Source organism: Salvia splendens, chromosome 6 (genome assembly GCF_004379255.2).
Source record: "Salvia splendens isolate huo1 chromosome 6, SspV2, whole genome shotgun sequence".
Classification (NCBI taxonomy): domain Eukaryota; kingdom Viridiplantae; phylum Streptophyta; class Magnoliopsida; order Lamiales; family Lamiaceae; genus Salvia; species Salvia splendens.
Window position 1 is genome coordinate 28,605,693 of NC_056037.1, and position 56,090 is coordinate 28,661,782.

At 39.7% G+C, this 56,090-nt stretch overlaps 3 protein-coding genes across 6 annotated transcripts; 1 reads left to right on the forward strand and 2 right to left on the reverse strand.

Annotated features, from left to right (window-relative positions):
- The first annotated feature begins 20,510 nt into the window (after nucleotides 1–20,510).
- Nucleotides 20,511–23,079, forward strand: LOC121808486 (metal transporter Nramp3-like). The gene is made up of 4 exons (XM_042209010.1): nucleotides 20,511–21,167; nucleotides 21,622–21,758; nucleotides 21,827–22,479; nucleotides 22,552–23,079. The coding sequence occupies exons 1-4, from the start codon at nucleotides 20,671–20,673 to the stop codon at nucleotides 22,759–22,761; spliced, it is 1,497 nt and encodes a 498-aa protein (XP_042064944.1). The 5' UTR covers nucleotides 20,511–20,670; the 3' UTR covers nucleotides 22,762–23,079.
- Nucleotides 22,970–25,798, reverse strand: LOC121808487. 4 transcript variants are annotated; one of them, XM_042209012.1, is made up of 7 exons: nucleotides 25,591–25,798; nucleotides 24,392–25,006; nucleotides 23,888–24,316; nucleotides 23,618–23,812; nucleotides 23,483–23,539; nucleotides 23,307–23,366; nucleotides 22,970–23,223 (listed from the first exon to the last, which is right to left on the reverse strand). In XM_042209012.1, exons 2-7 carry the CDS (start codon nucleotides 24,905–24,907, stop codon nucleotides 23,146–23,148), a joined length of 1,335 nt encoding a protein of 444 aa, XP_042064946.1. In that variant the 5' UTR covers nucleotides 24,908–25,006; nucleotides 25,591–25,798; the 3' UTR covers nucleotides 22,970–23,145. The 4 variants fall into 4 exon arrangements, with proteins under 4 accessions (XP_042064946.1, XP_042064947.1, XP_042064949.1 ...); XM_042209013.1 differs by having other exon boundaries at nucleotides 24,392–25,017; XM_042209015.1 differs by lacking the exon at nucleotides 25,591–25,798 and adding an exon at nucleotides 25,456–25,559.
- A 3,190-nt stretch (nucleotides 25,799–28,988) lies between these two features.
- On the reverse strand, nucleotides 28,989–46,365 carry LOC121808485 (suppressor of RPS4-RLD 1-like). Its single transcript, XM_042209009.1, has 23 exons — nucleotides 46,122–46,365; nucleotides 45,889–45,998; nucleotides 43,555–44,171; nucleotides 43,197–43,241; nucleotides 42,973–43,074; nucleotides 42,812–42,892; nucleotides 42,236–42,302; nucleotides 41,631–41,731; nucleotides 41,430–41,537; nucleotides 40,346–40,416; nucleotides 38,985–39,041; nucleotides 37,464–37,572; nucleotides 37,261–37,341; nucleotides 35,171–35,257; nucleotides 34,468–34,674; nucleotides 32,395–32,729; nucleotides 31,653–31,739; nucleotides 31,445–31,544; nucleotides 30,752–30,843; nucleotides 30,607–30,645; nucleotides 30,431–30,521; nucleotides 29,823–29,920; nucleotides 28,989–29,727 (listed from the first exon to the last, which is right to left on the reverse strand). The coding sequence occupies exons 1-23, from the start codon at nucleotides 46,352–46,354 to the stop codon at nucleotides 29,439–29,441; spliced, it is 3,207 nt and encodes a 1,068-aa protein (XP_042064943.1). The 5' UTR covers nucleotides 46,355–46,365; the 3' UTR covers nucleotides 28,989–29,438.
- Nucleotides 46,366–56,090: the final 9,725 nt, after the last annotated feature.

Below are 56,090 nucleotides of genomic sequence, written 5' to 3' on the forward strand. Positions count from 1 at the left end.
TTCTCCATCTAAATTATTATTAATAATTTAAACGCCACATCAGATAATTAGTGTGTTGAAGCTGAGATCTTATGCAACATACATGCAAACGAGCTGGAGCGAAAGGAAATCAGAAATGAAGAAGACCGTTGGAAAAGTAGCCGTTGGTGTCGGTTGGAAGTTAGTTGTGACAGCTGGCGGTTGGTTAGGATTTAGTTATGAGCTTAGATATTTTACTTAGCTCATTTGGTGAGCAAGCTTAGATAGTATAAATAGCTTTCTTTTCAGCTGATTGTATTTTCGAGTTTGATACAACAATCAATAAGAAATCAAGTTTCCGTTTTGTTATCTCTTCTCTCTCAGTTTGTGTAGTTTTAGTTCTTTGAGTGTTTTTGTTATAATGAGTGTTTTTTGAGTTTCTACATGGTATCAGAAGTAAACACCGTGTTTCCGCTCCAATCTCTACTTTAATCTTCATCATTCACGATGAACAATCGTGGCAATCGTGGTAATCGCGGAGGAGATGTAATCGTACCTGCCGATGATCATAGCAGCCCTTACTATCTTCATCCTAGTGATAGTCCTGGTCTTCAGCTTGTTCCTCACGTTCTCATTGGATCCAATTACATCAATTGGAGCAGATCAATCACCACTGCTCTCATTGCGAAGAACAAGCTGCAGTTTGTCGATGGTTCTCTGATTCGACCAAATGATGATGATCTCCTCTATTCCGCTTGGATTCGTTGCAATAGTATGGTGGTATCGTGGTTACGCAACTCTGTTTCTCCTCAAATCTGCTCCAGCGTCATGTATCTGGACAATGCTTATGAGGTTTGGTCTGATCTTCATGAACGTTTTTCTCAAGCTGATTCAGCTAGATCTTATCAATTAAAGCAAAAACTTATGGCTCTTGTGCAAGGAAATTCTGATGTTAGCACATATTTTACAAATCTTCGAATTGTGTGGGATGAATTCAAGCATACACAACCTGCTGCTTGGTGCACTTGTGGTAATTGTAGGTGCAACAGTGCATTGCGTTGGCATACACACCAGGAAGATGAATGCACAATTCAATTCCTTATTGGTTTGAATTCCTCATACTCTCAGATCAGATCCACTATTCTATCTACCGTGCCTTTACCTTCTCTATCCAAAGCGTTTGCTCTTGTTGCTCAAGAAGAGAGACAACGAACTATCGATAGTACTATGATGAACTCTTCCCCAGTTTCATCCAGTGAACAGCCGTTTAGCATCCATGCAGCCTCTTCAAATTTTGGCCGTGGAAGATTGCTATGTTCTCATTGTGGTCGAAATAATCACACTGTTGATAGATGTTTTTCTCTACATGGATTTCCTCAAGGTTATGGCCGAGGAAGAGGAAAACCTCCTTACAGAGACTTCTCTACTCCTAAGGTCAATTATGTTGAAGAATCACCTACTGAGGATGGTGACAAAACTGTCACCAGTTCGCTGCCCTCTTCAACCACTTCTCCATCTACAGATCAACTTCAGCAGCTCATTTCTCTACTGCAATCTCAGTTTGCTGCCATTTCTACATCAACTACTCCACAGCTTTCAAGCTCCTCCGCTACTCAATCCAGTCCTCAGCCTTTCATATCTCCTCAGTCTACTCCTTTTACTGGTACCACTCTTTTCTCCCCCTTTGTTGCTGCTTCTTCATTATCTTCTTCTCTGTGGTTACTTGACACTGGTGCCACACATCATGTTTGTTGTGATATTACCTTTTTCTCTCAATCATCTCCTGTTTATGATGCCTTTGTGAATCTACCAAATGGTGAGAAAGCAAATGTTACTCACATGGGCACAATACACTTAACACCAACAATTACTCTTCAATCTGTTTTGTGTGTTCCTTCATTCTCTTTCAACCTTGTCTCCATCAGTTCTCTCACTTCATCTATGTCTTGTTGTGTTTCTTTTACACATGACTCCATCCTCATTCAGGGAGCTTCTCCGGGGATTGTGATTGGGAAGGGTAGCCGTCTTGGTAACCTCTACTCCCTCGATATATCCACTGCAAATTTAGCACATTCAGATTCTAGCTCTTGTGTAAATTCTGTTGTTGCCTTAGATATTTGGCACAAGAGACTTGGTCATTTGGCTTTCAATAAACTCAAATCTATGAATGATGTTATCTCATTTTCAAAATCTACTCATTCGATTTGTGAAGTCTGCCCTTTAGCCAAACAACATCATCTTCCTTTCCATGAATCTGATTCTGTTGCTGCTCATATTTTTGATCTCATACATTGTGACATCTGGGGGCCTTTTACCCCTTGCACCACACATGGCTATGCCTATTTTTTGACTATTGTTGATGATAAATCTAGGTTTGTGTGGACTTTTCTTATGCAACACAAATCCGATGTCAAAACTATCCTAACTCAGTTTTTCCACACTGTCTCCACTCAGTTCTCTAAGAAGATCAAAACTATAAGATCTGATAATGGACCTGAATTCCATCTACCATCTCTATATACTTCTTTTGGCACTCTAGTTCAACACTCTTGTGTTGAAACCCCTCAGCAAAATGCTAGGGTAGAAAGAAAACACCAGCATTTACTCAATGTGGCTCGAAGTCTCCTTTTTCAGTCACATTTGCCTATCACATTCTGGGGAGACAGTGTGCTTGCTGCCTCATACATTATAAACAGAATCCCTTCTTCTGTCCTCCCAAACAATGCCACTCCTTTCCATATTCTATTCAATAAACCACCCTCTTATTCTCACATGAAAGTCTTTGGTTGCCTATGTTTTGCTTCAACCTTACAGAGAGATAGAAACAAGTTCTCTCCAAGGGCTTCTAGATGTGTCTTTTTGGGATACCCCTCGGGATATAAAGGATATAGAGTTCTTAATCTTGACTCTATGCAAGAACTCATAACAAGAAATGTGGTTTTCCATGAGGATTCTTTTCCTTACTCCCATCTGCATCCTTCCTTTTTCCCATCCTCTTCACCACAGTCTTCAGCCTCACATGATATTTCTGTCGCACCTCCTACAGATCCATCTATTCCAAATCTTTCTGCCTCACCTACAGCTCCATCTACCTTATCTCCTGATACTGATACCTCTCACACTATCCCACAGAATGCTACTACCAGAACTGGTAGAGTCACAAAACCTCCCTCACACTTGACTGATTATGTTTGTAATTCAGTTTCCTCTTCAACTCCATACCCCATATCCTCTTATTTTTCTCTATCCAAACTCTCTCCACAACACCTCAAATACATAATACTCATGACTGCGGTTTTTGAGCCCAAGTCATACACCCAAGCTTCATCTTCTCTGGATTGGCAGCAAGCTATGCAGGAGGAATTGGCTGCTCTGGAGAAGACAAAGACTTGGACTATTATGCCTCTACCTGCAGGGAAATTTCCCATCGATTGCAAATGGGTCTACAAGGTAAAATTTAAAGCTGATGCCTCAGTTGAAAGACTCAAAGCTCGTTTGGTTGCAAAGGGTTTTACACAGCTCGAAGGCATTGATTTTCTTGACACTTTTTCCCCGGTTGCCAAGCTAACTACTGTGAAACTCTTATTAGCCATTGCTGCTATTAAAGGCTGGACTCTCTCACATTTAGACATCAATAATGCCTTTCTCTATGGTGATTTGGAAGAAGAGATTTATATGAACTTACCACCTGGGCTCATTGTTGAGGGGGGGTGCTCTACTGGTCCTAAGCTTGTATGCAAGCTGAATAAATCTCTATATGGCTTAAAACAAGCCTCACGACAGTGGTATCTCAAGCTCTCTGAAGTTCTCGCAAAATTTGGACTCCAACAATCAGCCTCGGATCACTCTTTCTTCTTTAAGAAAGATAAATCAACATTCTTTGGTGTTGTAGTGTATGTTGATGATATGATGGTTGCTACTAACACACCGGATATGATAGAAGAGTTCAAGAATTTCCTTACTCAGTTCTTCAAATTTAAGGACTTAGGAGTTCCAAAATACTTCCTAGGCCTTGAGATAGCAAGAAACAAGGAAGGCATTCAGATTTCTCAAAGGAAGTATGCTATGGATCTAATTAGAGATGCTGGTTTATTAGGCTGTAAGCCATCATCAGTTCCTATGGACCCCACGAATAATCTGAAACAAGACACTGATCATCCTATGCAAGATCCATCAAAGTATAGAAGACAAATAGGGAGGCTCCTTTACTTGTGCATAACAAGGCCCGACATAACATTCGCGGTTCACAAATTGAGTCAATATGTGTCAAAGCCCTGTGAAGAACATTGGGAAGCCACTGAAAAGATACTTAAGTACTTGAAAGGAACGCCGGGGCATGGTTTATTTTATTCAAGTGACAATAATCCCACACTTAGCATCTTTTCAGATGCGGATTGGGCAGCATGCCTTGATACTAGAAGATCTATGACAGGATATTGCCTATTCCTTGGTTCATCGTTGATTTCTTGGAAGGCAAAGAAGCAGCATACGGTTTCAAGGTCATCAGCTGAGGCGGAATACAGGGCCATGGCGCATGCTACTTGCGAGGTAGTATGGGGAAGAGCTCTATTAGAAGATTTTGGTGTTAAAATTGAAAGAGCAGTTCCCCTGTTCTGTGATAATCAAGCGGCAATACACATCAGCTCTAATCCAGTTTTTCACGAGCGTACAAAGCACATCGAGATAGATTGTCACACTGTGAGAGAGAGATATTTGGATGGTATTATCAAGCCTATGCAGATAAAGAATGATCAGCAACTGGCTGACATTTTTACTAAACCTCTAGGTGCTTCAGCCTTTGAAAATATTCTCAGCAAGATGAACTTTCGAAGTCTATATAGTCCATCTTGAGAGGGGGTGTTGAAGCTGAGATCTTATGCAACATACATGCAAACGAGCTGGAGCGAAAGGAAATCAGAAATGAAGAAGACCGTTGGAAAAGTAGCCGTTGGTGTCGGTTGGAAGTTAGTTGTGACAGCTGGCGGTTGGTTAGGATTTAGTTATGAGCTTAGATATTTTACTTAGCTCATTTGGTGAGCAAGCTTAGATAGTATAAATAGCTTTCTTTTCAGCTGATTGTATTTTCGAGTTTGATACAACAATCAATAAGAAATCAAGTTTCCGTTTTGTTATCTCTTCTCTCTCAGTTTGTGTAGTTTTAGTTCTTTGAGTGTTTTTGTTATAATGAGTGTTTTTTGAGTTTCTACATAGTGTCATGTGGGATTAAATAAATATGACATGTCATCTGTTAGATTGATATATAAATGACTCGCCGTGGGAAATTAGCACCGATTTTAAAGTTTTTTTAGACCACCTTTAAAATTCAAAGGAAATAATAGAATCTACTCCAAGTTTATAATTTTTTAAAACTAAAATTCCTTTCTTATATTTATTTTTTTGGTTTTAATATACAACATTTCTAATTCTGAATATTGAGAACATTAGATGCGTGTCTTCAAAAGCACGCAGGATAATGAGCCACCAGTGGCTTGCTACATAGCACATCCAATTATTATATACTTATATTTTTTCCTAATTACTCCGTTGACTAATAAATGTTTTTATTATTATTTTTGTGAATTTCATCATGTTATATTTTATAAAAATAATTAATATATAATTTTATTATAAAGCTAATATATATATATATATATATATATATATATAGCATAGACATTTCATAAACTTTTCGAATATATTTTTCTTTTATATTTTTTAAAACTCGCGTCTAAAATGAGATATTTGTCTAGGCGGAAGGAAAATTAAAAAAAACAACAGAAATTCCCAAACTATCATAACGGCTTCATGGGATTATTAGTTTTCTTATTTTAGTTTTTTTTTTTTTAAAAAAAGTTACCTATAAAATACCATTGCACACATATTCATCCACACTTTATCCCTATTTCCTCTTCCAACTTTTTCCTTCAAATTTCTCTTTAAATGGATTTCAGTGAATATTAAAAACAACTCTCCAACCTTGTTTTAGAATAAAAATTATAATGAGAAAAAAATATGCACCACCTATTTAAACGAAAGGATACAATTAATAGTATAAATATATTATCTTTGAATTTAACCATAAAAATACAAGGAAAAAGATCTTGATTTCACGATATCACGAAGCTATAGCGAAGTTTCGTCCATTGTAGGAATGCAACAGAGAGAGAGAGAAAGGAAAGATTTGTCCTAATAGCTTTTTACTATGCGAGCCAATAATTAATAAATAAAATTGTTAATTAAATAAGAATAAACCAATTTTTTTTTACCGAAATTTATAACTTTGAATTTATTATTGTATCTATCCAGGCAATATTATATTCGTCCTTCAAATCGGGGGAGATCAGACATTCACTAAATCTGTTTGAAGAAATTTAAAACAAATCCAAGCTATTAATTTTTACTATTATAATATATGATGATGGTTAAAAAAAATATTGCATACAAAATAAGTGGTATAAAAAATACTCATTATTGTATTATATGGTAAAAATTCTTCTTATAATAACTTGCAATTTATTTCAAAAACTAATAAAAAATGTAGTAAAGGATATTAGTAAAATTGGAAAAAGAGAGCCCATTCTCTCCACTAACGTCACTTGTATACAATCCAAATTTGCGGACAATATGAGGAAGGTGCTGCGAAATTTCGTCTGTTGTAGCCACTCTTTCTCATTATTACTACTGTTTAATTTAATGTTATACTATTTGAATATCAATTAGGAATAAATTACTAATGCCACAGTACAACAATTAAGCATAGATAGAAAGATTTATAATGAAATCTTGCAGATATTTAAAAAAAATAAAAGGAAAACATTTTCACCCAACTAATCAATGTACATGATGTATCAAAATAATGCGATGAATTGAATAACTAATATGTTTGGTTTAATTTATGGTTCAACACCTTATCTTAATAAGTACTTATGAGGTTAGGGGTTCGATCCTTGTCTATATGTAAATGGCGTAAACAAATTAGCTAATATCCTATTGCGTCAGTTGGAATCAAAATACTCCCTCCGTTCCACCTGCGAGTATAAAGTAACAACTAATTATTTATATATTCAAAATCATTTTGAACTCATTTATGATCATATCTATATGCGCATAAAAAATTAGTACATTTTGAAATGTGAAAGGAACCTGGGAAAATTGCTTTTTCTTTTCTTGCTCAAACAAAAGTGTGTCATGTCATGCAATTAGAGAACTTATAAGCTTATCTTACTATAAACTAATTTTTTTCTAGTTGTAGTAAAAGAACAAGAAACCATGACATGGACCATTACAATTACAAAGTACTCTGACTAAAATACTTGTCAAACAAATTAAGTGAGAATAAATCCAATTGAAGAAGTTGGTTAGAATGGTGTGATGAGATATACGTAACATAATTAGGCCATCCGCAACGTTGTCACTTATCTGTCCCTTAACCGTCTCTTAAATTACTATTCATGGGCCCCAATGTACTTTTTTACTCCATTTCTTAACTAATGGACGAAACCTGCAACCCTTCATCCCTTAACCGTCCCTTAAATTACTATTCATTCAATTTCATTTTTATTTTTATTTTCAACCAAATTCAATTAAAAAAAACACACTTCATTAAAAATAAAATAAAATTACAACATAAAATAAAAATACAACTTAAAATTCAAAAAAAAAACAAAAAAAAAACACACATAATTAAATTCCTAAAAAATAAAAATGACATAATTTAAAATACAATTTTATAGAAAATAAAAAAAAACTACTCCGCTGGCGAATCATCCTCCGAAGGCGGTGGAGGTGCATTGAAGCCGTGAGGAGGCGGAATGACAAGTTGTGCTGCCATAAACGCAATTCCGTTAAGATAGGCTTGGTATTGGGGAGACGTCATGCTGGAAATGTCCCTTCATCCCTTAACCGTCCCTTAAATTACTATTCATTCAATTTCATTTTTATTTTTATTTCCAACCAAATTCAATTAAAAAAACACACTTCATTAAAAATAAAATAAAATTACAACATAAAATAAAAATACAACTTAAAATTCAAAAAAAAAAACAAAAAAAAACACACATAATTAAATTCCTAAAAATAAAAATGACATAATTTAAAATACAATTTTATAGAAAATAAAAAAAACTACTCCGCTGGCGAATCATCCTCCGAAGGCGGTGGAGGTGCATTGAAGCCGTGAGGAGGCAGAATGACAAGTTGTGCTGCCATAAACGCAATTCCGTTAAGATAGGCTTGGTATTGGGGAGACGTCATGCTGGAAGTGTCCGCCATTGTGGCGGTCATGTACATGGACATAAGGGAGTTCGAGGGTCCCCCCGAGCCCGAGCCCGCCTGGCTTGATTCGGCTCGGCCCCTCCTCCATCAACGTTCCCTTGTCCGAATCTAGCATGCGTATTTCGGTATTGCAGGTTCGAACAACGACATCAACGTTCCCTCTCTTCAATGATGAGTGCCGGGGGAGGGTCCAGAAATTAGCTTCGTAGCCAACGACACGCAGTACCACAGGGGATACTATTTGGCAGATGGGATATACCCTCGTTGGCCCGTATTCGTCAAGACAGTTCGCCAACCGATTGGACCGAAAAAGCAATATTTTGCGCGAAAACAAGAGGCTGCTCTGAAGGATGTTGAGCGAGCTTTTGGTGTGCTCCAAGCGCGATGGGTCATTATACGGTGCCCGGCACGAGTTTGGCACGAATATGATGTCGCGAATATTATGTTAACATGTAGTATCATATTGCACAATATGATAATAGAAGATGAATGCTTTGCTGCGGAGCGTTGGGCATCGGAAGATGGTGCAAGTTCAAGTCACGGTGTTGCCTCCGTGCCGATACAGATGGGTGTACCACGTAGTAATGAATATTTGCTCCAATGTTTCACTGATATGCGCAGGAGCACATCACATACCACACTCCAGGCTGATTTGATTGAAGAGGTATGGGCACGTAGGGGAGGGGGCGCAACGTGAAGAAGTGGAGTGGTTTTCTGTAGATTAAATTTTCGTTGTATAATTTTCCATTACTTTAATACGACGAAAATTTAGTATTCAATTTTAATTTATTTAATTATAGCCGTTTTTCCTAATTATTTACATTCCGATAATTTTAATTATAATTGATTTAAAATAAATGAAAAATGAAATAAAATGAAAAATGGCTAAAAAAGTGGTGGGGCTATTGGAAGTGTCCGGCTTATAGCTACGGACACTTTTTTTGTAGGCGCGGACAAATAAACTGAGGTTGTGGATAAAAAAAAAGGACGGGGCTATTGGAAGTGTCCGCTTGGATGCTCTAAGAGCATCTCCAATGCCGGCGTCAAAATCGCGACGCCGATTTTTCGCCGACGCCGGTTCTGACGCCGAACCATTGGAACCGGCGTCGGCGAAATCGGCGTCAAAATCCGCATGGCCATGCCGATTCGCGCGATGACGCCTTTTCCGACGCCGATCCTCACGGCGCCATTGTAGGACCCCTATTCGGCGTCAAACCAGCGTCAGATTTTAAAATTTTTTTTTAGCGGAGATTATAGCGGCAGCAGCGGTGGTTCGACAGACCTCCCCGAGACGGCCCAGGAGGTCCCGACTCCTCGTTCGTTCGGTCGCCGACCTCGCCCGGTTGGCCAAAGGCGGGCGCAACAGGTTGCGAGGGGGGGCACCCCGAGTTCCCAGGGGGTCCATTCGACATCCCCCCTCGGCAGGTCTACCGAGGGGCTCAAATTCTTCGCGCGCCAACAAACGCGTGCTCAAATGGTGAAGACCTTAGCCGACTTCCAAGCGGCGGTGGACCCCGAGGTGAAGGATTTTCTTCGTGTATTGCTCCAGAGCCAGCGTGAAGAATTGGAGGCGATGAGGAGGGACACCGTCGGGAATAGCCGCGGCGTAGGTGGCGACGGAGGCGGCGGCGACGACGGTGAAGAAGCGCTGGGCGACGACGTAGACGAGGACGGCGGCGAGGAGTGATTTTGTTTTACTTTTTTAAATTAATGTACTTTTTAATTTTTGTAATTTTTTTTAAATTATTGTACTTTTTTTTTAAAATTAATGTACTTTTAAAGTTTTAATATTATTATTCGAATTTTCCGTATTTGTCTCGTAAATTAAATTCCGTATGTTGATACGAGTGTAAATTAAATTATATAATTGTTATTAGTGATGTGGATAGGTAGTGTGAAGGCTATGTGAGGGCTATTTGATGTCCAGTTGATGTGGCAAGCTGATGTGGCAGGAGAATTATAGTGTTGATGATGTGGCAGTGTGAAGGCTATGTGAGGGCTATTTGACGTCCAGATGCTCTAAGGAAAGAAACGTATGGTTAAAAATTGGGACCAGCTAGTTTGCAACTTTGTAGTATTACTATTCTAAACACTAGTTGCACAACTCATGCCTGCTCTATAATTTTCTTTTTCGAGAAAATAGACAGTATTGATTGAATGAAGAATATGATTAAAATTGATGATTCCGCGAATTTTTGATGATGATAAATGCTCGTAAAAATAAATTACGACACAGAGAATTTTACGTGGTTCGATTTACTGAGGTAAATCTACGTCCACGGGGAGAAATGGGGGCAGGTTTGTATTGCTTGATCTGCGAATTACAGCTTACAACACAGACTTGCTATATGATTATTTCTCTAGAGAGATTCTAACCCTTTTCTATCAGATCTAAGTTCTATTTATACATTGAACTAAGATCGTGGCTTACATCATCACTCTAGGTCGTGGAGGTCGTGTAGGTCATGGCCTAAGATCGTGGCCTGAGTTGACGCCACGTGGTAGTGGGTGTGTTGGAAGTTGTGGAAATCCTGCATGGGTCCACTAACTCCTTGTTCGGTCGAATACTGAGACCGAACTGCTTTGGTTGCCGATCTGAGAGTAGAGCTTGATGCCGACCTGAGAGCAGAGCTTGATTGGTTGGCTTTTACCGAGCTGTAGGCTGAGGCCGAACTCTTTGGTAATGCCGAACTCCTCCGAACTCTTTGGTAATGCCGAACTCATACTCTTCCTTGGGCTTTGGGCTGATGGGCCGTCACTGCTGTTGGGCTTGTTTAGTTCGTACCCCATCACTACCCCCCCCGAAAGACGAAGTGAATCACTTCGGCGAAGCGAGTCACTTCGGCATTCTGGATAAAGGTACGGGGGAGGCTGACGTCAGGGGACGTGCCTTGCATGTGACTGCATTAAATGCGACAGTAAAATCCGGCCGTTGAATCCTGAAAAGGTGGGATTCGAAACGGTGCGATGATTTTGAAATCTTCGCCGAATCTGATAAATATGCTCTTTCTTCCTCATTTGAACACCTTTGCTGTTGCGTCTTCTATACTCTCTCTTTCTCGAGAAATTTTCTTCCGCTTTCAAGAGCTTCTTCAGACTTTCTTCACTTTCAAAAAGTAAGAAAAATGTCTTCTTCTTCTTCTTCGGTGTCGGGTAGCGGTAGGAAAGGGGATAAGGGGTCCTCTAGCCGGAAAGAATCCGGGGAGAAGACCGTAGAGTATTTTCACAGTATCTTGAGTAAGGACACTGTGATATCCCTTCACGAGAAGTATTTTTTACCTGGGGGGAAGGCGGTGGTTCCCGACGATGATCATAGGGCTAACGACCCGCCGGAGGGTTATGCCACCGTTTACGAAGCCTGCTTAGAATGCGGGCTTCGTTTTCCTCTTCCCCCACCTTTTGTAGAGCTTCTTGATTTTTTTCAACTCCCTTTAGGTCAGGTGACTCCGAACTCTTGGAGGCACTTATCGGCTTTTGCTGCCGAACTGCGTAGGCTAGATAAGGATCTGTCTCTGAGGGCAATCCTTAATTTTTTCCAGTTTAAAAGGAAGGGATCTTGGTTTTACTTGATCCCCTTACAGCCTTTTAGGGCCTTCTGCAAAACCAAGTGGCCGAAATGGCAAAACCGTTTCTTTTTTTATAATAGGACTTCGGCTCCGGGCTTTCCTTGGAGAAGGCCGAAGTCCGTGATTCCCCATCCTCGGTTAGAACCGTTGGCCGAGCTCGAGGGCGAGCTCAATAAGATTCCTATGATTAGGAAACAGTATTCGGAAACTGAGCTCGTCAAGGGCGACCTCGTGTTCAATATCTCGTCTTCGGACGAAGAGGCCGAGGGTGAGGATTTCTCTCTATCTTTATGCTCTACTGCTTTAACGAAGAAACTAACCTTGTTTTCTTGCTTTTTGGCAGTGTTCATGCTGAATAAGGCTATCCGAAAGTCCTCCGAGCTTGAGGAGCCGGAGAAAGAGAAGGCTACCAGCTCGGCGCCTGATGCCGAGAAGAATCCGAAGAGGCAAAAGACCTCTTCGGGTCCAAAGAAGCCGGAGTCGACTTCGGCAAGTAGGAAGGGGAGGACCCAGAAGCCCCCGAGAGCGCCAGAGAAAGACGTGGTCTTGGCGCCTCCTTCGGAGCATATCTGTGAGCCATTTTTATGGCCCACGGACTTCGCCGAGGTGAATTGTCTTCTTGATTCTTTGGCCTGGCTTCTGTCCTGTATTTTTGGTGCCCTCTGTTGACTTTTTCCTTATCCATTTTCAGAGGAACGATATGCTCTCCAAGCTCGTCGCCGTCGAACTCTCCAAAGCGTCCAATGACTATGCCGAGATGCAGAGGAAGTTGGCGGCTGCTTGTCATCGGGCCGAACAGGCTGAGGCTAAATTTGAGAAGGCCAGAGCTGCTAGGATTTCGGCCCAGGATGAAGCTCAGTTTGCCAAAAACCAGCTCGTCATCCAGCGAGAGCAGGCGAAGCGGAGCGATGCTGCTGCCGTGGTTGCCCAAGGGGAGGCTCTCCGTGTTTACACGGAGAAACTCTTTTTGAGCAGCCAGTTCTCGGCCTTTGTCGGTAGCCTGGTAAGGCTAATTGCCGATAAGGGCGAGCAGGGGGCCGATGTCGTGCTGCCTCTGTACAGCCGAGAGATAGCAGCTCGGCTTCAGAATCTGCCGCTCCTTGAGGAGCTCGCTTCATCCTCGGTCCTGCTTTCTGCAGACCGAGTCCGGAGTTGTCGAGCTGATCGGGACGAGAACCTGGAGGCTATCTTTGCCTCCGTGGGACCCGTTTCACCCGCTTCGACTTACAACGGAGAGGGTGAGGCCGAGCCGCTGGAGCGGGAGGCCGAAGTCGAGCGAGTCGGGCATCCGGAGAAGGAAGCCGATCAGGAGACGCAGCAGATCGGCTACGGTGGCGCCGAGCAGGCTGAGGAGAGCAAGGAGGCAGAGGCTGAAGCTGAAGCAGATAAGGAGAAGGAAGCTGAACCTCACCGAGAAGGTGGAGACGAAGCTAGCGAAGTATGATTTCGTCTCCCTTCTCTTAGTTTAGTTTCTTCCTTTATGTAAAATGGCCTTGAAGCCCTCCTTGTATAGAAAAAATTTTTTTCTTATGAATGAAAAAATTCTTCTTTCTGCTCTTGTGTCTTCGTATAGCCTTTCGTACTCTCTTACTCCTGTTGTGGTTTACTACCTGCTCGGTAAGCTGAAATGCCGAACTGACGTAGCTGCTTTGTATTCTTAACTCTCAAGGAGCTGGAGGTACTTCACTGGAAGCGGCTGTACTCTTCGGCTTTAGACGAAGCTGAGAAAAGAGCTATAGCCGATCAGACGAAGAATGACGAGCTTCTGGCTCGTTTAGTGAAGCTGGATGCCGATAATAAGGACTTAGAGTCCGATAAGAATGATCTGGAGGCCGAGCTGAACACGACCATTGCTGAGAGGACTGCGTACGAGGATTACATCCGTGTGCGCGGGGGGAATGACCATATCAGATGTTCAGAGTCGAGTTGACGAACTGTGGGAGGAATATAATGTACTCCGGAGGAACAATGCGCTGGAGAGCTCGGCTTGCCAACAAGTCGTGACATCATTGCGGCGCTGGGCTTCTCGGTACAACATTGTTCTTTCTCGGCGCCCCTCCATAGAAAGATTCCTTCGGCATATCGTGCCAACAGATGCTCGCACTCCAGATCAAACCTTTGATTCACTTGCTCAAAACCGTACTCCAAGTCAGCAACGAACTCTGGAACAGCCGGAAACGTCAAGACGAGAACAGGCTGAAGTTCGTAGAGGAGCTGTGATTATGAGTGAGCAAGATCAACAAATGCTTCGTGAAGAGACTCTTCGCCGCCGAGGTGCTAGGGCTTCCCGGGCTCAGAGAAGAGGTGGCAGGTCGATTAGAGCATCTCGTCGACCTGCTTATTCTGCAGCTGCCTGGAACGCCCGAACTCAGCTTCACGAGGATTTTGTGAATAGATGGCTCAACTTTAGCAACCCTGGACAGTAGAATAGTCCTTTGTAATAGCGTAACGCCATCTTGTAGGGTAGCGGAGTTGTGTGCCGAACAAGATTTGAAAATGAAATTTTGTTTTTGTTTTCGCTTCTAACACTGTGTATTTACAGCTTAGCGAAAAAAATTTCATCGTACTTGTCCTCGGTCTTATGAAGTAAACTTCTTTGACCGGACTTGTCTTTGGTCTGATGAAATAAACATCTTTGACCGGACTCGTCTTTGGTCTGATGAAATAAACATCTTTGACCGGACTCGTCTTTGGTCTGATGAAATAAACATCTTTGACCGGACTCGTCTTTGGTCTGATGAAATAAACATCTTTGACCGGACTCGTCTTTGGTCTGATGAAATAAACATCTTTGACCGGACTGTCTCTGGTCTGATGAAATAAACATCTTTGACCGGACTCGTCTTTGGTCTGATGAAATAAACATCTTTGACCGGACTCGTCTTTGGTCTGATGAAATAAACATCTTTGACCGGACTCGTCTTTGGTCTGATGAAATAAACATCTTTGACCGGACTCGTCTTTGGTCTGTGTTCTAATTTGGCGATTTTTGTCGCCGGGATCGAACTTTCCCTTGTCCTAATTCGGCGAGTTTTATCGCGTGGATCGGACTTTCCCAGTTAACCGAAGTGGTCTTATGCAGTAAACCTCTTTGACTAGACAAGGTCGTCCTCGGTCTTATGAGGTAAACTGCTTTGACCGAACTTGGTCGTCCTAATTCGGCGAGTTTTATCGCGTGGATTGGACTTTCCCTTGTCCTAATTCAGGCAAGTTTTATCGCGAGAATCGGACTTTTGTTGCAGTTCGTTTCAGACGAAGTGCTTGATTCTTAAGCAGAATTGTGGTCTTGTATCCTCTTTAGAAGCTTTGACACACAATCGTGGGCTTGTTGCAGCTCGTTTCAGACGAACTGCTTGTTTAAGCTGAATTGTGGTCTTGTATCCTCTTTAGAAGCTTTGACGCACAATCGTTGGCTTGTTGCAGCTCGTTTCGGACGAACTGCTTGTTTAAGCTGAATTGTGGTCTTGTATGCTCTTTAGAAGCTTTGACGCACAATCGTGGGCTTGTTGCAGCTCGTTTCGGACGAACCGCTTGTTTAAGCTGAATTGTGGTCTTGTATCTTCTGTAGAAGCTTTGACTCACAATCGTTTAGCTTGAATATGTTCTAAGAAGGGGATCAGCCTTCGAAGAACAAGATACCTCAGTAACATTTGTAAGAGACGACACGCACATAGACAAGGCATATAGACAAATAAAAAGCACATAGAGACGAACAAAAACCAAGCAAACCAAAGAAAGCACATTGACCGGACTGTCTCTTACAAATGGAACTTTTTGAGGTTGGAAACGTACCATGTTCGGGGTACTTGTGCTCTTGACACGTGAGTCAATTTGTAAGACCCTTTGCCGAGGACTTCTGACACCCGATATGGAACTTCCCATGTGGGTTCGAGTTCGCCCAGCTTTTCTGCTCGGCTTACTTCGTTGTTTCTCAAGATGAGATCTCCCACTTGAAATTGCAGCTTTTTCACCCTTTGGTTATAATACCGGGCTACTTGCTCCTTGTACTTGGCTGCTTTTATGCAGGCCAATTCTCTTCTTTCTTCGGCCAGATGTAGTTCGGCTCTTAGTCCGTCACCATTCATTTCTGAGGAGAAATTGAGTTCGGGGACTGGATATGCCGATCTCAACCGGAATCACGGCTTCAGTGCCGTACACCATCGAGTTCGGCTCCGGTGTGACTTCGGTCATTTCGCCGGCCTCTGATTCCGGCTGCTGTGATTGCTATGCTTGATGGTGCCGAACTGATTGCTCGGCACTTTTAAGCGCAATCTGCGAACACACTTGCTCTTTTTCGATCACCTCGGATGACCGTTATCTCTCCTTTAGTGGAGAAGGTGTTCGGCGAGGATGCCTCTGATCGCTATGACCGGGCTTCTTTTTGTCTTCTCTAGATGAGCTGTCTAAAGACCGTTTTCGACGGTCTGCCTCATCGGCACGAGAAAACTTGTCCGCAAGGTCCCACATCTCTTGAGCTGTTTGCGGACCGCACTCCACGAGCTTTCTGTAGAGAGCTCCGGGCAGGATTCCATTTTGGAATGCCGAAATGACAAGTAGATCATTGAGATTATCTACCTGTAGGCATTCCTTATGGAATCTCGTCAGGAAGTCGCTGATCTTTTCGTCGCGACCTTGACGTATAGAAAGCAGCTGAGCCGAAGTATTTCGGGCTTCCGCTTTCTGAAAGAACCTCCTGTGGAAAGCATCCATCAGATCTCGGTAGGATCTAATGCTGCCTTGAGGAAGGCTGTCGAACCACCTTCTGGCGTTCCCGATGAGCAGCTCGGGGAACAGCTTGCACATATGGACCTCATTGAGACCTTGGTTCGCCATATTATACTGATAGCGTCCCAGGAAGTCATGAGGATCCACGAGTCCGTCATAGGTTATCGACGGAGTTCGGTAGTTCTGTGGAAGGGGAGTTCGGGTAATATCGTCCGAGAACGGAGTCCTCAATACTCCGTACATGGCGAACCCGACATTTCTTCGGTATGGAGGAGATGGAGTTCTCCTGTGATTCCGGTACCGAGGATTCTTTCTTCTGGAAGACATGACACTACTGCGGTAGTGACTGTCTCGTATGGAGGGAGAGGGAGAATCCGCCGTTTTTGTCCCCGGCTGCTTTTGGCTTTTTTGCAGGAAGGTTAAGAATTCCTCCTGCTTTTCCGCCAAAAACAGCTTGACAGCCTCGTTCAAATCGGGCTGCTGGGAAGACTCGGTGTGACGGCTTTTGGAGCGGCTTGTTCCTCCACCATGAGAACTGGTGGTGGATTTATCCCTAGGCTGTTTTCCCGACCTATGGGATGGATTGGCTTCCTCCTGGTTCTCACGGGCAGGAATACGGGTACTCTGCGATCTGGTATGCATTTTTTGGGTGGAAAAAATGGATCAACAATTCGCTTTATCACAAATTTTGTTCTCTGTTTCCCACAGACGGCGCCAGTGATGATTCCGCGAATTTTTGATGATGATAAATGCTCGTAAAAATAAATTACGACACAGAGAATTTTACGTGGTTCGATTTACTGAGGTAAATCTACGTCCACGGGGAGAAATGGGGGCAGGTTTGTATTGCTTGATCTGCGAATTACAGCTTACAACACAGACTTGCTATATGATTATTTCTCTAGAGAGATTCTAACCCTTTTCTATCAGATCTAAGTTCTATTTATACATTGAACTAAGATCGTGGCTTACATCATCACTCTAGGTCGTGGAGGTCGTGTAGGTCATGGCCTAAGATCGTGGCCTGAGTTGACGCCACGTGGTAGTGGGTGTGTTGGAAGTTGTGGAAATCCTGCATGGGTCCACTAACTCCTTGTTCGGTCGAATACTGAGACCGAACTGCTTTGGTTGCCGATCTGAGAGTAGAGCTTGATGCCGACCTGAGAGCAGAGCTTGATTGGTTGGCTTTTACCGAGCTGTAGGCTGAGGCCGAACTCTTTGGTAATGCCGAACTCCTCCGAACTCTTTGGTAATGCCGAACTCATACTCTTCCTTGGGCTTTGGGCTGATGGGCCGTCACTGCTGTTGGGCTTGTTTAGTTCGTACCCCATCAAAAATATATAAAAAATATTATGTCAAATCATCAGGCGAATAAGATGCGTTAAGTACTCATATTAAAATTTAAGTCGTTATTAAAAAAATATTGAGCTTAAATCCGATGTCAGTGACACTATTTTACTCCATTATTTATGTTATTGAATGTATTTTAATAAAAGTTAAATAATGGTGACTTTATTGGGGTTGGTTTAGACCAAATTTTGTTTCCTTGTAGAAAAAGAATGGCATGGAGCATCAGGAGAATGCACGCCCCAGCTTTTACTTTCTGCTCTTAACTTTGACATTTTATTGGACATCATTTAATAAGTTAATTAGTGATATTTGATACCAAGTTTAAGCTACATTTGATTATACGCACATAAAAAAATTAATAATCATTTAAATTATAAAATTTGATCAAATTCTTATCCATCCAAAATTTTTAAAATAGAATATAAAATTTTGAAATTTTAAATTTTTTTATTGTCTCATCTATGAACAAATGTCGTCTTTAAATGATATTCAAAATAACGTGTTTTACGAATATAAGTATTTTTTTCTTTTATTTTTCTTTCCTTTTCTTATTTCAATAAAAAGTTTTCGTTCTGAATATCATCAAAAGATGACTTTTTGTATATAAATGGGATAATAGAAAAAAATTTATCATTTCATAATTTAATATTTCAATTTTAATATTCGCGACACATACTAGAATTTAATCAAACTTCATAATTTAAATGACTATTAACTCCACTAAGAATATTTCTTCCAAGTTATTACAGAAGTCGAGCATTTAATCAACAAATAAGTACTGGATTTTCGTACTATTTTCTTTTACAATATTTTTTGGTAGTCATAAGACTCATAACTAACATCAAGTCTCTATAAAAGTTAGTGGCATTCAGTTGTCCTTTCCATTTTTATGTTCATTTCTCCTACAATGTTTTTCGGAGATAAAGTGTTATAATTTCACTTTAAAAGATGGATGTGAAACTTAATAAGAAAAGTGAATAATAATGTAGAATTTTTTTTATTACATTTGATGAAAAATCAAATATTTATGGTGAAGTACTCCCTCCGCCCCGATTAATTGTCACCCTTTTCCATTTCGGTCTCACCCTTAATAATTGTCACACTTCATTTTTACCTTAAATGCTAAGTAGGTCTCATATTCCACTAACTTAGTTCACTCACATTTTATTATAAAACCAATATAAAAAAGTGGGTCTCACGTTCCACTAACTTTTTCAACAAACTTTTCTTTACATTAGTTAAAACTCGTGTCCGGTCAAAGAGTGACAATTACTCGGGACGGAGGGAGTAATTTGTTTGTGGGAGGTACTATTCACCCCAGCTCAGCTCCACCATTGCTTCTAATTAAATATTACTCACTCCATCCCCTAAAGTTTGTTTCAATTTGACCTGATACGGTTTATAAAAAAATGTTTGATTTTGTATTAAATGAAAGTGAGTAGTGGAATAAGGGTCTCATATTAAGGAGATTGAGAGTGTATTTGATATCTATTTTTGATACGATTTTAAGCGAGACAAACTTTGAGTAGACAGATGAAAATAGTAAAATAGGACAAACTTTGGGGGACGGATGGAGTAATACAGGATGAGTTTAGAAATTCCCGAATAACTAGAGGCTACTTAGGGTTAATTAGGTTATTATTAGAGTTTAAAATTAAATAGGGGTTAGAACTTAGGACAACCGGAGGGCCACCCACGGTTATTAATTTGATACTCCATTACATAGGTTTTAATTAGTTATTTAGCAATATCATATTATATTTATTAGTTTTGAAATAAAGTTTAGTTAAATAATGGTTGATTGAAGTATAATAATATTTCAATTAATCTGTATTTGGAGAATATATTAGTTATAATTAGAATATAATCAAGATGGATGTAGCATATTACATGCATATGCACAAGAGTGTTCCTCGTTCTTGAACTAAGTTAATTAATAATGCTGAATATGATTAAACGCAAAGTTATTTATGAACTTTGACTCATTATAGTTAAACGTGATGGCTACTACTATTATCAAACTATTTCGACCACTAGAAGGTAGCATTTCAACAAGTCACCTCCTTAATGCCTGCAAAAAATAAAAATTTCAACATTCTAAAATTGCAAAGCATTTACTTCACAATCACTTGTATCTACGATCGCAAAGTAGATTGAGCATAGTACACTAATTAATGTACTTTCATTTTTCTAAAATTTACTTTATCTACTCCATCCGTCCCATAAAAATATGGGAAGATGAGATGACACGGAAATTACGACAAAATTGGTAAAGTATGAGAGGGGATGAGAATGGTATGGTAAAGTAAGAGAGAGAGGAAAATAGTAATTAAAGTAGAGTTAGTGAATAGTGGAACTTACATTATTAAATTGATATAATTTTCTGAAAATGGAATGCACATATTTTTGTGGGATGAACTGAATGGAAAGTGAAAATATTTTTATGGGACGGAAGGAGTATTTCATAAAAATAGAAATTCTCCATTTTAAGAAATGAACCTCATAATTCACAAATAATAAATTCTATTTAGACTACTTTTCACTCTACTTTATATATTTTTTAATATTATCTCTTATTTTACTAATTTTATATTAAAATCTATTGAAAAGGGAGGAGGTGTAGTAAATATAAAGAATCCCATGCCATTTCCCTCCTTTCCTTTTTCAATCACCACGATAAAAGAAAGGCGACGATCACTACCCATTTTCAGTTTCCCAAGTCTACTGTCTACTCCTCTCAATTCCAATTCCAATTCCAATTCTAATTCAATCCGATAAAAAAAATTAAAAATTAAAAATGTCTGCACACCAGCAGCAGCAGCCCCTTCTGGAATCCGAAGAGGAGCGAGCCTACGACGCCGATAACATAGTCCACATTCACGACGACGGCGGCGACGACTACTCGCCATTCTCCTGGCGGAAGCTCTGGCTCTTCACGGGGCCTGGCTTCCTCATGAGCATCGCCTTCCTCGATCCCGGCAACCTCGAAGGGGATCTCCAATCCGGCGCCATCGCCGGCTACTCGCTCCTCTGGCTCCTCCTCTGGGCCACCGCCATGGGCCTATTGGTCCAGCTCCTCGCCGCGCGCCTCGGCGTCGTCACCGGAAAGCACCTGGCCGAGCTCTGCCGCCAGGAGTATCCTGATTGGGCCAGGCTGCTGCTGTGGATCATGGCCGAGCTCGCGCTCATCGGCGCCGATATTCAGGAGGTTATTGGCAGCGCGATTGCGATTAACATTCTCAGCCGCGGCGTTCTGCCGCTTTGGGCGGGTGTCATTATCACCGCCCTCGATTGGTAATTACCAATTTTTTTAAAATTTTAGGTTTCAATGCCTTTAACTTTACCTTTCCCCCCTTAATTTTTAGGTTTTCTGTTTTTTTTTTTCTGATTAGGAAATTGAGTGTTTTAGGGAGGGGTTTAACTGTCACTGTTTAGAATTCTTCAACGTATAATTAGACTTGCTATTTTCGAATTTGAGATAAGTAGGGCTGAATTTAATATGTTATCCAATTTCGTTTATATAAGATGAATTGAGTTTATCTGTCACTGTTTGTAAAACTTGTGATAAGATGAATTGAGTTTAATATATACTAATTCAAAGTTGATGTATGTATATATATATGTGTGTGTGTTTGTGAATAATATTTCCTCTATTTCGCTTTCATTTTGACTTGTGCTGAATTATTGATGATATTGAGAAACAAGTTGAGATTTTGTGATTCACTGTTTGATTGCTTTCTCGATGCAGCTTCGTCTTCTTGTTTCTGGAGAATTATGGTGTGAGGAAACTGGAAGCGCTTTTTGCTGTGCTTATAGCAACAATGGCAGTCTCCTTTGCCTGGATGTTTGGCGAGACAAAACCTGACGGTCGCGAGCTTATGATCGGTGAGATCAACGTGCTTCTTGTTAATGAGCCATTTCTGATAAGTAACGAGTGTACAATGTGGTTGTAGGCATCTTGGTTCCGAAGCTGAATTCGAGTACCATAAAGCAGGCCGTGGGAGTGGTGGGCTGTGTCATCATGCCTCACAACGTTTTCTTGCACTCTGCCCTCGTGCAGTCGAGAGAAGTAGACAATCGCAAGATAGGCAGAGTGCGCGAAGCTCTCAAGTACTACTCCATCGAATCCAGCATTGCTCTGGCCATCTCATTCATGATCAATTTATTCGTTACAACAGTTTTTGCGAAGGTGTTTTATGGCACGGAAGAGGCAAAGACCATTGGACTCGTGAATGCAGGGCAGTATCTCGAGGAGAGGTATGGTGGAGGGCTGGTCCCCATTTTGTACATATGGGCGATTGGCGTGCTCGCTGCCGGACAGAGCAGCACCATAACCGGCACATATGCCGGCCAGTTCATTATGGGAGGGTTTCTGAATTTGCGGATGAAGAAGTGGATAAGGGCGCTGATAACACGAAGCTGTGCCATCATCCCTACCCTGATTGTTGCGCTTATTTTTGACACATCCGATGCCTCGTTGGACATTCTAAACGAATGGCTTAACGTGCTGCAGTCGGTTCAAATCCCGTTCGCTCTGATTCCTCTCCTTTGCCTGGTGTCCAAGGAGGAACTCATGGGCTATTTCAAAATCGGGACCCTTCTTCAGGTATTTTCTTTTTGAGAGTTCGTGCTTTGTGTGAACGAAGAGTTAAAAACTTAGCGTGCTTCTGCTATGCAGACTGTATCGTGGACGGTGGCAGCTCTGGTGATCTTGATCAACGGGTATCTTCTGGTGGACTTCTTCTCGTCTGAACTGACCGGGGTTTTTTTCACGAGTATCGTTACAACATTCTCAGCTGCGTATATCTGCTTCATAGTGTATCTAGTAACGAGGAGCGCAAGCTTTTCGAGTCTGTGGACAAGAGCCAAGACGATTTGGGGCTCGTAATCATTCTACCATATCAACCATTCACAAGATACGCTGTAGCAGATTGACCGGGCAGCGCAAAACAACATCCATGATGCCGGAGCATAAGCCTTTCGATCTTAACCCTTGTGAAAAGGAACCAACTTAGAAAGAGAGGTATTGATGCCCAAAGCAGCCTTGCATTGTATCTATTGCTAGGTTAATGTTAATTACCCAAATGCTTTTGGCATAATCTTGCAAAGTGTTGTTACTCTACTGTTATTAATCATATATGGGCAGGTGTTAAAGTTATACTCCAAGAATATAATTACATAATACCAAAAACTAGCTTCATCATCATCATCTTCTTATATACACTTGTGAATAATCACAGAAACTGAGACAGATTGAAACAGTAAGAGAACCTTAGCCACCCTTGCCAAAAGAGATCTGCAGGCCTCCTTGGCTCTCTTCGATACTGGAGCTCGACGAGAGCAAGTTAATCTGCATCAACAAAATCAGTCACTTGCAACGAAATCTTTCAATTTCTTATTTTATGTTCAACTCTATGCGTTCAAACATTATACCTTGATAATTTCATACTTCGATGGTCGAGCATACGCTGCCAAGATCGCCATGTGGAAATGCTGATTCAGTAAAAATTTATGTTAAATTATCTAAGTTTTATTTTCACAAAACAGTTCAAATTGTAGCCTAAACTTAGAAAAATCAAGTGATATTACTAGTATAAGAGAAAACTTACTCTAAAAGGATCACTTCTCAATGATTGCACATAAATGGAGTTTGATCTCCCTGTATCCTATATCAAGTGCCATTTTCAATTAAGCATTTCATGAAATCTGAAACCACAAATTGTTTCTTTGTGTGGTTTTTTTACCTCCAAAGATATATCTCGTAGCCGCCTTCCTGTGTGCGCGCAGCAGATACGAACCGTTGGTTCCTCTGAACTCCCACTAATGATGTAGTCTCTTCCGCTCATGTAGTATGCGCGCGTGTAGTTATGACAACTTCCTGTCGAAACTATCCCAAAATCCGTGTGAAGACGCCCGTCCACGGACAAAAGTTGCTTGACCTAGAAAGGGATAAATTTGGTATGCAACATTTTTAATAAAACGAACATTCATGCATAACGAATGAGAAGTGGTACCTCGTTATCTACGGCTGACACGAGTAGATAAAGATCGTCTGGAGAGAACACGACCATCACGTTCCCTCTTGAGCTTCTAGACGAGTAGCAAGGTCTGAGAGGCGACTGTCTTGAATCCCACATCTTCACATCACGGTCGAACGACGAAGTCACAAAGAGGTGAGGGGAGTGGTTCGAAAACTTGGCAACATTTATGGGCTCACGGTGCATGTCCGTGAACAGCTGCAACCGTTGGCCACTGCAGATGTCGTATATGGCAACTTTCTTCGAGTAACCACTTGTTAGACACCGGTCATCAGTTGAGTTCACGTGAACAGAGGTCAATAGCTCAAAGTCATCAAAGACAACGCCTGAGCTATCTCCTCCCTTTCTACCAACCTCGTTGACGTCATACAATCTCAGGCAACCGTTATCAGAACCCACAAGGAGCTAGATATACATATCTTTTTAGCCATCATTACCATAAAAGGCCTAATTCTACTAAATGGTAAGTATTAGACATACCTTAGAGGGTTGTTGCTTAAGCCAACAAAGGCCAAGAACACTATTCATACTCTGCGAGGGAAAGATGCACGTGACAACATTTCCCGTCTCGTGGTTGAGAACCACCACTTCTCCGTCAAGTGTCCCAACAGCCATCAGGCTGGAGTCGGTCGGGTGGTACTCAAACTGCCTTGGCCGGAGAATCTGCTCCTCCACTTCCTTCTTATTCTTGCTCACATTAGTGATGGGATACGACAAGGGCTGCGCAGACGCTCCAAACTTTGCAGCACAGAGTGACCTCATATAGAAGCATTGGTTCTTCCGAGTAGACAAGGCACACTTCCGCCTCGATGGTCTGCAGCAGTGTGCACTGCTCGTTCCAGTTTCACGAGAATACAGGACGTTGAGAACACTCTCCCTATGCTGGCGCTTATATGGTAAGTACTCGTAATATTTTGAGAAGACGGCTTTCTCCCTTTCAAGATCGTCATTCTTGATTTCCATACGAGCCAGAGATGTGATCACGCTATCGGCCATTCCCTTGAGCAGATGCGTTGTGGGACCTTTCAAGTCCCCGTGAAGTATACTTGTAGCCGACGCCTCTCGCTCTTCGACATCCTTATTTTCTAAGCAAACCTAGCAGAAAACTACATATCAATAAGTATCCCAAACTTAGCCAACACATAACCTTACCCCAAAATTAAGAAAAGTAGCTGTTTTAGTATAAGACTTTCAGGTTTCTTATCAATATATCAATATATAACCAAAAATCAAGACTTCAAAATAGAAAGATTCAACCAATCATCGGTTTAGGCAAATCACCAAGAAATAGCCACTTTTGCCTAAGCAATTGGACAAAGTTGTTTATATATTATACAATATCTTTCCCCATCTATTAGTGTCCATTCTTCTTAATTTTTCATTCAAACATTCATCCACTTTCCTTCTTTATCAAAATCAATATGACCAAATTTGAAGTTTCCTAAACACCTCTGAGCTAACACTAAATGATCCAAGTTCATGAAATCTCATTATTTTCATTAATTTTAAAACATAATTTGACTTACTGAACCCAAGATTGCAACCTGAAAGTTAGTTGCTGGAACAAATTCTTACAGGCTGAGCCATTTCAAGATAAATTAATTTAAAGAAGAGAAAACAGACAAGACAAATGCTAGGAAAAAAAATGTGAAGTTTAAGTTAAAAGAAGAATAAAAAACCTGAATTATTTGCCACCAATTTCAAGAGGAGAGAATGCCCTTTGAAATTAGTGGATCTCTGACAGCAGAAAGCGAAAGGAAATGGAGAGAATTTAAAGAGACGAAGGATGGAGAGAAGGGCTGATAAGTTATTACAGCAATTGACACTTCATCTGCTCTTATCTACTCCACAGCATAGGAGAGCTTCCAACCCCACACCCTATGCATATCTTCTGCATTCATATCAGTATTATTCTCTATTTTATATATATTTAATAAATTTGTTGGTAATTTTTAATATAAATACTGAAAAAATGCATGTGAACCTCATTCATGAGTGCTAAGGGCATCATTAACCCCGGCCCGGTTTCAGGCCCCAAGTCCCCTCCACGTCATCATTCCTCTGCAGTTGCAGCCCAGGCCCCAACTGCTCTAACCCTGCAGGCCACAGCCCGAGCCACAACTAATAAATGACACTATTCACAACTTCGACCTATTTTACGTGTAAAAATTGAAAACATTGAACAATTATAACACGAGAAATTCATTCTTAATTCAAAAATAATAAATTATAAACTAAAAAACTAAAAATTATAATATAAAAAAATGCAAAAAAAATTAAAAATTAGAAAATTGATGTCGCCCCTCTCCCTCATCTTCCTCCCTCTTCTTCTTCTCCCCCTCCCTCTTCTTCCTTTTTCCGAACTATAAAAATTCAGAAATTGGTGAACAGTAGTGGCCCGTACTCCCTCCAACCGGAAGCTCCATCGCCCGCCAGGCCGGACCCCGGGACCGTCCCCAGGCCGCAACTGCGGCCCCTAGACCGGCCTGGGCCGGAACTCCGTCGCCTCCAACGCGCGTCTCGGGTCGGGACTCGCGATTTGCGACTCAGCCCCTTGCGTTAACGATGCCCTAATTACAAAAGCTCGATTACAAATTTAGTACTCCCTCCGCCCCCAAAGAATATACACTTTGGGTTTTAACGTAAAATTGGTAAAATAAGAGAGATAGAAAGAAAAAGTAATTACAATACTGTTAGTGGAGAATGAGTCTCATCTCAATAAAAAGAAAATAATTTCTAAAATTAGAAAGTGCATATTCTTGTGGGACGGGCTAAAAATGAAAGAGTGCATACTCATGTTGGACAAAAAAGTATATTTATCAGTCAGTAGTTAGTTAGTCGGTTAGTTAGTTTGATACTAAGTATTGGTTAATTTCGATAAGTTTCCATAAATCTAATTTATGTTTAAATACATACACTTTAATTTAGCATGCCACTCAATTGCAGCATGAATCCTTGATTAATTACATTATATGATCATGGAAAATTTGTAAAAGAAATATGCAACTGAATATATGGCTAAAGAAATTTATTTATAATATGTAGGTAGAATAAAATATGTATAAGCTGAAGCTCAGATTAAAGAGAAAAAAATGTTGTGATGACAAGGACGGAAGATGTTATTGGGATAGACATATTAGAATACCCACTTGATTGGGTTTCTTATTTTCTTTCTTGGAATAAATACAAAACCCAAATGATTTATCAAAATATAAAAACATCATTTTCCTTTCAAAAGTGGCCCATCATTTCATTTAAAACTTACCCCACTTTTTAAATTATATATCTATTATATTAATATGTAATAGTAGTCAGCTATTGTACCAAATCATACACCCAGATCTATTATTGGGATAACAATTATAGAATGTGATTCTTTTCATACCAAAGTTATCTACTTTCTCTAAGAGCATCCACAATGGTGGTGCAGATGTCCCAGCGGACATTCCAAAAACACCTCATGCCACGTCATAAGGACTTTTCACTGCACTGCCACGCCATAAGGACATCCCATTGCACAGTGGCGGACATCCCGACGGACTTCCCACAATAATAAAAATTCACAAATTCACCAAATTAAACACTTTACTGAATTAAACAATTTACGGAATTAAAATTTTGACACAAATACGGAGAAATTGCAACCACTTTATTTAAAAAAAACATACATAGTACAAAAATAAAACATACTTAATTATTAAAAAAAAATACACAGCTAAAAAAACCCACCGTCTCACTCCTCGGATTCCCCGCCGCCAATACCCTCTTCGTCCCCGCCGGTAGTCCCCTCGTCGCCACTCTCTACCATGTCTCCCAACCCCAAATCGCGCCCCATACTATTGATGATATCCTTCAGCGACAACCTGTAATGGCGATCGATTGATGTCCGTCATTCAACCATTGCACGTAACAGGGTTTCATATTGCGCGACGCGGGCGAGTGAGGGGAGCTCGAGATCGTTTTGGATATGAATCACTATCGTGGTACTCCATTTATCTTCGAAAGAAAAGTATTTAGAGAGAGAGATACTTGTTAATACAAGTGGTGCGAATGAAATGAAGTTCAACGAGCCGTATTTATAGAATTTTCAAAAAAAAATAATAAAATAATCAGGGCGTCCGCGCGGACGTCTGTGGAGTCAACGCAATGGCGGACGTCCGCAAGGATGTCGCGACGGACGTCCCGGGAACGCCATGGAACTCGGTGTCCGCAGCGAACGTCCGTATCCGCGTCACCGTCCGCGTCACAGCTGCACAATGGCGGACGTCCCCCGCGGAACTCCGGCACACCGGCCGGACGTCCACCAAGACGGGCGCCATTATAGATGCTCTAAGATTCAATATACTCCTGTTTTTCCACCATTACTTTTTAACATTTGAATTGAAAACTAATAATCTTTACTCCCTCTATCCCACATACTAGAAATACTAGTCCATATATATTTATAAAACATTTTCTCATTTTCCACTACATTATTTCAACCACTTTTTTTCCCTTCTCTCTTACTTTTACCATTTACATATTAAAACCCATATCATCCCTAATTAGCCTATTTCTATGGAATAGAAGGAGTTCGAGAATAATTTTTGTAAAATTACAACATTAATCAAAATTTGAAACAAATTAAGTTTGCGACGGATGAATATATGTACTACTCGACTGACCACTTGAAACCAACGTTGTTTTAAATTGGCATAATAACGTATTAACGTTACACGTAATTTTGATTTTTAACATAATTTTTGAATGATATGAATGTTGCAATTGCATCACTAGTTTGCGACCAGAAGTCCAATAAAGTGTTCAACCTGCATCTAGTAAATTTTTAAGCTTGAGTATTAAAGAAAACTTTCAAAACAAATTCGTCTCTGTAAATATACAAACATGAAACCACACAACAGAAAAAACAAAAGATAATAGTACATCGACAAACTAACCAGATGTTGTCAATGGCAAAAAGCCAAAAACTATAAAATTCACGACACATTTGACACAGATTTATCAAAAGGCAGAACTTGTGTAAAATTCATAACATAAATCACAATCATGGAACGAGCGATTTAAGAATATAACCGAATAAGCTTATAAATAGCTGCTTTATATTTATATCCGATTTCGACCAGTGTTGGAAATCAAAGGAGTAAATAACTGCAAACAGTAGTACAAAAATATATTTAAAGCAGATTACAGTTAAACACACATCTATACTAAAAACTGGGTAGTGGCAGTTGAGAGACTTCCCCTAACAAACTCAAGAGGTAAATAACTGGCAAAACAATCAGTATACAAGGTTCATTTAGAACAATATTACCTTGCACATGTATACACCTAACAAACACACTTCCTAATGTGACCTTGTTATATCAATTTCAGATACGCGTACATCATATTTTGTTCTCTTCACAAATATAACCTGCGACATTTAAAACTAGTCTGTATCCTCTACCCCACAAGTGTATAAAATTAGAGCAGAAATAGTTAGCATCATATTTTGTGACTGTGTTACCTTATAGAATAGAAGAATTCCTCAGTCAGAGTAGGTGCTCAATGCCGCAACAACTAATCCTGTTGTCTCAAGAGTTGAGGCTACATCAGGGTACCCTTTCCACGACGTGCTCATCTTAAGGGAAGGATACAGCCAGCTTTTCACACAAGATATAAACGAGTTAGGGTCGCGTTCTAGAACTGCATCCCAGTCCACCTGGATGCCCTCTGGAATGCTACCAGTGAATTCCATGTTGGCAGCCAAAAGCAGCCCAAGCAACACAACCAATCCAATTACAGCAGTGCCTCTTGATAACGCCATAAAATTATACCTGAGAGAATAGCAGTTGAGCTCGAATCATACAAATGAAACATCACAAAGTGCCATGCGCTTGCTTATGTTATGCACTCCAAACATAATTCTCACCAGTAATAAGTCATTCTTAAAATTGCTTCCCTCACATTCTCAAGCACATCAAAATCAGTTGACCCATAATTTTCACCACAATAAGCATCACAGAGTGCCTGCAAATCAGAACAAGAATTTTCAGCCCATGCCAGTCTAGTCTAAGAGAGAAGATGATGTATCTATCTGATTCTTTCTGATCAGTTTCACTTTCAAATATAAGTGGAACAGGATGAGACCCCTTTAGGACAAGCTGTATACTTCAATACAATAAATGATTGTATCGTGTAAGCTCAATAGCCAGACCCAGGAGCTAATTGTTAGAGCGGAAGAATTAGAGGGTTGATACAGATACGATGGTTAAGAAGATAAAATGATACACAAGAAAGGATAAGATTTTATTCGAAGAATCCCGAAAGAGTTAAATTTGATTATATGTGTAGGAATCAAATATCAACTGTTACTGAAAGAACACAGAAATGGCATATCCAATCCTATTACGTCCACAATCCATGATTCTGAAGCTCATGAAATGTTCACAAGAAATGATATAAACATCACTGGTGGTATCACAGCAAGTCCTGGAGTCTAAACACTTATCAGGACATAAACTAGGGTGCAGGAGATACCTCCCAAGCCGAAGTCATTTCCATTTCAAAGTCATCCCACCTTGAAGGTGTACAAGGAGTTTTGACAGCAAAATCATACCCAGTTGGATCCCTGACAAGAGTAAATAAACAAAATTCATAAGGTACGAATTGATAAGTAATCAATCTGAAGTGGACCAGAAGGAGATAAAGTATACGTTTTTTCTAAAGATATCCTAGTTCCTTCAAGCTGCTTCCTGAGACAAGAAACATTATCAAAGGAGTTATGCTAAAAAGGTTCAACAATTATAACCGAAGGGAAACAAAGAAGTGTTCACAACAAGTAATATCCAACAAAAGTACCCCTCAACTGCCATACTATGGCACCAGGTGGTTAACCAGAAATCCTGCCCCACAGCTTTGTAAAGGTCCGAGCATGATTCTGCATTCAATATCTATAATACCAATAAACAATACTATTTTAGAACATAATACATAATAAACCAACAAAGCAAAACAAAAGAAATACCCATTAGCTCAAGAAAGAATCAAACTGAGCACTGATTGCTAGCCAACATTAGTTAGCTCAAAATTTGTCATTCAGTTATCCTGTAGCATTGGCACTGTTCTTATCTTTAAGGTTACTACTTACTCCGGTGGAGAACCCGAGAAACCGAGATGGGTAGAATATGCAAGATCATTGAGTTACAGATAGGTATTGGAATCCCTACAGGGGATGTCTACAGCATGGTTTACTCAACAGCTTCACTCAAGTGAAGTTTCATAAGAATTAAATAAACCCTAACATCACTCTAAACAAAGAGGTTTGCCATTTTCACCTAAGAAGAAACAGGGCTGGTAACATCATTAAGAAAATGTATAGCTATTCCAAAGTGAGCAACATATTGTATTATAATATTTCTACTGATGGAAAGTCTACAAAGTCCAACCCTAGTAGTTAATCATGCAAACAAACAGCAGAGTCCGGGAATGGAAACAAAAAAAGTGATGACATGAAAGATTTTAGCGTTTGACTTATCCAACAATATTACTTACCTCTTGCAGTTTCCCATCTTCATTAAGATAGATGAGGTTATCCTTCTTGTCACGGGCATACTTATTGTCCATCATTAATGCTTTGGCAACACTGAATGCTCTGTAGATCAACAAGCAAATGAATGATTTACTCATTTGAATCTAAGTGGAAGACAATTCTTTATCATGATATCAAAAACTTCAAAGTGGTATATGCAGTTCAAATTACCTGTCAAATTTTGGGAAATAGCGTACCACCTTTGCTTGCCCAAGAACAAGAGGAGTTTGGGACCCAAATCCAGAATTAAATTCCTCGCTAGATAAACAAAAATAAAAAGCCACATAAGAACTTGAGCTTAAATGCACATGAAAAAATATATACACATATATATAGGGTAGGGTTAAAATGAATCCTAATTTTATACTATCAAAACTAAGGCCAAATTTAAGTGTGACTATTTTTCGTGGACAGGGAGAGTATAAAATTTAAGTTTTAGGGATCTTTTGAGATTTTTAAGGATTCTCTTTGATTCCCTAATTTACCCGTACTACATAAAGTAAATCATACTCCCTCCATCCGATATTTATAGTCCCATTTTGACTCGGCACGGGTTTTAAAAAATTGTTTAACTTTGTGAAGAAAAATGGGGAAAGAGGTAAGTGGAATGTGGACTCCACTTCTACATATTAGTTATATAACATAATATGAGTGTAATGATTTAATTGACTGTAGGGTCCGAATGTGGACTCCACTTTTATATATTGTACTTATAATAGAATGCGAGTGTAATGATTTAACTGAATGTGGGGTCCACTTACCTAAAGTGGAAAAAAATAAATGGGGAATTTAAATCGCGGATGTCCCAAAATAGCAAAATGGGGCATTTTTTCACAGATGGAGTTGCAAGTCACCGTAATGACAACACTTTGCTCTCATGTAAATCTGAAGTAGATGAACTGAGGTGGTTTACCTCAATTTGTTAATCCAAACAACTGGATCACATGGTTCAGATATTTGTCTCCATTTGACAGCCATTGAATAAAGACCATGCCATGGCAATGAAGGACGTCCGAATTGTTTCTCTTCTGCTGCATTATTGATAGTCAATGATTCAAAGAAACTGCTAGTGCTGCAACCAGCACCACCTCTGTTCTGACTAGTATGAATATGTTTTTCTTTTCTCCTGACTTTCTTTCCATGTTTAAGAGACCCCTTATTTGAATTCTTCCATTCAGTTTGTAGAGAACGCCAAACTCTGACAACCTTCTGTGCGATCTCTAAAGCAGCAAGTCCCGCCATTCGGTACTGATTCATGTTCAGATAAAGACTATCAGTTGGTGCAGAACCCAGTAGTAAAGTAGCAGACAGCAAGGGGACAAGAGAAGCAAAGAACCAATTAGGTTTTCAACTAATAACGTGTGCTAGTTAACACAACCCACAATAGACAATGCTAACTCACTTTTTTGTGATTGTTGGATATATCAGCATGAGAATTGACATTTACTACTCAAGATAGCAATAGATAAACTGAATTTTTTCAGATCTTTTACTAAAATATTTTACGTTTTGGCCTCAAACTGTTCTTCAAACTAACTAATTAACTATGCTTCAAATTTGAAAGCCAAAGTCCTATGCTTCGATTTATCTATCTGTCACAGGTTCAACAATCAACTAACTCATGGGCTACGAAGAAAATAGTGTCTTGTATTGAATAAAATATTTAGTCACGAAAATAAAGGTAAAGCTGGAGATACTATTAGCTAGGGATGAGCATTCAGTTTTACGTCGGTTTTTTGCCCAAACCGAACCAAACTGAATTGTCCGTAAAAACCAAGCTATGAAAACTGATCCGGCCTAAAAACTGAAATTAAAAACAAATATCCAAAAAACTTAAAAACCAAAAAATCTGAAAATCAATTTTCAAGAACTTACTTAAAAATATACATTGTATCAATCGACCTATCTAAACAATTACTATAATCTTCATAGCATATAAATATCATAGCATACGTAAATAAAACATCTATATAAATCACTCTATTTTCTAACATATAAAATCAAAATTGTCAGCAGAGAGAAGCATTGTGATGAGAGAGCCACAACCCACAAGACATGGGAGCTCAAGATAATTATTGAAATAATCATTTCCACTAATATAAAACTATATTTCCTCGACCTAATTATATTATAACATTTTAAACCATTGACCCAAGAAAGTCTAGCTGTTTGGTTTTTAAAAATTAAATTTGCTTTTGATTTTTTTTTGGTTATTTAAATACAAAAACCGAAAAACTGAAATTTACCAAAAATTTAAACCAAACTGAATTCAATATCCTACTGTCAGATAGGATATTCAGTTTTCAGTTTTCAAGTATTTTTCCCACCCCTATTAGCATGTTAATACTAAGCTTTTAAAGACATGTTAGCGCCAAGTAGCTCTATTACCATAGCTGAATATAGGTTTGCTTCCAGAAGACAACAAAAAAATGCAATGTCAATATATCTGAACGAAAGATCTACTTTCAAAGAATATCATATCTTAAAAAATCCAATGAAACTAAATACTGGATATCAGATCCCAGTCATATAAGTTCACCAGTAAAAAATCAAACTAAATTCAACCTCTGGCATCTGATGGAGTAGAGACAGCATTCTGTGTATAGTTGAACACTTAGAGCAGAAATTTCAACTAATGAAAATGTTAAATTCCAATATAATTTATTTTTTCTTTCTTCTAGTTTGGAAAGAACCTCAAGTGTAATAAAATAATAAAAACACTAAGGAGTCTAGAATAAAATTTGCAGAATAGCAACTTGGCCATAACACGCCAGTCAAGAACAATGACTTGTCATATCGAAATAAAAAATCGCACAGGGGAAATGGGAGCAGAAGTATAAATCCTGTTGTAGTTCAGCTCAAAACATGTAAGTAGAACTAATATGCTTCAGAAATGGAAGGGCTGCATAGTGCATACTCCATAGTGCTAATATTTGAAACTCAATATTAGCTACTTCATGCCTACTGATCTTAATAAACAAATCACCTGACGTTTGTTGGGCATGAATCCTGGGCAATGGTATTGAATCTTCTTGCCAATAGAATCTGCAGCCTGTAAAAGGGCTGCCTTCTGTTTAGTGAGTGTAAATTCTTGCTTTTTCAGCTTTCCCTTTCTCATAGAATCTCGCAGAGGAGGTTGCCTATAGACTTTTTCACATACGTTCTTTGGATGCAGTTTTTTACACCAATATTCCTACAAAAAAATGTTGCAAAAGAGTATTAATAAATAAGCTAGAATTCTGGACTCATTCTTGTTAAAAATTAGCTGATTTTTGTTTCAAATACGATATCTATTGCATGCAAATTTACATTAAAAAATTAACAAGGCATTTTAGCAATAGTTATTTGCCTAGAAAATCAATGTCTTGCATCTATATTATATTCTGAGTTCAAATCTCAGCAATAAAGAAATCTATCAACTAAGTATCAGCATTGACCGTGCACACAACTGACATACACTAATTATATGCTCCAAAATAAAGATCCTCAACAGTGACTAAAATGGGCTATAAGTTGCAAAACTTTGTAATACAGCCTGATTGCATAACGTGTTCAAATAAAAGAGTGATAAGAACTAGATCCCAGTACAATTTATAACCAATGCCTATATATTACGGTAACAGAAGTTACAGAACAATCAGATGATTGACACAACTACCACGGTGGATGAAGCAAGAATTGAATATTACCTTAAAGAGGGGATCTATGTCACCATCAAGATCAAACCATGAGAACTCAGTGTTAAACTTTGAAGCTGTGTACAGTGCAATTTCTTTCTGAAACAAAAGATACAAATAAAAAATTAAAAAAATGAAAAGGCACTCCTCACATAAAGCATGGTTCTGGCCCAAGGATAACCTTATAACAGATTAACATTAAATATGGATAAAATCATGTCTATATGGAGAACGAATAATAGAGAGACGAATGATATGACACAGAAATCTGGCTTAGTCATATTCCAAGTTGTTTTTATTTAAAGTCAATCATGTGTTACTGACATTTAGATTCAAGTATTCATTATTCCACCATGCACCTCCATTGAGTCTTTTCTCCATATAGTTTTCCAATGGCTAAGATGATACAGCACTCTTATAGGCTAAATGTACTATTTGGAAAATTCTCAATCACCCTGGAACTACTAATTTCTGAAAATCCGCTTTGCCGAATGTTGTAGAATAAGTATCCCACATCAGTTCTTATAATATATACAGAAGGTTTGCAAAGTGATAATAATGACCTACTACTTTTCTCTAATATGTGTATATACTTTTACACACGTGCCTTTATTTTATTGTTCTATATGGTATCATAAAGGATTTTAACCCGTTTTTAGTTTAGTTTGTAACAAACAAAATTACGGTTTCTGTTTCTGCCGCTCAGCTGCTCTGTTCTGCTTCTCTACTTTGTCCGTTCTACAACTCCTGACTGATCTGCTGAGGACTTCCCAATAGCCTGGAACCATCTCTGCTTTGCCCTATTCTGTTCTGCCGCTGTTGCACTATTCATAGAACTGCACTGTTCATAATAGACTCTGCACGGTTTCTGACACTACTCTGAATTCTTGCTCTAATATCGAATAGAGATTCTAAATCCACTTCTAGGACTTTGCCCGAACTGCTATGCCGACTTTGTTCAGTTCTGCCTGCCTCTGCCGCAAGTCTTGTTCTGTTACAGCCACTACCAACTACACTACTGATTTTGCTTGTTTTCTAGTTTCTACTACAACTTCTGATTAGGTCCTTGGTTTCTTCAAATCGTCTACACTGTCGTATTTGCAGAGACCACTATCATATTGAATGTTTCCAACTAGTACTACTACTACAACTACTACTGTGTCCGATGGCTTCACTTTTACTGTTGGGTGAAAACATATCTCAGAACTTTGTATAAAGCTGGACATGATCGATGTTTATGCTCCAGCTTGAGATGGAGTGTTGTAAAATAAGTATCCCACATCGATTATGTATCCTAGTCAGACTTAGTTTCTTGTATAATATTTATAGAAGCTTTGTAAAGTGATAATAATGACGTACTACTTTTCTCTAATATGTTTATATAGTATATACTTTTCCACATGTGTATATATTTTATTGTTCTACACTGAAGATCAAATGAAATGACCAAACAGAAGCGACATGCATAGTTATGGTCTTGGTATCAACTTGTGAAAAACAAAAATATCAACACCTCGTCTTAGTCCTTACACTTCTCTGTGATCAAGAACACTCCTGATCAGTCTTACAGATATATCTGCTAACACAATGCCGATATCTGAAATCTTCTTCAGGTGGCTAGAGTTAGTCAGAAGTCACCCAAAAAGAGAAACAAACCAGAATCAACTAATTTTCAGGATTCTCTCAGTCAACACTTATCGTGTTCGTCACAGTTGTAACCTAATTCTTTGGTCTAATCTCATGGTACCTAGAATATATTCCAGTCCATGAACAGAAGGTTCTAGGAGTCCCTAAGGAAGAGACTGTCATAACTCGGAACTAAAGTAGAGACTGAAATCTGTATAATGTACAATAGTAGGTCAAACAAAACCATGGATGACATTATATTTTTTAAGGCTCCATTCTTTTCAGATAGCCAACCTAAAAAAATAGCAGAATTGCTGGATAAAGCCAAACAGATAGCACATCGATAATAAAATCTGCAATTACTTCTAACTTGTTTGTAACATGGCTGCAATTTATATTCAATAAAAATGCTTCAATACACAGGTGAAATTCATCAGACAATCATAGGAAATAAGTCTTACAGAAAAATAAATAACCTGATAGAAGGCTAAGCACTGGAGAACAAACTTTTCCATTGAATCTAATTCAAGATCTAAGGCTGCGTCATAATCTTTAACCTGTATCATAAATCCACTCCATGAATGACGCTATGATAGAGCCATAGAGGGAAGTTGAATGATGCTATGGTAGAGGGAAGAATAGATAGAATATGGAGGAAGAATAGTCGGAAAAGTCATACTGCTTCTTTAAATTCCCCAATAGCATGATAGCAAGAAGCTCTTAGATACAAACATTCAATATTTGAGCTATCAATACTCAATCCCGTTGATAATTCCTTGATGGCATTCCTGCAATCATTCAAGTAATATAATTTACTCGATAACAAAAACATATTAAACCCATTCTGAGGTATATTAAATAGAGCATGCCAGTAGGAAATACACTACAATTTTCGGAACAAATAATCCAAATTACTACACAATGATAAAAAATCAAAATAAGTAATATCTAGGGCTGTTAGCCGCTAAAATCATCAGCTTTGGACGATTTTTTGCATCTCCCACGAACTTAAAAAGTTGACGGAAAAGTCATGAACTTTAACATTGTAATCAATTTCCCGCAAAATCGGTTCTCTCAAATCAAATTTCACGCGGCATGTCCAAATATTTGTGTGGATCAAAACGACATCGTTTTTGCAAGTCGGGATGTCTACATGACCCAAAACAACGTCATTTTATGTCCGATAGCAAAATAAGAATCTAGTCCAACCCAATAGCACACCTTTCTCTCTATATTTGATTTCCAATAGGTCCTCACTCTTCCCTCTCTCAAGATATAATTTAGATAGAGGGTGAGACGACATCTCCAGGCTGTCGATCAGAGAATCCGAGGGAGAATGTAAAGGCAAAGAGGCAATTTAGATATCTTTTTTTTCATGATGAGGGCTGAGGGCGAATTGGATATTTTTCTCTCTTTTTTAAAGTTTTATATATGAAAACGATTTCTGAAATTCTAAAGCATAGAAAATTGCCTACAGCATAAAGTTCATAACTTTCCCGGCCACATTGTTAATTTATAGGAGATACCAGAATTCAGCCAAAATTGATGATTTTAGCGGCTAATATATACTCCCTCTGTTCCCTCATAGTTGAGTCATTTTTCCTTTTTAGGGAGTTCCCGCATAGTTGAGTCATTTCCATATATAGTAATAATTAACACTTTTTCTCACTTTTACTTTACTCTCTCTAACTTTATTCTCTCTACTTTATTCACTTTCTACTCTATTCTCTCTTAGTGTCTTACTTTTTCATCTATCCACATAACACACTAAACATCCATTTCTTGAACTCCGTGCCGAAAGTTCAGCCTCTATGAGGGAACGGAGGGAGTATTACACACACAAACATAGGAAGAGTAACACAACAATTTTCAATGCATAGAGTAAAGAGAACAATAAGGAGAGAGACTTACAGCTTACGAGAAACACAGATAATATAAAGCAGTTTCGGTGCTAAAAGACAAATTTGGGAAGAATGATATTGTATCAAGCAATTCAGAAATTTAAGTCAAAAAAAGAAGCTTCCCAAACTGGGATGTAACTCCGAGCTTAAACATTTAACTATATCATACAATAGAACCACAACAAGCAATAACATCTAATTTATCTTATAATCCAAAATTTACTTTGTTCTAGTAAATAACAATAACCGGTATATACTGCTATGTATCAGGTGCAATAATATTAACTTAAAAATATTACCTGTGCTCTCCCATTCCATGGAGAAGAACCCCGTGCAGGTGGTATGCTTTGGCAAAGCTGAAGCAGTAGTTCAAATCAATAAAATTAAAATATAACTCATCAGTATGAAATGCAAGTATGTAGAGCACACCAACACCTAAAGTCCTTAACACCCCGATGTAAACTATTTTTTTACGCATGTACATAAGTCTGGACCAAATATTTAAGGCTATATTGAAGAAAAAATTAGATATTATTCAGTTTTCATACAATTAAATAACTTGGTAGTCATGGAAAGAGATAATTACTACCAAACTCTTTTGCACATGTAGTAACCAAACTGAATCGTCATTAGACAATCCATGTGACTTCTGATGATGTGCGAGTAATTAGCATGACAAAAATCAAAATCAGGAGTTCATGTGTGGATAAGAAACTTAAAGGGGGGGTTATACACAAACAACTTTTAGTAGTTTATATTATCCGTTTAGTTGTAATTGTTATTATCATAAGTACTCCCTCCGTTCCATGTTAATTGAGTCATTTCTATTTCTGGCAAAAAGCAATTCTCCTTTTTACTTTATTCTCTCTTCATCTCTCTTACTTTATTCTCTCTTACTTTTTTTCACCATCCATTTAACACACTATTTTTAAACTCCGTGCTGAAAAGAAGTGCCTCTATTAACAAGGAACGGAGGGGGTAGTTATTAGTTAGTTTGAGATAAGTTTATCTCTTAAGAGTTTGATTTGGTTTAAGAGGGGGGGGGGGGGTTATACACAAACAGCTACTTTATTGTTTATCATGCCAATGGTGTATTATGCTTCATATGCCGAGATATAGGCGAATGCTTACGGTTCTTCCGCATATCACTCCGTATCAGAAAAACGAAACTTTAGGTACTTAGATCCCCAAAACTTGGGTTTTCATCTTATTTAAGGTTGCATGAAGGAAACAAAAGGGAGCACAATAAAGTGACAATTTGTTATCAGGAATGGTGACAAAAAGACAGATTCAATGAGAAATTCATTGGCAGACATGACTACATGCATACAAAAGAGAGATGAAAATTAAAGTCCAAATTAGATCTGTGCAAAATATTTAGTTAAAGATTGTGCCCCAAGACAGTCAGCATGACAAGACAATATAGTCTCATGTAGGCCAAAAGGCTCCTTAATAAGTTAATACATTTCCAAGCTGGTTACCATGATTAACTTTTGTGCACAAAAAAGGGGCTATATGCTCCTGGGTAAACAAAAACTGGAAACAAAGTAAATCCAATCAAAAGAGCATTTTAGAGAATAGTTACTAAGATCCATCACTTGTAAGTCACTAATTCTTGACATAATACAAATGATCATATCAGACAATAGCTTATACGAACCTTTCATCAATTTTCAGAATGTCATGAATGCATCGTAGAGCCTTTTCTGAATTTTCCATGTCTTGATAGAACTGCCAAATGACCAAACATTATCCATAATTCTTGTTTATTAACATTGACGAACATGTAAATAATCCAGACAGAATTAGATATTCTCAACACCAAACCAATCAAATATAAATTAGGTAGTGACAGGTCTATCTGTGCTCCAAGTACATAGTAGGATCATATTCAAACCACATCAATACATGCATTATAAGCCAGGTAAAAAAGCTTTTGTACTGCACCTTGACTAATCCTAATATAGTACAACATCAAAACACAAATTAATGGTATAGCCGTATAAGCCACACCTCCTAGTTCCCAATGAAAAGTTACTAAACGTTTGTAACTGGCTGCTGCACATGGTGAATTTCCAGCCCTCAATAAAATTCATCTTTTTTGTTTTAAAAATCAAATAACTGGTGAATAAATCATAATAGCTTGCAAGACAACAAGATGGAATTACCAACGAAAACCTACTGCGAGACAGTTAGTCTTAGAATAAATGCAAATTCCTAAAAACTTAAAAATGCAAATACTTCTCACTAAGAATGTCCTTCGTTCTGGGGATATTATCTTTTATTTTCACGATAAAGCTTAAGCGGGAAAGGCGAGCAGTTGAAAAGAATCTGTTCACCCATATGCGAGAGCTTAGCAATCAAGTGGGCTTTTCAAGCAATAAACAAGTTAACCATTATGTTTGAACAAATTTTTTCTTTTTCAAAAGCCTTGAACTGAAAATCCTTTCAAGTTGTTGTCTTGCCTACTGAGATTTTTGTATGATGTCTATCTGCCTTGGTTGTGCCAATTATACATAATCAAATTCGGATCTAGAGTGGGTAGCTATCCTGCTATTAAAATGGTAGTCTACTCTACTAGATTGGTTATTTGGTCACAACCTGAAAACAAGAAACCTTGACAAATTCTTTTCTTTTTAGCTTTCTTCCAGAGGGACAATATTACACAAACTGACACAAACACACACGAGCGAGCAAAGAAAAGAAAAAAGGGATGGCTATCAAAGTATATTCTAAAGGATTACCTGAGTTAGATGAGTCCAAGCCTCAAGAAAATTTTGATCGATTTGGATTGCTTTAGTATGTGCCTCTTCGGCCCTTTTATATTCACCAAGTGAAGACAGAGCCAAACCCTATCACATCAATAATCAAAAACTACATAATTGTTTGGATAAAAATCATTAAGCTTCATTACCCAAAGCCATAGTTAAATCTTGTGTGCTCACCAAATATGTCAAAGCAGATTTGTTCTGATCATCAACTTCTATGCATGCTGATAAGTCTTCAACAGCAGCTTTGTAATCCTTAAATTTAAAATTTACAATGCCTGCATAAATTATACTAAAATGAACATATCTACAAAGAGAGAACTCTTTGACAAATCATAAAGTTAATGTTTAACAAGAAGATATCTGTAAATTCATTTCTAAATTATTCTTGAGAGCTTGCATAAGTTCTCTATCCATACACAGAAATCTTTTGCAGTGATCTTTGACTTTTATAGCTTTTACTAGGTTGTAAAATTGATATTAGATATATACTGTCATTGATATTAGATAGAGTAACCATCCAGATGGTAAGTAAGCGAACGGGCAAAGAGTCAAAGACTCCTTTGGAAAGAGAGGTATATTTGGCTGTTAACTAATGATAGTTTCACCTGGCAAGCATTTGTGCCATATGCCTAAATTTTGCAAATTAATATAGCTTTCACATGCAGAGTTAGCCTGGAAAGCACCAGTAGCATATGATTGGCAACTTTAAGGACGTCCTCACAAGCATCAAGCTGAAACTAATAAAAACAAATTTTTAACATATATGATAATGCAATTACCCCTTTCATGCAATATGTCTGGAGAATTGGGTTCAAAATCCAGCGCTTTTGTCAAGTCTGCAATAGCCTGGAAAATATAAGAAAATCAAACAAAGCAGTATACAGCATCTACCGATGTAGACACACAACAATATAATGCACAATAGAAAGTAAATACCATCTCAAAGAATAAGGAGATCACATCAGACCTTCAGTAAAGAAAAGAGTTGCTATGGAATTGTGTGAGATTAGCTCTTACATTAAAGGACTGTTAAAATCATACATGGAATGTTCATCTCGAGATCACATTTGAAAAGGCACATAAGAAGGCAGCTTGTTTTAGTGGGGGAAAAATGGTAGTACTAAATTTCCCATTATTTGTAATATATGCCCATTAATCTAAAGTCATGGTATTCGTTTATAGGTTTATCAATTAGAAATTCTGTCAATAAGCTTATAAAGAGCTGTTTTGAAGGTAAAACTGGCTCGTTCATGACTTTGCTTAAAGATTTACAGCTATAAGAATACAAAACCAGCTAGCATAAACTCTAAAAAAACAAAAACTTAAGCAAAGTAACCAAGATGTGATATGAGCACCTTAGCAGATTCTCCCAGGGCTGCTCTAGCTTGTCCCCTACGTTTCCAGGCCTCACCAGCTAAGGGATTTGATTCTATCGCCTACCATAAATATCCGTGTCAGATTTCCATCATCCACAACTCCACCTCACATAAAGGACTCAACCTCATTCATGTATTACCTTTGTAAAATCAGCGATAGCAGCATGCAGTTCTCGTTGAAATGCATATGCTGTTCCTCTTCCAATTAAGGCCTCGGGGTAATCAGGTTCTTCTTGTAGTATCTGATACAGACAAAAGACATGATAAGTGTACAAATGAAAATTTCTCTTCCCTCCAACCAAATGGTGCGAGTAAAAGTAAGTTTAAGATATCGATGACAGGTTAAAGACGAGCAGAAATCAACCTTGTCAAAGATGGATATAGCATGAGCATACTCTCCTTCATTAACCTGCAAAAGAAGAGAGCATCATCTTCACTAACTAATAAACTTTCCTTCATACATGTGTGTCGATATATACATGCATTTATGCTGTGAGAGAAACAAATGCGCCAAAATCAAAATTCAAGATATAGAATGACACACTATAAACCAGGACTAGACGATGATGAAGCAGCATCAAATGTTCAAAGTATTAAAAGCCAAACTTAAATTCGAGGAACCAACAGATGAATAAGGAAAGCTTATGCCCTTCCAGGATGCCTTTGGAGCAGTGCATTTTATGTCATCATTATCACTGAAAAGAAGAGGAACCTAAATTTACCTGTGCAATTCCCCTTGATAATCTGAAATCGACATTAATTGACTTGTTCTTTGATACCCTGGAAACACACAACTTTTTGCTCCTATTGGCCTCATCCTTTAATTCATTGTGTATTTCAGATAAGCTTAATGGCTCACTGCATAAATCAGAAGAATCAATCATTTCACTGCTGGATTCCTCCACATTGTTCAGTGCAGACTTCCCCACTGACTTCTTTTTTTTGTGTATCCCATTAGATTCCAATGGACGATTTTCAAGTTTAGTGTTTGATAGACTGCCAAAAGAATTCTCTACTTTGACATTAAGACTTAATCCATTTATTTGAGACTCCACTTGTTGAGTTGAGCAGCTAGGTGCCGTAATTCTTCCATTGGATTTCCCATGGTTTTGAGATGCATCACTTGATTCTGTGGAAACAACAGATTCCGATGCAGGAAAAGACGACCCTTCATCACTGTTTTGACAATACACGGAATCATTTTGCTTAGCAATTCTCATGAGCTCTTCCAGCTCCATAAGTTGTTTTAAATCAGCAGACTGACAAACAGCATGCTCGTATCCCTTTTCCCAAACCAAAAAAGCTTCCTCTTTCCTTCCCAGAGCAGAAAAGGCATGACCTAGAATAAAAATAAATCAGACTAGTTTCTGAAGAGTTAAAATCAAATAGAACTTAAAATAACATTTGGGAATAATATAAGGTAACCAATTGAGAGAGTTTTGAACTGATGTTCCAAGAAGTATTCACAAAACCACATCCAATGATTGAAAGCATGTGCAAAAACTCGTAATGTCCATTCCTCAGCTTCACAGCAAGAATTCTACTTAGCAATGGATACAAAATATATGTGATAATAGGATTCCTGTGAAAGGTGAGCAATAAAAAGTCCTACAGGTGTATAACTCCATACCCTTTTGAGAAGCTCAGTGAAATGAACATATTATTGATGGCAGAACGCTGGTGCATTTTTTGTAAAAGAATTGAACAAAGAAAAAGAAACACCGAATTGTCCAGTTTTTATAGAAACTACTAGCAAGAAAGTACATGTTCAATTCAAAAATTACAAGATCAAATGAATTTGATATCTTCATAGTAACTATCGACTTGGCAACGTAAATCCTTCTAAGAACACTTGCAGACATTATTGTCGCATCAAGCCACACTGACTGGAACTTTTATAATAGCAAGCATGGATACTTTAAACAGTAATGGCATGTAAGAACTATATTTTATAAGCAAATCTGAGTTAAGGAGCAAGTTATGAACAAAAGTATTAACAGAGAAAAAAGACACATGCATGATACAAATTTATTAAAAGAGGTGAGAAGGGAACTTAGTCTTGCAGTTTTGGCTCATTTGGGTGACCCTAAGACTCTTCCTCGTCGCGTTCTCCTAACTATTTGAAATATTCTTAGACTTGATTATATAGTGCTCTCAATTACTGCCAACCCACCATTAAAGTTATCTATGCAGAAACTTAGATTGTGTACTGAATGAATAAGATAGAACTACAGAGGTTGGTAATACATAAACAACATCTTCCTGGCAATAAAGCTAAAGATCCAAGATCAATTTGGAAGCTGAGTTCCAGACACCACAGAGTTCATTTTATTTCTGATTAGCATCTGGTGATCAACTTCAAAATAAACTTTTCATCCTTCCATCACATTCTAGTAAGTTACACTCCCTCCGTCCCCAAAGAATATGCATTTTGGGTTAGGCACGGATTTTAATGCAAAATTGGGAAAGTAAGAGGTAGAGAAAAAAAGTAATTAAAGTATTGTTAGTGAATAATGGGCCCACCTCATTAGAGTGAAAGGAGTTTCCAAAATTGGAAAGTGCATATTCTTGTGGGACGGACTAAAAAGGAAAGAGTGCATATTCTTGTGGGACGGAGGGAGTATTAAAAACTGAGGCAGTACCCAAAAAACAAAAAACTACATGACCTGTGGTAGCTCATGCTAAAGATAATATACAAAGGAAAGAGTAAAAACTTGCTTAAAGAATGCCGAAAATTCATATTGTAAAAAGGGACAAGTGTCTAGACAACCATTTAGCGAATCATCATCTTTCCATCTCGGCCATATAAGTACACTAGTAAGGCAAAAGAGTGAGTAAATTGGTGGCAAGGACTCACACTAATTCCCTAGAACAATTCATTTTACTGAAATAGCAGCAACATTTTCCTGATATGGCAGTTGACTACATTTTTCAAATTTTACAATTTGAAGAACAGTTGACTTCATATTTTTCACAATATCCAGCAGAAACACAGCATTATACATTCTCGATTTGATTGCGACACAGTCTTAAATCAAGTAAACATGAACAACAACCTTTGAGAATATACGCTTGTAGAAGCATAGGATCGAGCTGCAACGCCTTATCGCAATCCTTGACGACGTGCTTGTGCAGCTCCAATTGGCTAAAGCAGAAAGCTCGATTGCTGAACATTCATGACACGCACACAAATAGCAAAAAGTAAAAGATCGGAAAAGCTAGCAATCAACTCGATACGTCGAGACAATCCAAATCGAAGAGTGGAGAAGTTAACGAGAATCCAAATTACCAGAGATCCTGAATGGCACAGGACTGTGCGAGGAGTGAATCGAGAATCCGGATAGCCTTTGACCAATCCTTGGAGCTGCAGAGCTTGGCGAGCTCAATCCTATCCGCCACCGCCGGGGCCATTGGAGGAGAAATCACCGGAGAAAGTGGATCGACGGAGGTGGTTTGCTTGTGTTTTGGGCGACGAGAGTGAGCGTAGAAAGGAGGAAATAGAGGAGAGGGCGAGAGTGGCATCACAAAATGGGGCAGTGCGAAACGGGGGGCATTTTTGTAACTTCGAGAATTGGTGATGAACAAGGGCCATTACATGGTTATCTACGCGTCGCCACGCAACAAATACACCGCGTGTGACTTTGATAATAAACTTTTCTATTCTTATAGCTATATTTATTTTCTATGAAAACTGATAACGTTATTCTTATAGCTACTAATAAACTGAATAAGATATGCGTTCTTCCTAATTGGGTGAGTATGATTTAATGATGCATCTCCTCTTGGTGGTTTTTGTTTCAATTGTTGAGGGTCTTCGGTTATAAAATTCTCTATTGTCACATTCCTTTTGGTGCTAATTGAGTATTAAGTAATACTTTTCAAGGGCATAGATAGAAATCATATAATGATTTTGGGTGACAGAGACATTACAATTCTTTTATAAATGCCCATGCAGTATCTCACGATCTCATCTCTCGTATGAAAATGACATCATCTTCATTGCCAGGGTTCAACGGAACTCAGTTGATATGTTGGTCAAGTGTTTAGATCATTATTTCGTACTTTCAAGTTCATAACACGGGTCGGGATGGTTCCCATATTTTGAGGGTAGTATAGAGTTGACCACCTCCTTGGACTCAGTCAGGAAATAACGGACAACATTCATATTTGGTTTCATCGTGGTTTTTCTTTCGAAGATTCATCGGGCTTTGATCTTGCCCGATCCTGCTTCATATTTTTGCAGATCACTGTTTCTTTTTTTTTTTGCCCCCTGAATGAGCTTGAGTAGATTATGGCTAGATAATTCTAAGGATTTACTATGTTAGTCGAAGGTTGATTTGCCTTTCTGTTGATAAAGGGGGTCGTGGCATCCATCACTTTCATGATATGGCAATTGTTGTCGTCTTCAAGCTCTGGTGGAGACTCATTGCTCAAGCTTCGCTTTGGGCACAATTCACTAAACGCAAGTATTATATCATCCTTGGTCATACGTACTATGTTGCTTGTTCAGGTCATGATAGTCCTATTTAGCATCGCATGTGAATATGTGATGCATTTGGTGTTGTATGCATGTGTTTCATATGTTGGTCTAAGTGAGAGTAAGATTAGTTTATTGAACGATGTATGGCTTCGGGACCGTCCCTTTATGATATCTGTTATCCTAGAAACGATCTTCCCTCTATTGAGGTTTCTAAGGTGGAGCTTAACTAGTCATGGCAGGTTCTCGATGACCTTAGCATAAGAACACGTCTGGACATGGCTGTCTTATCACCCGAAGTTTGGGATGCTTTGGAATGTTGGGTTGAACACGACTACTTCGGTATTCTTTTGGCATCTCCTCTTTGATCGGATAATTATGGAGTTTAAGATTCGATCCAGTAATATCTCTCTTTAATCAAAATGTCTTTGTTGTTAGTCGTCTTCGGTCGAGTTAATTCAACTTTTGTTTAATGTTTGTGATTACTTTGCTATTTGGTCACTTGATATGCAAACATCACACATGCGTTGCTATTGCACCTAGACTAGGTTTCAACAAAATTCTCAAAATGGGTCATTTTTTTACTTTTTAAAACGAGTGTTACATATTTTGAGAATATGTAACTAAGTATGCATTTTTAGTTGTGTAACCAATTTGAAAGTTAGGAACTATTTATAAATAAAACATTATATATATTGACTTTATTGAATGAAATAAAATAGAATAAAATAATTATACGCTATTATCTCCGTCTTTTATAAATAGAAACTATTTTTATTTTGTTATGTCGCTTAAAAATCTAAATTATTGGCAAGATTGAGGAGGCCATCTTATATTGAGCAGCTTAAATGAAAAGACATGTGCCTTTGTAAATTTATCATTAAATGCATAGTTTATGATATATAATAAAATAAATACTCCCTCCGTATTCAAAAAACAGAACACATTTGAAACGACACGGGTTTTAATGCACAATTGGTAAAATGAGTGGGAAAAATTGGTAAAGTAAGAGAGAGGAAAAGAAATTGAGTAAAGTAAGAAAGAGGAAGAAAAAAAAGTAGTCAAAGTAGAGTTAGTGGATTGTGGGGTTCATGTCCTAAAATAGAAAGATTCTAAAGTTTCTATTTTAAGAAATGTCCCAAAAATGGAACTAGTTGTTATTTTTAAAAAATAGAGGGAGTAAATAAAATGAGAAAGGAAAAAATAAAACTAAGATTTTGTAGATTAATTCACAAAATAATTAATGCTGAAAAGATAGTTACATAGCACAAAATGAAGTGAGTGTGATTAATGAGTCATTTGAATAAAAAGTAGTACTTTGTATATATAGTTGAAAAGGTATAAAAAGTACTCGCATAGTTGCAAAAGTATAGTTGTTAAATTCTGACCTCCTCATTCTCGAGGAACCTGATATCACCCCCATCCCTCGCGGATGGGGCTCGTGTTTGATTGGCAGGTTCGCTGGCCGGTTCCCCGGCAAGGAGGCTATTTTCGACCTCATGAGGCGTTGGAAGAGTAAATCACGAGTGACTTTCCACCGGAAGGGGTGGCTCTGCTTCCAGTTTGGAAGCGATGAAGCGATGGAAAAGATCCGCCAGCAAGGTCCGTTTGACATCTTCGGGATACCCTTGGTGCTTCAACCTTTGCCGAAGAAGTTTGATTCGGATATGGAACCTGAAGTCATGGTCCCAATCTGGCTGAGGCTGGTGGACTTGCCCCTGGAACTCTGGAATCTTACGGCGGTGAGCAAGATTGCCTCATGCATCGGGACCCCGCTCTCTACCGATTTCAGCACCTTGAGGCGCGAGACTTCGGATGGCCCTCGCATCCAAGTAATCATCGACACAGTAAAACGAGCGAAGGAGTCCCTTACAATTCGGCTTCCAAGCGGGGATTATGTGGAGCAAAAAATTGAGTACAAGTTCATCCCGAAATTCTGCAAAGCATGCAAAACTTACGGACATTTTTCGGATGAATGTCGGGGCAGACATGAGGCAGGGGACCAGGTGTAGAGAATTGAAACCTTTCTACGTCCAAGAAGCCGAGGAGGGGAGGACAACGTCCCAAGGTACCCACGACAGCAACCGAACAGGCCGCAGCACCTTGCTCAGCAGCCGGGGAAGAAGGGCCCAGATTATCGAGAACAGAACACGGGGCAGGTAGCCCGTACAGGAGCCCGGGAGCGCTCCAGATCCAGACCGCGTCCTTAACAGCAATGGAAGCCAACGGGTACAGTCTATCCGATTGATATGAAGTCAGTGAGGCCCAGGGACAAAACGCTGGACGATTGGAGGGGAAAGCCTGCTGTTTCTAAGATCCCGGCATCCCCGAATCAGTTCGCACCCTTGGCCGAGGAGACCAGCTCCGGCCCGTTTGAGACTGCGGAGGCTTCGGCGGATGCCCACCAGAGCCTTGCGAACGACATTCTCGCAGCCGTTCTGCCGCCTATCTTGGCAGCCTTACCGGAGAGTGCACCAATGGAGCAGTCAACCCCCTTTGTCAATGCGGATCGACGGCACAGAAGCCGTAGCCGTGACACCAAGATCCAACGGGAGAAGGCTTAGACTGAAAACAATGAGGAAGGGGCAGTACCTGATGATGACAAAGGCAAAGATATTGGTGTTGATCCCAAGCTAGCCATGGGCAACGAAAATGAAGTTGTAATCGAGGCCGTGGAAGTTGAGCCCCTGGCGGATCAACCTGATCAGACCATTATTACCGCCAAAGGGGGGGCTGGGAACAAGAAGAAACAAAAGAAACAACCTAAAGGAGCTTCGGATGCCCAGCCACCGATGGACGACGCTGTTGAGGAAGACCCGGTGTCTGAGGCCGAGACTGATTGCGTTGCGAAGGCAGCGGCCGACGGACAAGGCCATCCCACCGATACCGGCACCCGACGAAGCCGACCCGATACCCGACAGAGCTTTGCCGATAGGGACGGGGACCACAGTAAATTAAGAAAATCCAAGTCCAGATCCCGATCCCGGCCAAAGAAGACGGATGATATCCCCGCCCATTGGGAGGATGGTCTTGAAGACAATCCCGAGGTGGACCAATGATTATTGCAACCTGGAATGTAAGGGGATTGCAGCAACTCCACACCCAAGCTGCAATCGTCGATTTTGTGCGAACACATAAGATCGACGTCATGGGTCTTTTGGAAACAAAGTTCAAGAAGGAGAACTACACTTTCTTCCTCAAGAACAACTTCAGGGAGTGGAAAGCCGTGGACAACTTTGAGATGATCGAGAATAGTCGTATGCTACTTATGTGGAATCCGAGCAAAGTGGATCTCGAGCCGATCAAAGTGGAAGAACAAGCCATCTATGCCAAAATCAGGTGCTTGACTTCCAATAATACGTTCTATTTTATTTTGGTCTATGGTTTGCATACTATACCGGATAGACGCCCACTTTGGGACTCGTTAGTTGAACATGTGGCGCAGGACGAGCCGACACTTGTTAGCGGTGACTTCAACAACGTGCTCGCTGAGGACGAAAGAGTGGGAGGTTCTGTCCCACCGAGTATGAGATTAAGAACATGGTGGACACGTGTGCCTTGCTCAGTTTGGAAGATATCATGTCTACGGGATGCAAGTACACTTAGACGAACCATGCTATTTCGAGCAAGATTGATAGGGCCATGATCAACGACGCTTGGTTCACCAAAGGTTACTTGGCTAGTACGGAGTTTTTGCCATCAGGACCGTACACGGACCACTCACCTGCTGTCACTACTCTCTTTGGTAACATTGTCTCGTACCCAAAGCCTTTTAAATTCTTTAATTTTTGGCTCAAGCATGCAGGCTTCAATAAGCTCGTGGAGGATAATTTGGCCACCAACATCTGAGGGAAGGCTCAATATGTGCTCGCCGTACGAGGGAAGGAATTCAAGAAGCATCTCAAGGAGTTCAACTTCAAGGAATTCAGAGAGCTCTCAAAGAGGTCCAAGGAGGTCGGGGAAAAGATTGAGGCACTGCAAAAATAGGCGGACAAGGACACATCAGACCTTGCCCTTCGGGTCCAGATCACCAATCAGAAGAAGAAGACCGCCTACCTTGAGAATTCTGAAAGGGAGTATTATAAGCAAAAAGCTAAATTCAAGCATTTACTCCTTAGCGACCGCAGTACTTCGTTCTTCCACTCTCTTGTTAATAGGAACAACTCACGCAATTATATTGCATTCCTCTACAGGAGAGATGGCACAATCACGAAGGATCAGGAGGAAATTATCAGTGAATTCGTGGAGTTCTACTCGACTCTTTTGGGTACCAAGGAGCCAGAGCCCATCAACGTGGACATCATTAGGCAAGGCCCTCTTGTGAGCGAGGAGGACAGTAGGGACTTGGTGCGAGCCATCACGGTTGAGGAGATCAAAGAGGCCTTGTTTGACATCGGGAACGACAAGGCACCGGGGCCCGATGGCTACTCCTCGGCATTCTTCAAGAAGCAATGGGACAGAGTCGGCAATGACGTGGTTGATGCAGTTAAGGAATTCTTTGAAACCGGCCAATTGTTGAAGAACTTCAACACGACGGTGATTTCTCTAATTCCGAAGACGTCAATCAACCCAACGGTGGGCGACTACAGGCCTATCTCCTGCTGCAACGTCTTCTACAAGATCATCACGAAGATCCTTTCGAGAAGGATGGCGCCGCTACTGAACAAGCTCATGGACAAGGCACAATCAGCGTTCATACCGGGAAGATACATCATGGACAACATCCACCTCGCTCAAGAGCTCATGCGAGGGTATGCGGACAAGAAGAATGTTGCTAAGTGTGCGGTCAAGATCGATCTCCGAAAGGCATATGACACTGTGGACTGGGACTTCCTCGGATCCATCCTACATGGGTTGAACTTCCACCCGAAGTTCGTCTATTGGGTGATGCAGTGTGTCACGACGCCTAGGTTCTCGATCGCGATCAACAGGAGCCCGCACGGATTCTTCCCCAGCAAAAGGGGACTTCGACAGGGAGATCCTATGTCTCCTACTATGCTTATCTTTTGCATGGAATACTTATCTCGTTTGCTTGCAGCTCGAATGACAAACTCCAATTTTAATTTCCATGCAAAATGCGCGAGAGAAAAGATTACTCACCTAGCCTTCGCAGATGACCTTATGGTTTTTAGTAGGGGCGACTACATGTCCATGGAGATCTTGGCGGATGCTATGGAGGAATTCTCGGGCTGTTCGGGCTTGGAGATCAACAAAGACAAGTCTAACATTTTTTCAGGAGACAAGCTGCCAACCCGAGACTTGGAGGAGATCAAGAGCATTTTCGGATTCCCGTTGGGTTCCCTGCCGGTGAAGTACTTGGGAGTACCCCTCGCGTCAAGCAAGCTCAACATCATGCACTACTCGCTGTTGATTGATAAGATCGCATCCCTCACCAAAAAATGGACACGTAAGAATCTTTCATATGCCGGTAAATCTGAACTTGTGCGCTCTGTTTTGCAGGGAGTCGAGTGCTACTGGCTACAAGTCTTCCCCCTGCCAGCGAACGTGAGGGACCGGATCATCTCTATCAGTCGTGAGTTCCTTTGGGGTACGAAATACCCCCCCGGTGTCTTGGAAGGATCTCTGCCTACCGAAGGATGAAGGGGGACTCGGCTTTCGGGACCTCAGGGCGTGGAACAAGGCTCTACTTGCGCGGAACCTGTGGAACATTCACGTGAAGAAGGATTCCATGTAGATCAAATGGATCCATAGTGAGTTTCTCAAGAATAGGACACTTTGGGAATGGACGGCAAGATCGCGGGACTCCCCACTCTTCAAGAGGCTGCTTGAAATCCGAGACGAGTTACTGACCGACCGGCCGAGAAGAGAAGCAGAGAAGATGTTGGGACAGTGGTACGGGAGCAAGGGAGCGGTCGAGGCGTACGAGTGGTCCAGGCCAAAAGGTGAACGGCGACTATGGCACCGATTCGTGTGGAAGGACTTTGTTCCGCCAAAGTACTCCTTCACTACTTGGCAAGCTCTCCGAGGACGACTTCCAACGAGGGACAGACTGGGCTACAAGAACATCGACCAGTGATGCCCCTTGTGCATGGCCCACATGGAGTCCGTGGACCACCTTTTCTTCAAATGCCATAAGACTTTGGCAGTTTGGAAGGAGATCAAAGCTTGGCTGGGGATGCAGAGGAACATCACCACCATACCGGGCGCAATCAAGTGGATGCTCAAGGAACGTAGTGGCGCGACAATCATCTACAAGGCTAGAAGACTAGCCCTCATTGCAATGGTCAGCCTGATGTGGCGAGGAAGAAATGCCTTGATTTTTTACGGATCAGCATTTGAACCCAAGCACTTGGTGTTGGTGAAGAAGGTAACATACTCAATTTTATACTCCCTTTATCCTCATGAACAAGTGACCGAGCACTTGGGAGTCTAGCGTTGCTCTCGGCCACGGGGGTACTCTTTTTCCTCTTAGGGGCTTTTTCCCACTGGGTTTTATCTCTAGGAGGTTTTAACGAGGCCCTACCCCTACTTCCATTGGGGTAACATGGACGGTTGCAACGAGTACAAGCACACATTGACGGTAGGAAGTACCGGAGTATGTCGAGTGGATCCCATCGTGAAGACTTGACCGGTGCGACGTCCTTTGTTTGATCTTACTCATGTATTGCTTATGTATGTTTTCTGGACTGTAATACCGTCTTTATGGGTACCTTTTCCCAAGAGTTTACTCCCCCCCCCCACCGGCCTACATAGCTTCGGCTTTTAGGCATGTATCCCTCGGGTATGCCTCTGTCATGCTTGTACTTTACTTTATGTCGTTATATTGCATTCATTAATTCATCAAAAAAAATATAGAACATACTACGTGGATATAAAATATTCTTTCAAATTCTATAATTTTATATAATAATAATATTTTTAATTATATTGAATATATTGACAATACCAAATTAATAATAAAAATATTTTGAGCTGCACGTAGTGTGGGAGTTTAACACTACAAGCTCTAAATTTTAAACTATAATTTAGATTGTTAAAAAATATTAATAAATACACAATATTAACGGTTGACAATTTATTGATATTTTTTAATGTTATTGTTGGGTATCGGTGGTGCACACCCGAACTCCACATTAGTATGATATTGTCCGCTTTGGGCAAAGCCCTCACGGTTTTGCTCTTGAGGTACTCCCCAAAAGGCCTCATACTAATGGAGTTGGGGTAGCTCATTTATATGCTTGCAACTCTTGTTCATTCTCCGATATGGGATATGGTTTGCTACACCACAAACCTCCCCTCAAACCAAGACCACCAGACCAAGACCACATGTCTGCCCCATGTTACAGGTCCACAGGTCACCACAGGTCTTAGTCGAGCTCACGCAGAGACATCGGAGAACTTGCAAGCACAACCCACCGAACCCCGAGCCACACAGGCCCAGCCCCTGAACCAGGGCTCTGATACCACTGTTGGGTATCGGTGGTGCACACCCGAACTCCACATTAGTATGATATTGTCCGCTTTGGGCAAAGCCCTCACGGTTTTGCTCTTGAGGTACTCCCCAAAAGGCCTCATACTAATGGAGTTGGGGTAGCTCATTTATATGCTTGCAACTCTTGTTCATTCTCCGATGTGAGATATGGTTTGCTACACCACAGTTATTTTTATTATCTGTTAATATTTTCTAATATTATAAATTATAATTTGAGTTTTGTACAATATTTAAAGTTTTATAGTATTGATTACATTCCAGTAGAATTAAAATAAACCATTTTAGAGTTTTTAACCTGCAGTTATAATTACTCATTAATGTTTACTTATTTAGTGAGTCTTTGAATTTTTGAGGGGACAAAGTTATAAAACAAATACTTCTATCTGTACAATAGCTGTTAGATGAAATAGGAGACATTGGTTAAAGAACAAAAAATAATTTAGTAATTTTGACCAAACCAAACTGTTCAAAATTGAATAACAGTTGATAAATCTGAGAGCACCCGCAACGCTGGCCGCCCGCGTTCCGCGTTTCGTGCCGGCGGAACGGAACCGGCGCGCGACGGGTGCCGACGGCACGACCCGCGGAGGTGCGTTCCATCTCCGTGTCGTTCCCAAGCCGTGCCGGGTGCCGACGGCACGACCCGCGGCACGGTCCGTGCCGCCACGCGCTTCGGCGACGTGGCTCGCCCTGCGTCGTGCGTGACGCCCACTCGCCGGCCCGCGAGTGGGCGTCGTCACACTGACGCAATAAACTTATTTTTTTAAAAAAATAAATTTTTAAAAAAATATTTTTTATTTATAAAAATTGTTTTTTATATTTAAAAACAATTTTTACAAATAAATGAATACTAGAAATTCGTATTAGCCCATATATATTTGATGGGCTTGCGAATTTATGATACTCATTCTTGGTTGTCTCTCTTTTATAGAGACATCCTTGAATGTTTCATGTTCCACTTTCGATGTGGGACAAACTCATTCTTGGTTATCTCTATTTTATAGAGACATCCTTGAATGTTTTATGTTCCACTTTCGATGTGGGACAAACTCATTCTTGGTTATCTCTATTTTATAGAGACATCCTTGAATGTTTTATATTCCACTTTCGATGTGGGACAAATTCATTCTTGGTTGTCTCTATTTTATAGAGACATCCTTGAATGTTTTATGTTCCACTTTCGATGTGGGACAAACTCATTCTTGGTTGTCTCTATAAAATTGTATTTTGAATTATGTCATTTTTTATTTTTTTAGGATTTTAATTATGTCTTTTTCTATTTTTTTGAATTTTAATTTATAATGTTATTTTAATTTTAATGAAGTGTG

Excerpts from the sequence above, each read along its gene's own strand:
- LOC121808485 (XM_042209009.1), bottom strand. The coding sequence starts at position 46,354 with ATGCCACTCTCGCCCTCTCCTCTATTTCCTCCTTTCTACGCTCACTCT. Across the intron at positions 31,545-31,652 it reads TATTTCCCAAAATTTGACAG|AGCATTCAGTGTTGCCAAAG; the intron begins GTAATTTGAACT and ends GTTGATCTACAG. Across the intron at positions 30,844-31,444 it reads AAGATGGGAAACTGCAAGAG|ATATTGAATGCAGAATCATG; the intron begins GTAAGTAATATT and ends TTGGTATTATAG.
- LOC121808487 (XM_042209012.1), bottom strand. The coding sequence starts at position 24,907 with ATGGCCGATAGCGTGATCACATCTCTGGCTCGTATGGAAATCAAGAAT. Across the intron at positions 23,813-23,887 it reads TGTCAGCCGTAGATAACGAG|GTCAAGCAACTTTTGTCCGT; the intron begins GTACCACTTCTC and ends ATCCCTTTCTAG. Across the intron at positions 23,367-23,482 it reads TGAGAAGTGATCCTTTTAGA|CATTTCCACATGGCGATCTT; the intron begins GTAAGTTTTCTC and ends TTACTGAATCAG.
- LOC121808486 (XM_042209010.1), top strand. The coding sequence starts at position 20,671 with ATGTCTGCACACCAGCAGCAGCAGCCCCTTCTGGAATCCGAAGAGGAG. Across the intron at positions 21,759-21,826 it reads CGGTCGCGAGCTTATGATCG|GCATCTTGGTTCCGAAGCTG; the intron begins GTGAGATCAACG and ends ATGTGGTTGTAG. Across the intron at positions 22,480-22,551 it reads AAATCGGGACCCTTCTTCAG|ACTGTATCGTGGACGGTGGC; the intron begins GTATTTTCTTTT and ends TCTGCTATGCAG.